The 60,956-nt window shown below is 34.6% G+C and overlaps 6 protein-coding genes across 7 annotated transcripts; 3 read left to right on the top strand and 3 right to left on the bottom strand.

The window, feature by feature from the left end:
• The first annotated feature begins 9,879 nt into the window (after nucleotides 1-9,879).
• Nucleotides 9,880-14,803, top strand: LOC142611754 (putative WRKY transcription factor 47). Its single transcript, XM_075783878.1, has 6 exons — nucleotides 9,880-10,263; nucleotides 10,484-10,558; nucleotides 10,737-10,889; nucleotides 11,650-12,006; nucleotides 12,654-12,767; nucleotides 13,897-14,803. The coding sequence occupies exons 1-6, from the start codon at nucleotides 10,006-10,008 to the stop codon at nucleotides 14,512-14,514; spliced, it is 1,575 nt and encodes a 524-aa protein (XP_075639993.1). The 5' UTR covers nucleotides 9,880-10,005; the 3' UTR covers nucleotides 14,515-14,803.
• A 3,960-nt stretch (nucleotides 14,804-18,763) lies between these two features.
• On the top strand, nucleotides 18,764-20,672 carry LOC142612392 (uncharacterized). Its single transcript, XM_075784488.1, has 4 exons — nucleotides 18,764-19,479; nucleotides 19,747-20,194; nucleotides 20,276-20,337; nucleotides 20,414-20,672. The coding sequence occupies exons 1-4, from the start codon at nucleotides 18,764-18,766 to the stop codon at nucleotides 20,670-20,672; spliced, it is 1,485 nt and encodes a 494-aa protein (XP_075640603.1).
• A 2,853-nt stretch (nucleotides 20,673-23,525) lies between these two features.
• Nucleotides 23,526-27,986, top strand: LOC142612967 (protein S-acyltransferase 18). Its single transcript, XM_075785142.1, has 9 exons — nucleotides 23,526-23,743; nucleotides 25,218-25,331; nucleotides 25,423-25,752; nucleotides 25,944-26,012; nucleotides 26,149-26,220; nucleotides 26,325-26,453; nucleotides 26,554-26,634; nucleotides 27,084-27,257; nucleotides 27,344-27,986. The coding sequence occupies exons 1-9, from the start codon at nucleotides 23,699-23,701 to the stop codon at nucleotides 27,851-27,853; spliced, it is 1,524 nt and encodes a 507-aa protein (XP_075641257.1). The 5' UTR covers nucleotides 23,526-23,698; the 3' UTR covers nucleotides 27,854-27,986.
• Nucleotides 27,987-28,454: 468 nt separating this feature from the next.
• Nucleotides 28,455-32,906, bottom strand: LOC142614142 (putative polygalacturonase). Its single transcript, XM_075786688.1, has 6 exons — nucleotides 32,178-32,906; nucleotides 31,246-31,563; nucleotides 30,519-30,639; nucleotides 30,236-30,410; nucleotides 30,048-30,118; nucleotides 28,455-29,546 (listed from the first exon to the last, which is right to left on the bottom strand). Exons 1-6 carry the CDS (start codon nucleotides 32,193-32,195, stop codon nucleotides 28,852-28,854), a joined length of 1,398 nt encoding a protein of 465 aa, XP_075642803.1. The 5' UTR covers nucleotides 32,196-32,906; the 3' UTR covers nucleotides 28,455-28,851.
• Nucleotides 32,907-41,348: 8,442 nt separating this feature from the next.
• Nucleotides 41,349-54,950, bottom strand: LOC142614055 (protein translocase subunit SECA1, chloroplastic). The gene is made up of 20 exons (XM_075786585.1): nucleotides 54,333-54,950; nucleotides 53,938-54,010; nucleotides 53,345-53,551; nucleotides 51,254-51,356; nucleotides 50,948-51,128; nucleotides 49,467-49,685; nucleotides 48,201-48,314; nucleotides 47,992-48,105; nucleotides 47,520-47,687; nucleotides 47,091-47,266; nucleotides 44,429-44,495; nucleotides 44,161-44,307; nucleotides 43,878-43,973; nucleotides 43,724-43,792; nucleotides 43,452-43,553; nucleotides 43,116-43,367; nucleotides 42,939-43,006; nucleotides 42,502-42,619; nucleotides 41,852-42,091; nucleotides 41,349-41,725 (listed from the first exon to the last, which is right to left on the bottom strand). The coding sequence occupies exons 1-20, from the start codon at nucleotides 54,738-54,740 to the stop codon at nucleotides 41,582-41,584; spliced, it is 3,066 nt and encodes a 1,021-aa protein (XP_075642700.1). The 5' UTR covers nucleotides 54,741-54,950; the 3' UTR covers nucleotides 41,349-41,581.
• A 708-nt stretch (nucleotides 54,951-55,658) lies between these two features.
• On the bottom strand, nucleotides 55,659-60,590 carry LOC142613357 (protein transport protein SEC23 A). Of its 2 annotated transcripts, XM_075785674.1 has the most exons (7): nucleotides 60,451-60,590; nucleotides 60,147-60,322; nucleotides 59,322-59,838; nucleotides 57,108-58,928; nucleotides 56,452-56,568; nucleotides 56,259-56,330; nucleotides 55,659-56,069 (listed from the first exon to the last, which is right to left on the bottom strand). In XM_075785674.1, the coding sequence occupies exons 3-7, from the start codon at nucleotides 59,808-59,810 to the stop codon at nucleotides 55,932-55,934; spliced, it is 2,637 nt and encodes an 878-aa protein (XP_075641789.1). In that variant the 5' UTR covers nucleotides 59,811-59,838; nucleotides 60,147-60,322; nucleotides 60,451-60,590; the 3' UTR covers nucleotides 55,659-55,931. The 2 variants fall into 2 exon arrangements, with proteins under 2 accessions (XP_075641789.1, XP_075641788.1); XM_075785673.1 differs by having other exon boundaries at nucleotides 59,322-60,322.
• Between the last annotated feature and the right edge of the window lie 366 nt (nucleotides 60,591-60,956).

The raw sequence follows: 60,956 nt of genomic DNA, 5'->3' as shown, positions 1-60,956 counted from the left end.
TCTTCCCACCAAACCCTAGTTTAGTACGTATAGTTTGGCTCACTTAATTTCATTTAACTTGTATCTAACTCCAAAATCTATGAAAGATATGAAACAAACTAGATCACTGTGATTTCATATATCAAGGGAATATACTTCTTTTAGTTTCAATTTTTCCTCTCTCTTCCCAAAAGTAATAGTAACTTTATGACAATTAGGTTATATGTTATTTTATATACTGTATGAAATAATGATAATTGGTTTTAAAATTCCATGCCTTTGAACAAGGAGGCTGAGATTCGAATCTTCTTTCTAGGTGAAAAAAAACAAATCTATTATCATCATTTACATGGATTTGCATTGGTGGTCCTTGGATATTCATGTCAAAGAGAGAGACCACAAACAAGTGGATAGAAGAGGACGTGCGAAGTCAAGAGCTTATCGTACAATGAGAAACATAGTCTTGCCCATTAAAAGTTTTAAGCTCAGTAGACTATATACATTATTATTATTCAAGTACAAATCTACGAAGTAATGTTACATCAATTTCTTGAAGAATATACTGTATATACAGATACATCAAACAAGAGAGGCTTTGTGACTAGAAGGCTCAAGCTAGCTGAGCCAAATTGTGTTAACTTTTAGTTAAGATTTTGGACTTGGGGGACTATGGAGGTTAGGTGGAGTTGTAATCCTCATCATCCACTTGTATTTCTAGAGCATGAGGGCACGACAAAAGAGCCGCATTCAAATTCAATCAAAACAATAAAAGAAAGCCTTTAAAAAAGTCTATAAAATTGACAATGAGTGTAACCTATCAATAATCTCTCTCTCTCTCTCTATCTCTCTTTGTCACACTCACTACCCCACAAAAGGAGGTCGCTCCCTTTTCAAAATTCCCAAGAAGAGGTTGGCCCAAGATTGATGGGTGAGACACCCTCTAGTTGGTCCGACTGAAAACGTGAGACTTTGAGGGACAAAGTGGTCACCCTATCAAGTATAGGAAATTAAAACCAAAAAAAAAAAAAAAAGCTCATACCTCATACCGTAGGAAAAGGAAATTAAAAGAATCTCTTTGTAAGTTTCCATCACCACGGGGAACATTAAATGAGTTCAACACGGAATACGAATTGTAATTTGTAACTATCCCACGTCTCTATGTTAGTAAATATATATAAGTTCTCGAGTTTAGTAAAATATGATCTTAAAATATTACAAATTTTACTAAAATAATTTTATATAATAAACTAATGTATTAACCCTTAAATATAATCAAGAGTATTATACCTCAATTGATTAGTATCTTTTGATGTTTATGATATTCATGATATAAATCTTACCATCTTCATCTATTGAATTATTTACCAAATTTTTTTTTTAAATTGTTAATAAATTTATGAATTTTGTTAAAAGATGTTCTAATGGTATTTGTTTAGTAAATATTTTTAAAAACTTTTTATAAGAAAATAAAAAAGTAACGGAATTTTTAATCTTGTTATATTTCTCATTAAAATAGTATCAAAACTTTCTTAAGATAGTTTATTAACAAATACTCTAATGATCACATCCATTAACCAGATCTCTTCTTTATGAAAACTGTTAACAAATGTGCTAAAGGCTAAAAAATAACTCTTTTGACAATTTTTATTTTATTTTATATTTTTCATAAAATTTTATTAAAACTTTTTAAAAATAATCTATTAACAAATGTCCAAAGAACACTTGTTGACAAAACAATATCTTCATTTATTAAGTTATGCATATTAAAAAGTACCCTCCTAATTCATTTTTACAGGCAACTTAATTACTTAGCCATCTGGTTTCTTTCTACTCATTCGTTCCTTATAAATTACCAGAAAATTTCCATTCTGCTTTGACTTGAGAATTCAAAACATTCATTCAAATGATAACGCGTAGAACTGTAGAATAATATCTATATATAACTGACCTCAAAAAATAACTCTGTTTATATATAACTGCGCTAGTTCTGTGTTAAAAACAGCAATCCAACGAAAACGAATCCATTAACGTAGTCATTTATACTGAGCAGTACATGACAGGAGTTGTAATTTTTGGGTGTGATTTGATTTGAGAACCACACACACACGTCATGCAAACGTATAATGAATATGGACCTATCAATTGTGGCAAAAGACAGAGAAAAAAACAAAAATAATAATAATAAAACAAAAAAGAAAAAAAGGGTTGTTTAAACGTCCACACAGTAGCTAGCTAGGGCTTGTGGAAGAAGGTGTCAACGTACGTAAGTAAATAGAGGGAACAAAATTATATTAAATTAATTAGCTAAAGCTATACATATAAGCCTGGTTGGCAAGCTGGGGGTACACGGGAAGCTTGGGATTAAGACTTTGGAGTTTGGAGTTTAGACTGAGCGTGCGGGCAAAGGTGATGGGGTCTCACTCATGACTCATGACTCATGAGCCCCTCCTCTCTCTCTCTCTCTCTCTCTCTCTCTCTCTCTGTCTCTCTCTCTAATTATTCTTACGATCTTTTATAGCTAGCTAGTCCAACTTGTGACTTGTGACTTGTTGCTAGCTAGTTGTTGTTTACTTGGCTCCGACTAATTCACTATTTTCTTAATTATTCGTTGCTGCCCTCTACATTTTTGACTTCTAAGTCTCCACGGTTGCATGTTACTTCCCCACATTGAATAAATATTTCCTATTAATTCTTCAATCTTCTACCAAGACTTAAATTATTGTATCCCTTCACATGGTACATGTTTTCCAAAATTTTGGTTTGTTAAATTTTTTGAGATTCAATGAAGAGCCTTGTTGTTCAATACATTTCATGGATTTCTAATGAAAATGTTTAAAATTCAAATCTCTTTCAACTTTCGAATTATCAAAACAAAAACAAACAAAAAATTTAAACAACAATACCTCTTAAAATTTTATATGATGTTCTTCCTCCCTCCAGACCTATACATGTTTAGAAATTTAGAGAGAGAGAGAACCTTCTTTTTTTTTTTTCTTCTTTTTTTGCTTGTTCAAAAAATTAAAAGCAAGTACAGTTCGAAAAAACAAAAAACACAAAGGCGGGTACTTAAATCATAATCCACTCTTTTTTATCCCCATCCAAATATAACATTAGGCTTTTTCCTCTTAGATAAATTAAATGGCTTCAATTTTGAAAAAAAAAACAAAAAAAAAATAAAAAAAGAGATATCAATTAATTTTTGGATGCAAATCGTACTCCAACTTCAATCCAAAAAAAAAAAAAAAAGTACTGCATCATTTTGATCCAAGTACTATCAAAATGACTGCATTTTATTTTGAAAAAAATAATCTTGTTTTTTATATTATCTTTTAAACCTTATAGATTACGAGTTATAATATGACTTTAAAAGTAACAAATTCATCCCTATATTTTTAAAAAGTAATAATTTAAAATCTTAGGGTTTTCTTTGCTATTTTTTAAATTATAGAGTTAAATTTTTTACTTTTTGAAACTTTAATCCCTAAATTATAGGGTTCAAAATGTAATTTAACCTTTTATTCTTTTTAGGTTTAATGAGACATCCCAATCAGCCAAACTATTTCATCCACTAAAACCTGATTTGGAAACTTGGTTTACCTTCCCTGTTAGGTCTATTCAGGAGAGCATGAAGGTGTTTAAATCACCGAGTATATATTGGTTGGAAGAATAGCTAGAATTTACCATATATGAGGGACTAGTAATCCAAAAGTTGAATATATAAATAATTTGACAATATTATAACATTGCTTTTTACCAAATAAAGAAACACGTAGAAGAAGAAAACCATGATTACAAGATTACATGGGTTTTGCTTAGGCAAAAGAAGGAGTAGGGCATCACGACATGAGTGGTTGAATACTTCAAGTCTTTAGAGATTAGAAGGGCTTTGTTTTTCTAAATTATTATGGATAAAGAAACAAGATTACAGGATATTTGTTTGTTTTTCTATTGAATTTAGCATTGACTTGTAGATGTGATTCACATGGAAAATAGGATATGCGCCTGTTTTCTAGTGAGAGCTAGAGACAATCAGATCATTCTCAATGCTTCTATTATTCAATAACCCATGAGAGAGACCTTCCAGCTGTGGGTTTCAGTGTGAAATATATGGGCCATTTTCTTCCATTGACTTAACTTTTTCCACATCTTGACCAATTACACTTAGATTTGTCTGTATAAAATATGGTGCATGTCGATGAGCATTGAGCATGATATGCCTGATTTCATTTCTTAGTATTTTCCTTTTCTTTGGAAAAGTAATGTTATATCCATCAGCCACTACAAAACACGCGGCTATAGAACCTTTTTTTTTGTAGTGAGCTACCTAGCGTGTTATGACAGAAGAAGAGATATAAACTACGGTCTTATATCGACAGTATGGTTAAAACAAGAGACTTGCTATCATTTGTACCTTTTATATATATATATATATATATATATATAATTTTCTTAGTTGATATCTACATTTTGTAGCAAGACAACCATAACATAATAATACTTATGTCCCCAAAAGTCTTTTAATTCTACATTTTTTTTATAACAAGACAATCGTAAAATAATAGTTATGTCCTCAAAAGTCTTATAATTTGGTGATATAAATAATGTTGTACCAATCATGAACTTACTATCTCAATAAAACAAGTTACTTAAAAAAAATTTACACGTGTAGATGACAACATTATATTCAAAGTCCTTAACAATTTATTGTTTGTATTAATTTTGAAAATGGAGTTTTATCCATTTTGTATGAATGAAAACTGGGGGATGGAAGATAAAGACGGGTAGCATTTTAATTTTGACAAGGCCGACTCAATACATTTTGAGATCTAAGTGGATGATTATTTGTAAAGAAAGACGAAAAATTTTAGTGGGCTTTTATTCATATTTAAATATCAATTAAATATTATTTAATTTATTTTTCTTTTTTCTTTTTTTTTTAAAGACTGTTCTTTACTTTGAGATGCTAAATTGCCAATTAACTTTTTGTATTTAGGTTTTATTAACGTGTCATTTTTCAGGTAGTTAAGAAATTGATTGTCAATAATTATTTAACATACTCATAACAGTTTTTTTTTTTTTTTTTTTTTAAATATAGTTAAGTGTTTCAATTGGGTTTGATGTTTATTGGCTCAATATTTTGGTGGTCTTAAAGGTGAAGAAAAGAATACAAAGTTTGCATGATATTTTTTTTCTTTCAAAAAAAAAATGATTATCATTATACAATTTTTAGACATTTTTAAATAATTTTGAGGGCATTTTCTATATGTAATTTCGAGGGCAATTTCTCTGTTAAAGTTTAGTTTTTGGATTTAACAATACAAAAAGTATTATGTTATTTTAAATTTTAAATGATAAAACACTATATATGACTATATGCCTTTAGATTTGTAATATTTATTATGAATCATACAATAGATTCATTTTAAATGAAAATAAACATACTCGGTGGGTTTGGTGCCAATCGACCCTTGCTGGCACCGCAAACGAATATGTCATAGATCGACAATGTATCCAATTATTTTAGAAGTGCAAAATATTGTGCTTGACATGATAATCTATTAAAAAATAAAATAGAAACATCATTTGATCTTCCACATGATTAAGACCTCATGATGTGAAGATGTGTAAAAACTAAAAAAGAAGATCTTCTCCAAAAGATATAGTCCTTCTCCATTTAAATTGTTTTGTTATTGCGCATCCGTAGCAAAGATCTTCAAGCTTTTCAAGAAACTTCTTAGGTGAAAATCAGAAAATGAAGTGAATGTAGATGTAATAAACATTTCAGCTAACCATTTTCAACATATATATATATATATATATATATATATATATATATATATATATATATATATATATATATATATATATATATATGGAGATCTCTCATTCCCCTGTCAAATAGTTTTATCCTAGCCAAGTCAACTAGAAAAGCATTTAAACTTGGCTTGGTCCATTGGATGATTTTAAAAATGGAATTAATACATATTATTTGTCGTATCAAAATACTAGAGCATCTCTATAAGCAGTTCATCAACAAATAGACTGTTTAGTGGACCCAAAAAAGGAAAAAAGAAAAGAAAAGAAAAGAAATACTGTTGCAGCGTGAAGAAATAATCCAAGTATTGTATCTAAATTATATGGTTGTATATATATGATAGAATATAAATATCATTTTCAAACTTTACAAATGGGTTCACTAGAATATGTTGAACCAGATATAATAACACACTAATTTGAGTCAGTCATATAATTGATTGTTGCCAAATGGCGTGAGAGTGTACGAAACTACTTGAGCTGCAATGGGATACCAAATCACGTTGAATGCATTGCAATCTGACAAACTTGGAACAAATATATATTTATTTATTTGGCAAAGTTGGAAAAAATATATTTATGACTCACCGTATTCATGAAATCATTAAAATGTGCTACAAGTAAGTCTAAGAATTCTTTTTTTAATCGAGAGATGTCCCCAGATAATTCCCCAACTCCCCCAGTTTTGTTTAGTGGTCTAGTAGAATTGAAACTCAAGCCAACATTTCCTTAAACATCATCATGAACTCAAATATGAAAGCCACTCAGCCAACTCCTTAAGACTAAGTAAGATACAAATGACTCTAATGATGCCATTTACTAGTATCACAGTTATAAATTGTTCAAAAGCAGGAAGAATGGGATAATGAATTCTATTCTTACCCTTATAATTGTTTCTAATCAGAACGTAAATCTCAACCAACTAAGCTGAGAAATCTTTGGCTAAGTGAAGAGGATTTCTAGAACCTCTAACAACTAGGCTACTAATTAGAATAGGTAATCAATGAGTTCCCTTGTTAAGCTACATTAGCCAGAAAAATACGAAAAGTAAGCAAGAGGACCAATCTATAATCCATTAAAAAAAATCAAGCGTTGGATCATGGAAGTCAATGTTTTTTGCTCAATTATGATTATGCAAACCCCGAAAGATGTATTAAGGCATTACCATTAAATTTGTTAAGCTAAAATCTTAGCCGTTATACCTTACTTATACCAACCAACAAGAAGTCCTATATGTAGGGGTGACCCTTGCCTCATTCAAGTTTCGTAAAAATAATAATAGAATGTGGTGGGCATTACACTATATATTCACAACCTTGCATGAAGTTGATAGTTATCAACAAAGCTATACTATAACTCATCCTACATCTTAAAGGGTACTTATCTCTTAAATCATTTAGAAATTGTGCATTCAAATTAATAATAATATTGTTATAAAATGATTTCATTTTATTTCCTTTATATATGTTACTCCTAAAAAAGATTACTTACATTTTAATCATTTTCATTCCTTTATTTTAAAGCATCCAATTAAAGTTACTTAATTCTATTTCATTCCATTTTTTCTCATTCTTTTCTCTTATTTAAATACATTTTATTCCAATCAATTTCATTTTATTCCATTTCCTTATAAACTTCCAAACAAAGCCTAATTCTACCATTTTAATAAATGAAAAAAAAAATCTACCATTGTATTTTTAACACTCGAAAGTCATTTCAATTCTCAATCTTTTACTCAACTATATAAGCACGTATCTAGACAACGAAATAAGTATTAGAATTAATATTGTATTTAATACTTGACAAGTCTGACCATCCAATAAAAGAAATAATTTCTGTAGTGGATCTTTTGTTTCATATAAAGAAAATATTAAAAAATTAGTTAAATTACATAATTCTCTCAGTTTGGTCTAGAGCCTAGATCAAAATTAGTTTTCGATTAAGACTCCAAACAAAATTATTTTAATTGCTCCTTCAATGAGTCATTATGAATAAAAAAAACTCAAATAAATTGTACTCAAAACTTGTGTGGATGTAAAAAAGATTTGTCAGTTGAACACCAAACAATATTTTAATTCATGAAACGATTAAATCTTCATTAAATATGTGTTTGTCTGTTAACCTTTTGTAAGATGTTCAATAAGCTTTTCCAATACCAAAATACCATATATATGACTCACATGCATGAGTGGAGCAAAGCTAGTCCTCTAAAGTCTAAACCAAATATTAACAATATCCATATCTTATGATAATATTCTTTTTATAGACAAAGATCCTCAATTCAAACAAATTTTATAGATAACTTTTTAAGTACTAAAATACCATCTTTGATTCACATGAAGGGATTTTTTTTTATTTAAAAAAAAAACATTTACCACAAATTTAAAATGCCATAAATTTGTTTTAAGAAAATGATAAAAATATTTTTAACAACCTTAAACAAATCATATCTGTTAGAACAATGACAACACAAGAGGGTACCAACTAGCAAGTATACACATGTTTATTGAAAACCTCTGGACCAGATATTAACATTACCATTGTTATTAATACCGTTTCGGACCCCGTTTCGGTTTGTCCAGTGGAATGGAATATTTCGGTACCGGCCGATTTCGGCGTACCGTTTTAAGGTGTTTCGGGTTCCTAAAAATTAAATTATATATATTCTTGTAAAACATAAAATTGTCAATTCTAATAAATAAATAACTAAATTTCAAATAATACAAATCATTTAGTCTTAACTCTTAAGTCTTAAACATCAATATAACATCTATTTAACATCACACAATAAGAAGATTTACAAGACAATAACTAAACATCAAATAATACAAAACATTTAGTCTTAACTTTTATGTCTTAAACCTCAATACAACATCAAACAATAAGAAGATTTATAACAAGTCATTACTCATTACATAAGCACATAATAATTAATAACTAATAAGCCAACAAAATTTATAACATAATATTAGCCATCAATTTTTTTTTTTTTTTTTTTTTTTTCCATAGGCCAAATCATGTACCGGCCGGAATTCATCTCGAATTGGCCAATGGACGAATGGCGGAATGGACCGAATGGCCCAAATCTGGCGAGGTGGAACGTTGGGTATTCCGTCGGCATAGGAACGAAAAATTCAGTTCCTCAACGGAACGGAATCAATAACAATGAACATTACAACCTAACATGTGAAGCCAACATTACCAGATGGAATAAAAAAAAAAAAAAAAACCTGCATTAATTAGAAAATGAAATTGAATGAGATTGATGCAATTGAAACTAAAACAAAACCAAAATTATAAGCAACTAAGCCAAGCCAAGCCACACGCCTAGTGGAGAGGAGGAACAGCTAGTCGCACGGCGGTCTCGTATTATCTTTGGTTGACATGGACAGATCCAAAAGTGACGTTAGAAGCTGGCCTCGGAAGTCAAGTGAGCAACGGATTAGGTAATAGGGTATTCAGTATTCTTCTTCTTCTTCTAAACTGTGGGTCCCACTTCTTCTCTTTTTCCAATTCCAACCCCACCTCTCCACCGTCCGATTCCAAATCTCACACACCATCGCAGATTTGAGATTAAGAGCCGTGCCGTCAACTGCGTTGACCTCTCAGGACGCCCCACCCCCACGTGGACTCCCCCAAATCCTTTCATTCCTTGGCATGGTCGTGCTAACATAACATTTTTTACAACTTTTTTATCGCAATTTTAATGTTATAAAGTTTGATCAGTGAAGAGAAAATATGAGTTTATGTGTAAATGATGGTTAATTATTTACAGTCTGTCACATTAGAGTTGTAATAAAAAAATTGTAAAATAATTTGTAATACTAGACCTCCTCTTTATTCCTCTCTCTATCCCCGTTATCCTCTAACGCCGTTACTCTCCCACCGCCTAATCTCACGCGCTGTTTCTCATTTACTTCTCTCACTGCCCGCCACGTGTACACTATTACCTCAAATCTTACGCCACCACCTTCCCGCGAAAAAAACGGCTGCTACAAGGTCCTATTATTTTTGGACCCCCACAAAAATAAAAAATAAATAAAAACTTATTATATATACGCTCTTTTTTTCTTTTCTTTTTTTCACATCAAAATATACATATGATATAATACCATACTTTCGTTGAAAACGCTACACAACTACTCTTTCTTTTTCCTTCTTTTTCTTTCTCTCTCTATAATAAGTCTCTTCTCTTCTCTTCTCTTCTTAGTCATGGAAAATCAAGACCGCCGTGAATTCACATTCTTAGGCTCCGGTGGTGGTGGTGGCGGCGGCAACAACAACGACTTTCTCCACGGTGGCCCCCATAACAAGCCGATGATGATCAAAGAAGTGGATTTCTTTTCCAATAGTACTAGTGAGAGAAGTGCTAGAAACAATAACAAGAAGCCACATGATCATGATGATGAGACTGCAGTCAAGGATATTGGATCATCGACTCATCAAGTATCCGATCCTGCAGGTGTCAACGTAAGGTTTTGAATATTTTATCAAAAAACAGTACTGATTCCTTATATATATGTTCGTTGCGTTTTTGTTAAACCTCTTGTGAGTGTCATATAAAAAGGTTTCATGTTTTGTAGCCACACATATATATATATATATATAGGAGATTCATAATAATATATGTAACAGAATTTATATCATATAGTTTTTACCGATGAGATTGACTATTATATGGTTTTTTCAGACGGGATTAAATCTGCATACTCCAAGTTCTGGGATGTTAAAATCAGCATATGATCAAGAAAAACCCAATATAGAGGTAAATTTTTTTAAAATAAAATAAAATAAAAACTTTTGGAAGCTGGGTATTGGATATGATGATAATTACGTTTATGGATTGATATATAGGTGTTTGATTTTTTTTTTTTTTTTGGGGGGGGGTGGGGGGGGGGGGGGTTTGGTTTTATAAACTTGTTAAAATTAATATGGCTGTCCAGCTGATTAAACTTCGAGGGGAGTTGGATAGACTACACGATGAAAATGGGAAACTAAGAGGCATGTTGGATCAGATCACCAAAAATTACAGCGAATTGCAAGGTCAGCTGCTCATGGCAATGCAAAAACAGGCGCAAGAATATCATCAAGGACAGGTGATCATCATCAATATAGTTTAGTTATATAGAAGCTTCTTATTCATGAAAAGCCTCCATTATCCATTACACTCTACTAATTTCTTCAAAACTTTGGGATTAATGCTTGGTTAGGTAGTTTTTTTTTTTTTTTAATAAAGAAAACCTTAGTTAAAGAAATAGGGTAACGTGCTTCCCTTGAATTGGAAAGTGTGCTTCCTTGATCCGTTATATCACCTTTTCATCAATATCTTACTTGCTTGCTTTAAAATAATAATGTTCAAACTTCATTTTTACTACTGTTTTTGTCAAAGATACCTGGGCTGGACACGCTCATTTATAAAAGAAAGTTAAACAAAAGGGTTGGAATACATACTTTTCATTCAACTCGTATCAATTTCAATTTCGATCAACTATGTTATATAGATGCATGGTACTTCTTATGAGTATGCTTAATTATGTTCAACTTTAATTGTGCACGTGCACAACTTACAACTCACCAAAAAAAAAAAAAAAAAAAGACCAATCATTAATCCCTAGAGAACATCCAACTAATTTTTGGCTATGGTGAACGGTTTATATTATCAACATCTAGTAATTTGCTTTGCGGCCAGTGATGTATCATTTCGTGCTTGAAATTTATGCATCTCTTACAAGTAGAGTCATATATAAAACACTTGCACATTTTCGGATACTATATTAGGATTGTGTATATGTACCTTGTGCTTTTACTTTATAGAATGGGGTTAATGATCAAATACGGTTGCTTTAATTTGAACAGAAGGTTGAGCCGAATGGTATGTCAAGTCAAAGGATTTCTGCCCAACAAATTATGGACACACGACCCTCAACTGCATTAGATGTCAACGATCCTTCGGTTTCTGATGATAATAAAACACAAGAGCTATCAGTTTCTTTATCAAACACAATGGAGGTGATGTCTAAGGAACGTGATCGGCACATGATAAAAGTCCCTAGGAAGCAGACTTGCACCGAGGATGGTCTTGATCAGTCCTCTCAGAGTTGGGGATCTCCTAAAAGTCCCAAGTTGGATGAAGCCAAAGGTGAAGAACAAGCTCCTGAAGTTCCATTTAGGAAAGCCAGGGTGTCTGTACGAGCCAGATCAGATGCTCCTCTGGTAAGAATCTGAACAGCTCAGATCATAGTTTTCACAAGCAATGTTAAAGATATTATAAATTGAGTTATATTAATCGGTGTTTTAAAATATTTATTAATGAATTATTTTAAGGAATTTTTAATCGCACTTTAACGGATAGATAAAAAATTGTAAATAAGAATTAATTGTCTTTTATTTTTTATAAAAAATTTTTAAAAATACTTCTTAAATTAATACCCTTAAAATATTCGTTAACTTTTACTTTATAAATTTTATTATAAGTTTTACCGATTGACTATATATATATATCAATTTTTAAATACAACACAAAGTAAACTAATAAGCTGTTTTATTACCTTATTGAGATAGTATTAATCACATTATTATGTAAAGTTCATAAATAAAATTGATAATCTTTACTTCTAGTTTTATTTTTAAAAAGAGCTATATATATATATAATAAAATAATATTTATTACACATATTTGTACACACGTCCTTACGTAACTTTATTTTGAGCTGAAATCATTAGTTAGAAGTCGTCTCCATGCTATTAACTCTCAATTTCACCGTAATATTGTGCGTATACTAACGTGTGTCGGTATGTACATGTGTAACAACTAAAAACTCTTATCCTATGGTATAATTGGAATTTGGTTGTGCGTTCAGATTAGTGATGGATGTCAGTGGAGGAAATATGGTCAAAAGATGGCCAAGGGTAATCCTTGTCCACGTGCCTACTATCGCTGCACTATGGCCGTTGGATGCCCAGTTCGTAAACAGGTACTGTAAACATGTAAATGGTGTTAATTTGCAGTTGTTATGATTCATTGTCGTTTATTTAGATATTGATGGCGATTGTAGTGACTCAGTCAATGAAATTCAATTCTATTCTTATCAAGTGATTAAGAAGTTCACAAACCACCAAAAATAATGAAATATACCGCCTGGTCGGCCTAACAAATTTAGAGGTTGAAGGAGATATATTTAAATGGGGTTTTTTTATTATCATTTCAATATGATTTAACTCGTATTTAATATCATAATTTTTTTATAACAAAAATTTATTCTTTTTATTTTGTAATATGTTTTTTTTTTTTGAAAAATGTTAAAACTATAACAAATTTTACTAAAAAAAACTTTCAAGCGAGGTAGAAATGAATATAATTAGTGACACTTCAAAAAGATAATAAACAAATATTTAAATGAATGATGTTAGAGATATTATAAATTTTACAACGTGAGACTTACAAAGAAGTATCATTAATTACAAAAAATAATTCAAAAATGCATATAATAGGTTATTGACGTCCACATATCATATTAATTGTCACATCAATTTGTAAAATTTTCAAGTAAAATTAATAATATTTCTATCATTTTCCTATTTGAATTATTTCTTGCAATTAGTGACACATATATTTGTAAGAGAAAATGCTAGAGATATAAATTCTTTTACAAACTGATGATGTTATGAATGATTATAGATAAATAAAAAAGTGATGTTATCGGTGGGCCTATAAAAGAACTAATAAGAATTTGGTCACAACAACAGTCTTTAAAAATGTTGTAAAATAGTTTGTAAAACTATAATATTACTCTATTTGTAAAACCCATATATTTAAAGTTGTATTATCTCTAGTATTACTAGATACTTTGGGACTTCTTAAAAGTAAAGGAAAATTATAAAACTAATTTTTTTCCTATATTTTCAATTTTATTTTTAAATATATCAATTTTTACCCCAAAATTTGAGGTCTTCCTCTAGTAGGACCCTAAGCAGTGACCTAAGTGGCTTAGGGCCGGCCCTGAAATACAGCAATGTGAAAATCGTGTGGTTGCAAATACTATAGTACAATTTTGCACTACTTGTTGACCCTTTTAATTAATTAAAGGCCATGTTCTTGAACAGGTGCAAAGATGTGCGGAGGACAAGACCATTTTAACTACAACATATGAAGGTAATCACAACCATCCCCTTCCTCCAGCAGCTACAGCAATGGCTAATACAACATCAGCAGCAGCAGCTATGTTACTTTCAGGCTCAACCACAAGCAAGGAGGCTCTAACAAGTTCTGGCTTTTTCCCGTCATCTATGCCCTATGTGTCAACCATGGCAACCCTATCAGCCTCTGCACCATTTCCCACTATCACACTTGATTTGACACAAAGCCCCAGCTGCAACCCCATGCAATTATTGCATCGTATCCCATCTCCCTCAGCTACCTTCCCTTTGCCATTGCATGGGGTTCCACCACAGCTACTAGGGCACCCTATGTACTTCCCTCCTAAGCTCCCAGCACCACTAGTGTTAGGCCAACGTCACAGTCACACTTCTATGGTTGAGACTGTTACTGCAGCCATTGCTTCTGACCCAAACTTCACTACAGCACTGGCTGCAGCCATCTCAACGATTATGAGTGCACCTAGGAGCAATGATGGAAGCACAAACCCCACTAATGGAGTACCAGCTGGATTGCCTGGTTCCCCACAGCTTCCTCAATCTTGCACTACATTTTCCACCAACTAATTAACCTGGTCTTTGAGAATTGAGAGATGTTTATAGCAAGCCACTAGTTATTGTTGTACACGAAGATGAGATCATTTGGGGTGCGCTTTGATTTGTTTCCAGCTTTTTGGCTTCAAGGCGTACACAGAAACACCACTGATTCGGATCAACTACGTCTTCGATGGACGTTTTGGGTACTTGGCTGGCTTGGAGATAATCTGAAACATATCTAAGCCAATATTAGAAATGGAAATACAAGAAAAGAAAACCCATCTACTATACTTTTATATATAGAATCCTCAATTTATTATATTGTTGATACTACTATGTTATCAGTGCAGTAGTAAATATTACGATCTTGTCATCTGTTACTTAATGTGGTTAGATTTGGGAAAGCTTAGAGTGGGGTGTACGAGATGAGTTTGTCACATGCTTGAGAAGAGAAAAATACCTTGTAAATAAATTAAATTTGTTAAGAAAGACACATAAATTAATATAAATTATAATGAAGAGTGATGTTTTTCAACTTGCCCTTTGTTTCTTTGAATTTTACTCTTGATTCTTACAACACCTTGCATGCTATATTGAAACAAATCTTTTATAATTACAATTGTTGTCACAATTTGCTAAGTAGTAGTAAATAATTACTTTTATATGAACTGACTATTTTTTCTCCACTACTCGCAATTAATTATATTAAAGTTAAGAAAAATGTGTAGCACAAAATATATGTCCATAAATTTTCTCTATTTGAAATAATGATGCTTGCGTGGGTGCACAGCCTTTTCCTTTCTCTAACTCCCCAGGCACATGAATTCTCTTTGTTGTATACTTTTCCATTAAAATATTCACTTAAAAAAATTGAGCGGAGGTTTGATGTTGTATATGTAAGCATATGAGGATGATCACACCATAATTTATATGTTAACGATAAAAGAAATTAGTAAAAATTTAAAAGTTTTATATTATTACTAGATACTAACTTATATAGTGCACAGGATGGGTTCAGTTTTTGGTGCTAGATCTCATCACACACTTCAATTAATTTTTGTAATTGGCACAATAAGGAATATCACTCTCCTCTCACGTAGGAGTTTCTCTCTCTCGTTTTTGCAAAAACGAGATCCTCCCTCCCTTAGTCTTATACTGAGGGCTTGTGTTCACTATTTTTACTGGATTCCTAATGGCTGAAGATGTGATTGAGAGCATGGAAAACATGACATTAACATCTGAGGAAGAAGAGATTATTGTGATATCTGATGAGGGTAGACTCGCTGAGATTGAGAGCTGCAATTTGAGTCTCATTGGAAAATTTTTAACGTGCAGGGCCTTTAACAAAAGGGCGGCTTTGAGTACAATACGGAAAGCATGGGGTATGAATATTGAGTTGAAGATTGTTGAGGTTGGTTCGAATTTGTTCCAGTTCAAGTTCCAAACAGATTATGATTTAAACCGTGTCTTGAAAGGGGGACCGTGGAGTTTTGATAACCAACTGCTTCTACTCAAGCGATGGCAAAAGGGAATGACTACGAGTAATGTTAAACTAGATCATGCATCCTTATGGATCCAAATTTGGGGGGCTCCGTTTGACATGGTGTCTCCACAAGTAGCAGCAGCGGTTGGTAGTAGACTGGGGATGGTGGAAGATGTGGAGAGACGGAGGGGGCAGGATACTCCGAATTATTTTATGAGGGTGCAGGTTGCATTACCGATTTCTAAACAATTGAGGCGGGGAGGATTTATTGAGGATTCAGATGGGGAACGCACTTGGGTTAAATTTAAGTATGAAAGGTTACCGGTGTTTTGTTATTATTGTGGTGTTCTTGGGCATGATTTACGTCACTGTGCGAGCCATTATGCAGTTGAGAAACAGGGGATGGAGGCTGACTACCAATATGTTGATTGGCTTAAGGCTACTGGTGGCCGGCAAAGATCACCGTTACGGAGGAGTACGGTAGAGCCTGACTTGCAGGAAGGGATGAAGTGTACAACCGTGAATCAAGGAGTGGATACTGAAATTCAGGTAGTGGAGGCCAAGAAGTTAGGTGTGGATATTCCAAGTCACATAGATAACTTTGAAATGCATGAGATGAATTTGAAAATTCAGCAAAGGAATAATAAGGTGATTCATGACGTTGTGGGCAATAATAATACCTCTTCTATCACTACAAACACGGACATAGTTGATGAGAGTCCAAAGTCACCGTATGACAAAGATAATGCTACTATCGTGGATGAGCAGATTGGGCCGAATCTGCCTAGACCAGCACTGCCTAAATTAAAATCAACATGGACCCGGTTTATGCGGATGGATTATGGGCTTGGTAGTATTATAAGGCCCACGAATGAACCTTTGCTAGGGAAGAGAGGCAGCTCCACTAAAATGCAGGGTAGTTTATCAGATGAAGAAGAGGAGGCATAGCGAGTGAAGAAGGAGAAATTATGTTGAATTAATGATGAGGAATCGGCGAGGGTGGCTGACCACCCTTGCCGGAGGCAATGAAGCTACTAAGTTGGAACTGCCAAGGGCTGGGGAACCCTTGGACATGTCATAGCCTTCACAAGATTGTAAGGGAACAAGCTCCCAATGTGTGTTTTCTTATGGAGACACGGCTAGATAAGGAGGGTTTTGAAAAATTTTATGGTGAATTGCCTTATCAAAATAAAATCATTGTGAAGAAACCCAATTCGGATGGCGGTTTGGCTTTACTGTGGAAGGATGAAATTAGGATGGAATTGATCAATTTCACTGATAATCACGTGTTAACAAAAGTGAAGGAGGAAGATGGTTCTGAGTGGTGGTTGACATGCTTTTATGGATGGCCGGAAGCGCAGCAAAAACATAAGTCTTGGGAGTTACTAAACCATCTCAAGTCTTTTGTAGAGGGTCCTTGGCTATGTATAGGAGATTTTAATGCTTTTCTTGATCCTGCGAAAAGCTTAGTATACGGCCAGCACTAGCAAGCCGGGTTGAAGATTTTCGAGGCACTTGGAGGAATGTCATTTGGAGGATTTGGGTTTTAAGGGTTACCCTTATACTTGGAACAATAAACGGCCGAGGAGAGGCAAATACAAAAATCCGGTTAAACGGAAGCTTGTTGCAACGAGGGAATGGAAAGAAAAATTCCGGCTGAGTTCAATAGTGCATTTAGCCCCTCATGCTTCAGACCACTTGCCCATTGTTCTCCACACACAAAAATTTGAGAAGAATAGCAGACAAGGGAGGAGAGGATTTAAGTTTGAGGAATCTTGGCTGCTTTGGAAGGAATGTGAGACTATTGTGAAAGAAGCATGGACTTTGGCGCATAATGGAGGGCATGGGTTGGCAAGTATCAAGCAGAAAATTCAGAATTGTGAGGATCAATTACGAGCTTGGGGTTTTTCTATGGCTAGGCCGAACAATGAAGACATCAAACAGCTCCAAAAAAGATTGGAAAATTTGAACATGGCGGTGACTACGGAAGCTTCAAGGGTAGAATTTTTGGAGGTGAGCAAGGAGTTGGATGATTTATTGATGAAACAGGAGATTTTTTGGGCACAAAGATCTAGAGTTTCTTGGCTAAAGCATGGAGACAAGAATACAAAATTTTTTCACTCTAAGGCATCACAACGGAGAAGGAGGAATTATATCCAGGGTGTAAAAAATTCTGATGGTGATTGGGTGGAGGAGGTGGAAGATATTTCTCAGGTAGCAATTAATTATTTTGAGAACTTGTTTCATGCAGGTACTTGTACTCAGGCTAATGATTGTCTTAGCATAGTGGAGCGTAAGGTGACCTTAGATATGCAACAAATATTGTCCAGTGATTTTACTGCTGATGAAATCAAGATAGCAGTGTTCCAAATGGGACCAACAAAGGCACCTGGACCTAATGGTATGAATGCTATTTTCTACCAAAAGTTTTGGCATATAGTGGGTGATAATGTGATTAATGCAGTGTTAGACTTTTTACAGTCTGGTGTTATGGGGCCTGATATAAACCATACTAACATTGTTTTGATACCTAAAATTAAATCTCCTGAGAGAATGTCTGATTTTAGGCCAATTAGCTTGTGCAATGTCATTTATAAAATAATTTCCAAAGTCTTGGCTAACGGGTTGAAACGATTCTACCATCTGTGATATCTCCTACCACAGTGCTTTTGTGCCGGGGAGGCTTATTAACGATGTCTTGGTGGCTTATGAAGTTTTACACTTTCTATGCACTCTCGGAAAAAGGAAAAACAAGATCATTGGCTTTGAAGCTTGATATCATTAAAGCTTTATGGCATGTTTGAGTGGGATTTTCTGCAAGGCATAATGATTAAATTGGGATTTCCAGACAAATGGATTCAGTGGGTGATGGGGTGTGTGACCACTCCCTCTTTTTCCATTCTTATAAATGGAAAAGAGTATGGCAATATCCGGCCATCTAGAGGACTTCGGCAAGGGGATCCCCTTTCTCCATATCTGTTCCCATTATGTGCAGAAGGCTTTACTTCATTATTGGCAAAAGCAGAGTTGGATGGTCGTATTAAAGGAGCTTCTATATGTCGGAGGGCGCCTAGAATATCAAATCTAATGTTTGCTGATGACTCAATAATTTTTTGTCGAGCCACTAGTAGTGAGGTTGGGGTGATTAATGAAGTTTTACAAACTTATGCTAATGCTTCTGGCCAATGTATTAATATGGAAAAATTCTCTGTCTATTTTAGCAGTAACACTCAAGAAGGGAAAAAAGCAGAAATTGTGTCATTATTAGGGGTGAAGGTGGTGGATAGATTTGAATCATATTTGGGGCTATCAACTCTGGTGGGAAGGGCAAAGTATCAAACTTTTTCCTTTCTAAAAGATAGAGTTTGGAAAAAATTGCAAGGGTGGAAGGGTATAATGTTATCAAGAGCAGGCAAGGAAGTATTAATAAAAGCAGTTATACAAGCAATTCCTACATATACTATGGGGGTTTTCCAGTTGCCGGTTAAATTGTGTGCAAAACTGAATGCCTTGTGTGCTAAATTTTGGTGGGGACAGGTGGGAAATGGCAGAAAGATCCATTGGAAGAATTGGGATAGCCTAACTTAACCAAAGGCTAAAGGAGGGATGGGATTTCGGGATTTGAGGTTGTTTAATTATGCTATGCTAGCTAAACAAGGCTGGAGATTAATGCAGGACCAAAATTCTCTCTTTTTCAAATGTTTCAAAGCTAGATACTTTTCGAAATGTCAATTCTTGGATGCTGCTGTGTCCCCAAATTGCTCGTATGTATGGTGAAGTATTGTGGCTGCCATACCAATTTTGAGAAGTGGATCTTGTTGGCGTGTGGGGAATGGTGAATCCATAAAAGTTTTGGTAGATAAATGGATTCCAAATTATCCATCAAATAGGGTGCTGCATCCAGTTCATGAGGGAGAGGAGGATTGGAGGGTTTTAGATCTTATTGATTTGGATTTACATGGGTGGAGGCGAGATGCCATCATGGCAACTTTTAATAGAGAGGATGCGGAAGCTATATGTAAAATCCCCTTAAGCCATAGGCGTGTGGCTAATGCTGTGGTATGGCTACATAATAAAGAGGGAGCTTACACAGTTAAATCTGGATATCATGTGGCAAGAAAAGTATTGAGGGAATGTGCTGAAAGTTTGACAGGTGCTGAGCAGCAATTATGGAAGAAATTGTGGAAAATAAGGGTGCCAAACAAAATGAAAGTATTTGCTTGGAGGGTTTGTCATGAGATACTGCCAACCCATGTAAACTTGGCAAAAAAAAATATAATTGGAGACAATTTATGCCTTTGCTGTCAGAGCTCCAAAGACCGTGATTCATGCCATTTGGGAGTGTCCAGCAGCCCAAGATGTGTGGGCGGGTAGTTCCATCATGATGCAGAAATATGCTACTAACTTTCATGATTTTATGCAACTTTTTGAGGTATTGTTGAACAGACTTGATGCAGCTGGGATGGAGATCTTTGTGGTGCAAGCTTGGACTGTGTGGAACCAGAGGAACTCAATGGTGCATGGCGGACAGATGAAGCATCCTTGTTGGTTGAACAAACGAGCGGCAGATTACATGGAAGAGTACAGAATAGCGCAAGAGCAGTTGGTTGTCTCGAACACAATATCAAGTGGACACCATTGGCAGCCTCCACCTCAAAATATGTATAAATTGAATTTAGATGCAGCTGTGTTCATGGAGCAGTAGTGTTCTGGGTTTGGAGCAATAATCAGAAATGCTCAAGGGGAAGTAATGGCTGGGATGTCGGCTAAGGGGTCCTATGTGAGAGATAGCAAAGAGGCTGAAGCTTTGGCGTGTCAATAGGCAGTGGTTTTTGCCATGGAAGCTGGATTTTCAGAGCTTGTAGTTGAAGGTGATAACAGCACAGTAATGAGAGCTATATCAGATGTGTCCTACTGTAACTCCTTGCTTGGACATATTTATGATGATATTTGTGTTTATCTGAATGGGATGAGGCAGATTTCAATCAGTTGTGTTAAGCGAGGGGGGAATATGGCTGCGCATTCTTTAGCTAGGTGTGCAAAAAATGTTGATGATGTAATCTATTGGATAGAGGATTCACCACCGCCGTCGGTGGAGGCTTTGTACCAAGACTCTTTACATAATATTGAATGAATGAATGCTTTCTTTTCAAAAAAAAAAAAAAATAAAACTTATATAGTGCACATTAAAGTTTGACACGTGATGCACGAATTAGAAAATTTGTAAAAAAAAAGAACTTAATTAATTTAATTATAACTAGTAGTTTGCCAATATGAGCTGGCATGCATTATCCAAACTAAAACTATATGTAAATTAAAGAATATTATCTAAACTATCTTAATAATGAAGCACTTGAAACGTTACCGAAGTTTCTTCTAAAATAAATTTAAAAAACTTAATAATTAATTAGACGCATTGCAAAAACACATTAATTAGACATGTAGTGCATATGTTGAGTCACTTTTTTTTTTTTTTTTTTGAGGGAGATATGTTAAGATACTTGGTGTAAACACGGTACATAGAAATTTTAATATGTTAAACAAAAATTTATAATAGATAATCAAACTTGTAGGGGTGTTGGGCCCAGTAATATATGAAGGATGGCCCAACGAAGTATTTTGGGCTGGAAACCCAAATCCGAAGACATCAAAATGATCGTAGACTATTTAAATAGCCGAATACGTCCGAGGAGCAGATTTGTCCTCGGATTACTAGGCCGAGGACATAGGAAGAGAAGTTTAGTATCCCTGGGTTATATTATAAAGAGTCCTACGACTATGGGGATACACAGTATACGTGGAGGACAATAGAAAGAACGATGGAATGTCTAAAAATAAAGCTGCTACCACCGCCCATACATTAAAGGCTTTGTAATTGATACGCTGACTGGATAGATAGAAGGATGTGACCTAAGCATAGAGCTTGAAACTTGGTCCCTAATCCCAGCGGGCTTTAGGGAAGAATGGATGGGACAAGTATCCAAAAATGAGGATTGCAACCAGAAAGTGGAAGGTGATGAAGGGAAAGAAAATGATATAAATAGGAAGGAAGGCATACGAAGAAAGAGAGGACTTGGGGAGTAGAAGAGATAGAGTCAATAGTAAATGATGATCAACACTTGTATTCAAACTTGAGAAATATTATTATAAACCATCCTCGGAAACAATCCGAGGACGATTTCTCAGTCTTACTCTTTGCAAACGGTTTTTTGTTTTGTTCCATTGGGCCCAAAGCCCGTTCTTTTTGTAATTGTCTAAACCATTCTTGAAATCTAAATTACCAACCCACCCTCTACAAATTCATTGTGAAGAAAGGCCTTTCAAGCCCATTTTCCTCCCAGTCGTGGTTTGGGAATTTGAATTGTGTCCTTACAAAACTAATTTTGATTTTATTTTAAATTTCTTGAAAAGCTTGGTAACAGAATTTTAATTGGAGTAACATTTTAAATTCTTGAAAAGGCTATAGAGCTACCAAATTAAATTAACCAAACCATTACTATCTCACTTGATATTCCAGTAATAAAATTTCATTTAAAGTAAATAATCTTAACAAGCAATAAGTCATATGGCAAAAGCATATTGTAAGATATGTAACATCTACTTTGAGCCACTTGTCATAACTTGAATATCAAGGATTCAAGTTATATAGTATATGATTTATTCAATATTAGCTTGCTTTATTCAAAAAAGATCATGATTTCTAATTGGTTTAAGAGTTTTGATTGTTCAAATTCAACATTGTTCACACTCTTTTATATCATATGTAAAATGTAGACATTTTGTGAAACATTTCACGTCCGGAAGTGTAAAACAATAATAATCCATAGTTTAAACTAGTAGTGTGAAACAATAATTAATCTTAATTTAAAGTAATATAATTTAGCACTATATATGGCTCTATGTATAATTCAAATTAAAAGATACATATTAGAATGATAACATGGAAATATGTGGCTTAAAAAAAAAAATACTCCACATCATTAAAAAGAACAACATAAAATCAATAGTCTTTGTTTTATGGATTGTGTTAACGGGCACCGTAAGATGCCCGTTAGCAACACATTTTTGATAAATTTTTGGATTACTTTTTTAACTTTTGACAATTTTTCAGTTTTTGGTAATTTTTTTTATTTCTTTTGGCAATTTTTTTAACAATTTTTTTCTTCTTTTTAAGTGAAACACAAAAATGAAACCTTAACAATTCTTGTCCGATGCTTGTTAACATTTTCCTTGCTTTATTTATATATTATTATTATTATTATTCTTATTCTTATGTGGATATAGATTGATCCAAAATTAGCTTTGTAATCATTGTCTCTAGGGCATCAAGTGATAATTTAGTCCAACAAGGGCTAAATAGGTCATAAAAGGCCCAAGGCCTCTTAACTAGTTACAACTTTACCAGTAGAACTTCATTTAATAATTGAAAACTGTGGCAGCTCCGTGTGAAAATGAATTAATTTATACATCAAGGGTCCCACAGTCATCATAACCGTCCGATCAGCTAGATCTGCATCAAGACCTCAATAAAGCACCGTTCAAATTTCAAAAATAGTCTGTCCCAACCCCAAACAAAGAAGAGTCGACCGTTGGAGGTCATCTTTGCTGGGTGAACTGTATCTGTATGAACCTTAAAGAAAACAACAAAAACAGAAGCTAATTGAAAACCAAAGCAAACCCACAAACGCACTGTATTCATTCGACAGATTACTTCACAAAAACAAGGACTAGATGATGAGACGCCATGGCTGGCAACGTCCTCTGCACCCCCTACAGGTAAAGCTTCACTACTTTACCAGCTCTGGAATTGATTTTGTTGTTTATTTTTTTTACTAAAAATTTTATCTTTATGTAATTTTTGATTAAGTACAAGGCACCTAGTTATGCTTAAAAAGGATAATCTACCTTGTAAGCAATATATTTGACCCATCTCATAGAATTAGACCCTCTTGACTTTTTAGTGATTTGAAGCTGAATTAGATGCAAAATCCGGTCTTTGTAAACGAATGAAAGTAAATGCGATTGATTGATCTTTTTTTCCTTCCACTGAAGCTAGTTGAATGTTTGTGGTGAAAACTTTCTATTTATGGAAAGTGTGATCTAGTACAAGGCACCGAATTGAATTAAATTAGCTACTCTATTTTGTATGCTACCTGACCCACCTCATAGAATTAGGTACTCTTGAGTTTTCAGTAATTTGAAGCTGAATTAGATGCAAAATCTGGTCTTTGTAGATGAATGAAACAGAATGCGATTGATGTTCTTTACTGAAGGTTTCTATTTATGGAAAGTGTGATCTAGTACAAGGCACCTAATTGATTGAATTTGCTACTCTATTTAGTAAGCAACCTGAATCCACCTCATAGAATGAGACTCTCTTGGGTTTTGAGTAATTTAATGCTGAATTAGATGCAAAATCTGGCCTTTGTAGATTGAATAATGTAGAAAGCGATTGATGTTCTTTACTGAAGCTAATTGTATATCTGTGGCAAAAAAATGTTCTGTTCATGGTTATGGAATGTTTGATCAAGGGCAAGGAACATAATTGTGTATAAAATTGCTACTCTACTTTGTAAGCAACCTGACCCCACCTCATAGAATGAAGCCCTCTTAGGTTTTCAGCAAATTGCAGCTGAATTAGATGCAAAATATGGTCTTTGTAGATGAATGGAAGTGGATACAATTGATTTTTTTTTTAGTTCCTGAAACTAGTTGTATTTTTGTGACTAAAAATGATCTCTTTGTGGCATGGGTGATCAAGTACAAGTGTACAGAACTAATTGTGAACAAAATTGCTACTCTACTTCATAAGCAACCTGAGTACCTGACCCACCTCATTGAACTAGGCCCTCTTGAGTTTTAATAATTTGAAGCTTAATTAAAAGCAAAATCTGGTCTTTGTAGAACAATAAAAGTGAATGCAATTGATGTTTTTCCTGAAGCTAGTTGCAAATTTGCAGCAATATATATATATATATGTGTGTGTGTGTGTGTGTTCTCATTTTAGAATATGTGATCAAGGACAAGGGTCCTGAATTGTCATAAAATTGATACTCTGCTTTGTAAGCAACCTGACCCACCTCACAGAAAGAATTAGGCCCCCTTGAGTTCTCAGTAATTTGAAACTGAATGAGATACAAAATCTGGAATTTGTAGATGAATAGAGTGTATGCCTTAACACCCAAATGCTTATAACTTTTGTTTTCTATGAATCAATCTATTATTTGTATTGACGGGCAAACAATTGCAGATGGTGGGAATGGCAATTTACAGTTTTCTGGTTGTATTCTTCTATACTTTCCTGGGGCTTTTCCTTGGAAACAGAATTGCGGAAATCACAATCACCACGTTGTTTTCCTTTGTGGTAATGCATCGAATAAGACTTTCAATCTGCTTTCTCCCTAATCGAATTGTTACTTTCTCATTGAGAATGACCTTATTTATCTCATTTTCAGGCACTTTCTGTAATGTTTCTATTTGTAAGGTGTACCGCCATTGACCCAACTGACAAAACCAGCTTTAGGAAGAAGAAAAGAGCCAAATCTAAGAGTGGAATTGTAAAGCTGAATTATGGGTTTATGATGGGTCAGATAGTTGTGAGGTTTTTAAGGAGGGTAGAAAGGAAGATCCTTAAGACTTTTATTAGGAGGAAGTATCTGGATCCATGGAAAACAAGTGCTCAAATGGAGCCCTTGCTTCCATTTCCCCTTGTCATGAAGGATGATGCTGTTGCACCTGATACAAGAGAGGATGACATCTCATTTTGCTCGCTATGCGATTTTGAGGTAAGCTGTGAATTAATAATGCCTGTCATAGCTTTTTTTCTGAAGTAGAAACAGATTTAGCCACGCAGAGTCATTGGACAGAATTGTAGTTATACTAAGTACATTTATTGCTATATAAGACTACTACTGGCAACCTCACAATGGATTTTTTTATGAGTGTCAGAATCCATTATTGGACTTCCATTTTGCAGGTAAAAAAGCACAGTAAGCATTGTAGGACCTGCAACCGGTGTGTTGAAGGGTTTGATCACCATTGCAGGGTAAAACTGTGTTGTATATATTCTTGCTACCTTTTATCCCTCTTTAGTTCTGTTGACTTCAGGTTAGGATCTTTATGAAAATCTACGTTATCAATTGAATACAATTGGGCTTTTCTATCTTTTTTTTTTTTTTCAGTGGTTAAACAACTGTGTTGGGAAAAGAAATTACACAACATTCATTATGCTGATGACTTTCGTCTTGTTAATGGTCAGTTACTTCGTATCTTTCAGTTCTTTGAAACTGCCTAAAAGAACCTTAAATAATCTTCTGTTTAGTTGATTCCCATGCCAACGAAATTGTTGCTGCTACAGCTAATCATAGAAGGAGGAACTGCCATTGCTATATTCATCAGGTGCTTTGCAGACAAAGGAGGAGTTGAGAGGGAGCTGGTGAGCAGGCTCTATATTCAGTTCCCAAGAGGGGTTCTTGCCACAATATCGGTAATATTAAGCTACTTCATCAATGTCACATTGCAATTGCTTCAGATGCAAATTCAGTTCTTCATTGATTTATATTCGTTTGAAATTTGAAATGCCACAGGTACTCCTGTTTCTAATGACAGCTTATGGTACAGCAGCACTAGGACAACTTTTCTTCTTTCATGTGGTTCTCATTCGGAAGGTAATTGTCAAGGTCGCTATCTGGTTGTTTTCACTTCTAAATTGCTCAGTCCTGACTTCAACATTACAACCACATGCAAATGCTTGTACATATCAAACCTTTTAGTATAAGGAAAAAGAAGACACCAGAACTGTTACCAAAGGCTCACTTGTCTAGTCATTGGAGTGCCCAGGTTTCAGCCTCCTTCCCTAGTTAACAGAAATCTTCGTTTATATGATCCTCAAGTCTAAGAGGAAGTTATGGGAACAAACTGCTTTCTTGAAGAGAATCAAATTACATACTTCATTGCTTCTAATTAGTAATTTTTTAACACACACACATACAAAGTGATCAGTCAATTCAATGGTTTAATTCTATGCCTTGTATTATTCTCCACTTACAATCTTTCGTACTGAAAACTTTGCTCTTGACTTGCTTATCTATAGTCTCACTAGAATGCATTTCTGCAGGGAATGAGAACTTATGACTACATCTTGGCAATGAGAGAGGATAACCAATCTATGGAACTAGATCCATTTAATGAATCTGATTTTTCTTCTGATGAAAGCACTGATTTTGATGATTCACCTGAAAAACCATCATTTGTGTCACGGTTTATATGCAGAGGATACAGGAGAAATCAGGTAAGGTTTAAGATTTATATACAGCCTGCCTTTTCAAGCTATAAGCCCATCCACCTCACTGGATACTTATTCATGTTGATTTCTAGAATCCGCCAAGGTTGTCTATAAGGATTGATAGAGATCCTGAGCTGTCTAACTTGCCCAAGAGACAAGGCTTCCATGTAAAGATCGACCCATGGAAACTTATAAATTTGAGCAGAGAGAAAGCTTTAATAGCAGTTGAGAAGGCCAGAGAAAAGCTCATGAAACAGAAGTCAGAGGTGGATATTGATTCGTTAAAGCCACTGCCACTGGAGACTAAACGTGGACCACTGGTGAACACGGATAGAAGTATGTCTAATCCAGGAACAAGCTCAACACCTCTCATATCAAATGTAAGGCATCCCGGCTCGCCCGGAACGTTTTCAAGTCCAAGAAGGCGTTTTTCTGGATCTCCAACCATGTTCTCTGGAATTGTGGCATCGCCAAAGCACAAGTACAGAAACAGTTTTGACTTGAAGTTAACAGAGGTGTCCAAAGAACTTGAAACTTACATTTCAAGGCAGGTTTTATGTTCCGTAATTAAGAAGGAAGGGAGTGAGGCATCCCCAAGATAGGCATTGTATTTAAAAAAAATTGGATTCTCAGCCTTTGAGAAAAAAATTGTTTGTTGATTGTGTATTCTTGATGGGCATCTTACTTGTGAAAGTCATATTAGTACATTATGTTACATGTTACTCTTACAAATTATATCTGATTTTTTTTCAGGCTGAGAAATACATGTACTTTTCAAACTAAGTCTACTCAAATCAAATAATACCCTTTCCACAGATGGACATGTTGATGGTATGACAATTGGCCTGCATTAATGATGTTGCTTTAACTTCTATGCGGTTACTTTCTCAATTGACTTCATCATTGTCTAGCTCCCATACTCATACATTAGGTAGGTAGAACATGCTGCATTGTGCCAGTAGCTCTTTTTTCCTTTTTGGGGCCTTATTTTTTAAGAGATCTGTGTTAATGGGTTTTTTTTTTGAAACCGAAAGACTTGGATCTGTTTGGTGTTCAGTAATGAAATTGAAATATGCCTTCATTTCTCAATCAAGGGCGGGTACTGAGGAAATTACCTGTAGAACCAGCCAAATTCTCCCCATGTGCTACACTTTTGCTTTTGATTCAGTGCATAGTAAGTTAAACTCACAATGACAAATATAGTGACAAAAAAGTTTCTAAATACACAAAATCTTCGTGAAATTTGTTTCTCTACATAAAGTTTGAAAGATTGAATATAAGAAAATCATATATAACTCCAAAAGTAAAAAGAAAACTGTTTTGAAGACATGCTCATTCTATTTCCACTTTCTAATAAATCACTCACTTATTTGTTACTGCACACAAAGTTTCAAGAAACAATCATCTCGGTACCCATCTCAAAAGCCAATAGCAACAGATCAGCAACTCCACTCAGCTTCTTATCTCTGGTGGTCATTTCATCAGAAGGCGGTAGCGGGCACTCATGTTTAGAATCGGCAAGAATCAAATTTTCAACTTAAACTTGACACTAACAAAATGTGATTTCACAAAAAGAGGAAATGCTATACTTTCTCTTGATTTACCAAGACCGCAACCAAGCACCTCTATTCTGATTGCTTGAACTCCATAAGTGACTTGACAGATGGTAACACTCTGAGTACTGCTCAGGAGAGACAATCTCCTTGAGAGGCTCACAAGTTTTTGGGTAAACTAAATCAGAATACCCTTGAATATAAGAGCAGTTCCATGGAGAGTCTGAAGTTACATGAAGGGTAATGTTGGACAGGCAAATGTCAAGAAAATCGTCCCCTTTTATACCCTCAAGGAGGCCTGCAAATTTTATATTCTCTCCTATGACATCTTTGATCGTTACCCTTCCTATTGAAGGAAGATCATTTGGATCATAAAATTTATCTGGATGCTCCCCGTAGTGACCAATGAACCTTATAGCTATATCTACATTAGCCAAAGTCACATTTGATATGTAGATATCTCTTACATAACCACCCCTTCCAGGTGATGTCTTTATTGAGATACCTGTCCTCGAATTGGAAAACTGAAGGCTTTCTGCATAAACCTGTGATACACCTCCAGACATCTCACTCCCAATTGCAATCCCTGCACTTCGAGTCTCTCCAATAAGCCTGCGGATAGTAATCTTTGTACTTGGACGACCATATGTAGTGCCATACTCATCCCATCCACTTTTGATGGCAATAAGGTCATCTCCAGTGCTAATATAACAGTCTTCAATGCAAACATTATCAGAGGAATCTGAATGCAATTATAAGTATGGGTGAGAACGCTATCCATTGTTCATAACAAGTTACTCAACTTGAATAAAGAAATTGGAATGACGTTAAGTTTCAGCAATTAAGAAATATATTCAAGTAACTATGTATCTTGCATTTGGAAAATGGATATAAAGAATCCATAAAAATAATGGGCAGGAAACCATTGACAGTTAAATTCAAAGAGAATTATCACCTTGGTATAGTCTACCCTTGAAATACTGATATCTTTTAACTAACTTTTTGGTATATATTGCAAGAGTTAAAACTGAAGACTTCTTATAGCTTATGTACAAAGAAAGTTCCCCATTCTTTGCTTCATCTAAATTTCATGTCAAAGACTAGAATCATCAAGCCTTTCATGGTTTAAGGAAAAGGTGGATTAATAAGACAAAAATACATGTTTGGAATTTGCAATTCAAAAAGCAGTCATTTACCATTCAAATAGAAAGAAAGAGTCTTTGGCCTAGAAGGTAAAACTCACCTGGATCTATTCCATCTGTGTTAGGGGAATCATGAGGAGCAAGGATTCTCACATTCTGGACAGTAACTTGGCTGTTCATCCAGAAAAACAGTCTCAACTCTCCCCCTACTTCATAAAAGCTTCACTTTTGCACAGTTTTATAATGGCAATAAAAACACATGAATTCAATCCTTCTGAAGAGGACAAACCTGCAATATACAGGGTGAATGGTCCAAAATGGTGAATTCAAGAAGGTGAGGTTTGAGATGACAACCCCAGTTGAGTTCATCAACTCAACTAAATGGGGCCGTGTATAGTTCAGGCTTCCATTCCAAAACCAGTCCCACCAGATGTCACCTTGACCATCAATAGTTCCATTGTTACCTGTATGAAGAAATTAAAGGCATTGAAAAAAAAAATTAATTAAATAAAATAAAATAAAAACCCATAAAAAATGCATATGGAAGATGATTCTTCATTAATATCACGAACCTGTTATGATAACATCTGTTAAATTGCGTCCGTAAATGAGGCTTCGATGCCTTCCCCCTGGTAACTCCCTACCTCGGCCATATGATGGCAAAGGATCAACGACTGGCCAATCATCAGAGTTCTGAAACAATGCAGCATAACCTATTTAGTATTATGTGCTTTAATGTCATGCCTGTTGTTTCAAGGCTAAACAGATAGCTTGCACTACCCTGTTGATGAAGGTCAAAAAATAGGAAATTGCTAAAGCTATTACAAAAACTTACAAACTGACGTGACAATAAATATGATTGGTGCCTTCTCAACAACTTAATAAGCCACTGTCTAAATTACTTTTTTGTGATTTCATGACATATTAGTTTGGAAGACTTATACAGTAAAATTATAATACCTTTCACATCACTCCTAAAATTACTCCTAAATATGGACTAGGCAGTGGAGCATTAATGATTATGGATAAGTAAATGAATTATTACAGTAGCATATCTATCCCATAATACACTGATTTTGCTTGTAATTCAGTCAAAACTCAAAACCAACATCACTGGAATGAGCATTAGTTTTTCTAACCATATTGTGAATAGCTCCATACTGTCCCTCACACTTAATTTCCCATCTTAGATTAATTGCAAAGATGTCATTTAAAGCAGAGGCAAATCATCTGCAAATTTTCATATTTAATATTCATGTTTACAAGCTTTTCTGCTAATGAGGAGAGGTGAATGCTTACTGTTGATCCAAGAATTACTGCATCCTTATCTAACCAAAGAGTAAGATGACTGATGAGATCGAAGCTTCCTGTCAACCACCGGCCTGCCGGGACAAAAAGCTTGGCCCCACCCTTGTCTGCAAATGAATTGAGATAGAAGATGGCATTCTGAAAGGCTTTTGTATTGAGAGTGGTCCCGTCTCCAACCGCGCCAAATTCAGTAATTGAGACACTGTGAGGCCGAATTTCCCCTGAATTTGTCTGTTTGCAAGATGAGTTGCCCTTGGCAGCCCATGAAGCATCACTGAGTAAAGCAAGTACCAGAAGCACATCCACCAGCTGAAAGAGAAAAGTTTAACATTTATTACTGGAAAAAAAAAAAGAAAAAAAAAAAGACCATTAGTAGCGTGTTTGGGTGACTGTTTAAGCAGCTTCCTTTTGATCTGACTTACTGTCCTAACAAGAGAATGGGAAGAAAGAGCTAGGCAAATGAAGTATAAACTGAAATAGCAACAAATGGTTAAAGGGAAGCAAGGAACACATAAGAGTTCTTAATTTGAAGCATCTGAATCCTACCCTCACTCAATGATGACAGAATAGCTGGGAAAATTACCTACATTTTTTGCAAAAAAGATAATAGACAAAGAAGGGCTTCAAGAATTACAAAAAAAGAAGAAAAGAAAAGAAAACTAACTAATTATTAAAATACCAGTTATCCACCACCACTCTTTCAATAAAGAATGAAACAAAAAACAAAAAACAAAACTTTACTCAATCAGATTCTAGAAAAGTTTCAAATATAAAATTAATATGTGCTTAATTTGTGGCTGAAACAAGATGATTTAAGTAGTCATTTCATGATTTTTCAGCAAAGAAAATAGAAAATCAGAATCAGAACAAGCACAAAAAGAAAGCAGTAAACAAAGTAAGCAGTGATCAAAATAAATACTCACAGTAAAAGATCTCGTCATGTGACTGAGATCTGTTTCCTCTTTAGCCCAAGCACAAAAAGAAAAAGTTATATAGGCAAAACTACTCAGCCACCTCCAAATTCCCCAAAAGCAGCAAACAAAAGAAAGCTTGAAGAGCAGGAGGCTGATGTGTTGGTTTTTGTTGATCAAGTAGCAAGTGTGATTAGATGGGTCACTCAGAGAGCTACCAACATCACCACCCAAATGAAAATCATTGATAGTGACCGTTGCTGCCCGCCAAAACTTAAGCAGTAGGCCCTCCCTTGTTCCTTCAACCTCCTTCAACGACTCTCTCTCTCTCTCTCTCTCTCTCTCTCTGATGATAATGAAGGATACCCAGAAAGCTAATGAGGATTGATAAGCCAAAACTCAATGAAATCCAAGGTGGGGGTGACAATCAACTATGCTTTGCAGCAGAGTGGTTTTGAGTGCGAGTGTGATTTTCTGTCTGTATGTATGTGTTTGTTTCTTTTGATACTACTAATTTGAGACACCCCCAAAACTCAGTCACTTTGCCTTTTGCCTATACATAAATATATTTGACTGTGAGTGAGTTTTTGAGAGTCTTTGAGAGTTTAAGGTTAGAGAATTATATAGAGAGAGAGAGAGAGAGAGAGATTAAGGTTTTTTGATTTTCAAGGGACATTTGAGTCTCTCTCTCTCTCTCTCTCTCTCTCATCCCATGTGACTAATCTTTTGTCCAAGATTTAAGTTCGTAAATTCCGCCAAAAAGTCAAATAAACTGAAATATAAGTATAACACAATTTCACTTCTTCTTCTTCACTCATCATTTGCTCTGTTCTGTTCTCTCTCTCTCTTTCTTAAAAAAGTTGTTTTGTAAAGTGTTTATCTTTCTCTGTTTCTGCTTCTGTTTTTGTTTTTAGTTGTGTTGTTATCTAAACACACTCAATACTCTTAGCTGGCCTAAAAGCGGTGTAAATCGGTCATGGACAAAAAAATAAAATAAATAAAGCTCTGCTGGTTTTGGTTTGGGGAGCATAGGATTGGATAATTCCTACGGCAACAGGGTTGGAACAGTTGGTCATTCGTGTGTTTTGCAACTGTGTCTTTGTGCATATTTATCTTCTTTGGCTTATTTCATTGTTTTATGCATTTGGTCCTGTTAAAATTTCAAAAAATAAATAAATAACACAATGGAATGGAGAGAGAGAGCACTTTGCTAAATCGTCATTTTAGTCTACTAAAGTTTAAATTTTATCATATTAGTTTATTAATTTTGACAACATTATCAATTTAGTCCTTCTATCCTTCGCAATTTAAAAACAATGTTAACTCTCTTAAACGGTCTTGTTTCACACTATAATAAGAGAGTAAACAACATTTTTCTATTGAAAATAAACAAAATGGTTAAAATGACAAAGCATTGTCAAAGTTAGAGACTAAAAAAACAAAATATTAACTTAAAAACTTAGTGGATTAAAATGACAATTCGCTGAATTTATAAGAGGTAAAAAATATTTTTATCCTTTTTTTAATAATTTTTTTTGAGGTAGAATTAGAATTGTTCAATGGCCTTTTAGGAAATACATCTTCCATCCATGATATTCCACATCGAATATCCTTATATACCCTAACAAGTCCCGAGTTCATTATTTCTTTAGTTTGAAAAAGTCTCTGTAGCTAAACATGCAATTAACCCGTGGCTGTAATTCATTGGTGAATGTCCCCTTGGAATTTTTCTTATTAGCGAGCTCTGGTTGTAATGCAATGCTGCGATGGTGCCAGTGAATAATATAATTGCTTATATTCAATAAGGTGTCGATTTAATGAACTCTCGGGGTATGATGGGATTATTGGAGGCAACAATGACTTCTATTACTGTTCATTATAATAATAATTTTTTAACCCCAAAAACTCAATGAGATAATTTTTTTGTCTCTTATTAGTATGTAACACTATGATTCTTAGTATGTAATCTGGTTTTGAAAAGAGGGCATAACTCAATCTGTAGAAAGGGCCAAGGAATAATAAAAGATAAAGAAAAAGAGAAAAAGAAGGAAGACAACGAGGCCTACCCACATACATACCAGACATGAAGAGAATGCTTAACTAAACTAGCACTTAAAAAACCCAATCTAATACTATATATATAATAAGAAAAGTGGTCATTGCTTCATATAAATACAAAAGCATTGTGTACTATGTTTTGCTTGTGCATTAATTTATGAAAGTAGCAGTGCTAAATGCTAATTGCAAACTGAAGCAATTAAGAAAAATTGTCTAAAAAGAAGGGGACAAGGGCCAAGGGAGAGAGATACAAAGGGAAGTGAGTGAGGTCGTAATCGTCTGTGGACATTGTTAAAGAAAAGGTAAGGTTTCCAAAGTCAGGTATCCAATGCCCAGTTTAATCAAATACAATCAGTGATGGGTGTAAAAAACTGTAAAGCAGGAATATGACTGTCCCAACATCATGTTTGATCCGCATGCATGAGATCAGCATGCTTTCTAAGACAACTAACTGTGTTTGCTTCGTCTAAATTGGGTGCAATTTATTAGTGAAATCCACCAATTTCTTGTATCAATTTAACCTTTTTTTTACCTAAATCTTCACTAGATTTTGTTTCGAATTATTACATTTGTCTCATTCAGGGGAGAGACTAGCAAACATCAAACATGCATTTGTCTCATTCAGGGGAGAGACTAGCAAGCATCAAACATGCATTGGAGATCTGTTTTGGGTGTTTGTTTTATATATATTCTATGAGATTTGAAACTCATAGGATCGTGATTGTTTTTTGTTATTAAACTAAGATAATAATGAATTTGTCTTTTAAACCAAAACTTAAAACTGGATCAATTTATTCAAGAGAAAGACTTTACTATATGAGTTAATGCAACTCTCCTTTGATAACTTTATCATGCTCAAGTCAAAAGATTCTAGGAATTCATTTTAATATAAATTTTAATTTAATTCAATTTAATTTATAAATAAATAACAGTTAATATAAGGGCTTTCCTGTGAGATTCCTTGTATTTCTATTGGGGCCTGAATGAACAAGGAGGTCACATGAAAAGAAAAAAGAAGAAAATAAAGCACAAGTGGTAGCGTGGTAGGCAGAGGATAATCATCAATCTTAATATGCCATGTTTTGCTAAAAGATTGACAAAATTAATGTATGGTAATCTAGATGCTCCAAATCGTAATGAACTCAAATTTCCCACCTTTGATTTGTGTTTGGTTAAGTATGAAATAATGATTAGCATTTTACTTGCAAGCTTTGATATCCTAATACCTTTTGCCAATATGGCAATACAAGTGAAAGTGATACACACACTAACTTATATATATATATATATATATATATATATATATATATATATATATATATATATATATATTTATTGACAGGGGATCATTTGTATGCAAAGTTTCACTGGCCCTTCAAAATAATTGTGAGGAGCTACAATAAATTGAATTCTTGCTTTAATGATGAGTAATGAATTTTACGTCTAACATACATAATCTTTCCCAATCATAGTACTAAACCTTATTTGAAGTAAGAACATATAGTGTATATACCAACCCATACAAGCATAATCACATTGAGTAATTAATCCTTCAAAGGTAATTAAAATCATACTCCTGTTAACCAAAGCCATCCAGAGTCCCCTAATAATAGCAATCTAAGTTGCAACATCATAGTCAACAATACAGTCCCCAGGAATATAATATTTCTAGAACTTCTAACATCGTGAAAAATTATTCAATATTCTCAAAATACAGTAACGTGTTATTCATCATATCACGTGATATCTCATTCTTTCATATGAATTGTAGGTTTTATTATAAACTTGACTAATAAAACTTGTCATTCATGTGAGAATCTCATTCTTTCACATTAATTGTAAGTTTATTATAAATTTAATTAATAAAACATGTCATTCATGTAAGAAGAGAGAGTGTCGTTATACTCACAAAATACTAAATAAGTATAATTGCCTTTTGTTCTATGTACATAAATTTTGAACAATTTATGATACTTTTTTGTGCCATTTCTTTTATAATAATAGTCTTAAATGGCTTTTATTTTTTTTTCATATGCACTAATAAATCATAAATGTGTTTGTAAATTAGAAAAAAAAAATTTATTTTTATTTTTTTAGAAAGAAAGAAAGAAAAAGGTTGATGTATAATACAATGAAACAAACAGCCTTGTATTTGAAAGAAGACATGGGCAACATGGACCCTAATGCGTGCACCAAATGTACCAACCAACTTGTCTTTAGCATATCAATAAAACCCAATAATTGAAATAGAAGCATCACTACTTCCATGTCATGTGAGAAGCTAAATAACTTAAACCTTTTAGAAAATAACACCCATCCATAATAAATGCTTCTCGACTAGGCATATTTATATATAACACATGGGTTGTTAAGTTGTTACTCTGTACCTATATTCTTTAAGTCTAAATTTAAAGAAAACCCTCCCAAGCATCTTTTACCTCCTATTCCCAATGGATCCAAATTTTGGAGACCTTTTGTTTGCAAGGATTCGAATCAACATTCAAGTACTTATATCATGAGAATCAAAACTACCCTCTTTAGACTCTTGAGCAAAACACTTCTTTAAGCCCCTAGGGCATGGATTGTTCTATGCTTTTATTCCATGAGGAATCTCTCAAACTAAAATTTTGGTTTTTTTTTCCCACTTAAATGTAAATACTAAGTAGGAGGGATCAACTATGAAATTAGGACACCAATCACATTCTTGTCATGTTAATTTATAAATTTTTTTAAAGTAAAATTTATAATAGTTTTAATATTTTCCTTGAAGTTAATGTGCATCATATGATAATTGACAAACATTAATAATGTTAATTGTTTGCCGTACAAATAGGCACAACCACTAATAGTTTATATATTCCTATGTGTTTGGTTCCAGTTTAATACAATTCTCTTTTTACACAAATGTGACCATATGTGAGACCAATATACAGGACCATCGACTGTGGCTTCTATCATTTATTGTATGAAAGTGGCTTGTGATGGTTTCCGCCATGTAGGTTTCTCACAAGTTCATTGATAAAGAAAAAAACATGCTTATTTATTAGCAAAAACATATTTTTGGCATTACTGACTTTTTTTTATTGAAAAAGTCTTTATTTTTTTGAACAAGCACTCCTTTAAGACGTACGGTCCATTTCTGGTTTATAATATTCTCAAATTTCCTATACATATGACCATATTTAGAACGCAGCAAATGGCTGATACAATGGAGAAGTGAAATTATGGATATAAATTGGCTTCAATTTGTCAATTCTTGCCCACACTCAGTCTTCCATCGAAATAAGACATTGCTTACAATAAATAATACGTATTGATCTCTGCGAAAGTTGTTTGTACGCTAATAATTGAGCCAATAGATTAAATGGTGGTACGACCATAATATTAATTTCCATCCTTGGTGCAAAATTTGATTGATGTGGTGGCCACTGGCCACTTGTTTTCACTACCCGACTTTTATATAAGGCAACCAGGTCCATAAATATTGACCATAACATGTGTCCGACATTATTTGTTTTTGGATCTACCTACTGCCTTGTTTATTTATTCTTTTTGGCTGGATTCAAGAAAGTCCCCCATGAGGACGCCTTTCTTGTTGAACTATTAATGTGGAATGTGACACATTTTCGGAGTTTTCAAACTTTTCTGTGATCCACAAATCTTAATTTTAGCCTCCTTGATATGTGGTTTGGATCGTACTTCCTAATAGACTAGCTAACTCGGCCAGAATGTGGAGGTCAAAAAGCTTAAAATTACGATTGGAACCCATTTGTGTACACATTGGGGTCACATTTCTCTTTAAATTTTTTATCCGATAATAAAAAATTTTACCAATTGAATTAATTAAAATATATATTTTAATCAATAGAACTATCGTATTGTTTTTATTAGTAATTATCCATGAATAAAACTCATCAAAACTTCCACCATAGGAGCTACACACTCCTTTTACTTTCGTTCCAGTAACAAAATTACTCCTTTAATTTTCAACAGGAAAAAAAATTCCTATTATGCATTTATTTAGGCTATTAGCTCTTTTTTTTTTCTTTTTTCTTTTTTCTTTTTTTTTTTTGGGTTCTGAATACCCTCAATTGATGGAGAAAAACACCTTTTGAGTAATCAATTAGGAAATCTCACTGTGGGCCAATGTCTCAAATTTTTGTGCAACATACATTCATATGTATGTACTTAGAATATGAAAGGTATGAACCACGAAGTTTAACAATTCAAAGGCCCAAATAAATAAATAAATAAATAAAAACCCAATTGGGTTTCACACCAGACCCTTAAAAACTTGGACCCTCTATCTAGAATTCTCAAGGCAACCAACTATGGCAAGTAGGAAGAAACGTTCAAAAAACCACACAGACATCTCAGAAGCAAGCTGTTTCCCTGTTACTTCGTTCTTTCTCTTTGTGTCTTTTTGGTTCTCAAACTGAAACATTAACACTTAATTTGTGAGGGTTGATATATGATGCAGTTGCTACGAAGCGGAAAGTCTCTCTCGTTTGCTTAGTCAATGTCGGTGCCACGTTCAAGCCAGGATGATCTCAGGACCACCTTGACTTGAAAAAAAAAAATTATATAATAATTTAAAATTTTTTATTTATCTATCCTTAAAAAAAATTAGGAATACCCTCAAAAAAATTTTATACCAATAAAATTAAATTTTGGTGGATTATTTGTTCTACTTTCAAGCAAAAAAAATTTGAACTAAAATCTTTAAAAAAAAAAAAATTGTAACAGAGTAAGCCCGGAAAAAAGCCCAACATCAATCCTAAACAAAACCAACCCCAACCAGATTTTTAAATCAAAATAACTATTAACTAAATACCCAACCGGCCCAACCCAAACAGATTATCAAAAAAAAAAAGAAAAACAACCAAAACCCAATACATGTCCGCCGCCTCATCAAATGGTAAAGCAAAAACTAAAATCAGAAACCTAACCTAAAGAACAAAACTTCATCAATAACAACAACCAACAGACCAACCACATCAGCGCAATGGTGCCTCTGCCTGAAACTCAAGCAACAGAGCACATAGGGCATTGGAGATCGGAGATCGGTCCGATCGGATTAGAGCTTGTGACGCTTGGCCTCAAGTCCTTCCTTACCTCAACGTGCTGTCGCGGCCCACGACGCCACCCCTCTAACCTCTCTCAAGGTATTTAAATTCTTTACACTTTACTTCTCTCTTTTTTTTTCTCTTACATCTTTGGGTTTGCTGTGGACTGTGGCCTAAGAGAAAGAGCTCTTTCTCTTTGAACTGAAATGAGACTCTCTCTCTCTCTCTCTCTCTCTCTCTCTCTCTCTCTCTCTCTGATTCTCACTCTCTTTCTTTGAACTGTAATTGGCTTGGTTTTACAGCTTTACTTTATAACTTTATAATTATTTGCCCCTGTTTTGACTTTATCTGTTGGTGTGTTGGTGAGTTTGTCTTTTAGTGTATTATGAATTTATCTGATTAGCTCCTCTTGTGACTCTTGTCTATTGAGTAGGGGGGTGGATGGGGTCATGGGACCATGGGGTGAGATATTTGAATTAGGGAAGTAAAGGCATGCAGAAGCAGACACCAATACATTATAAAAGACAAAATTAAATTATGTTTGGCACTAGGTAGTAGGTTGAGCCGTGGATAATGCACAGTGGGCTGTGTGCTAGTGTGTGCTAATGCACAGTGGGGTGTGTGCTAGTAGTTAGTAAAAAAATAATAATGAAGCAACTAAACAACAATAATTAATAATTTAATTAACCAATACATTATAAAAGACAAACAAATTAAATTATGTTAAGCTAAACAACAAATAATAATTTTATAATTAATGAAACAACAATACAACAAATTATAGTTTATAAAAGACAAATTACAAGGGTAATTTATACTTCTTAAAGAACACTCTAAGAAAAATTCATGGAGCCGCCACTGTGCTCAGTTCGATACAAAGGTGAAACTTCCATCAATATTCTTATCATTTTTTTTTTATTTTTTTTATTTCACTTGTTATTGTTATTTTTTATAAGCTCATGAATAAGTATTTTTTGTTGTTTGATTTCACTATTAGTAACTATGAGTTTTAAGTACATATAAAGCACTTATCACCCAATTTTTTTATTAAAAAAAGTATAAATATATTAAATAAGTTAATTAAATAAAAATCACATTCTAAAAATTCTTATTTTTAACTAATTATAGTGGACCGAATGAACTGAATGGATCAGTGTGGATTGAATTAGACCAGAATGGACCAAACTAGACCTAATGGACCAAAGTGGGCCGAGTGGACTTAAATGGACTGTATATACCCAAATAGGCCAAATTGGGCCAAGGTGGACCGAAATGGATCTACTGGACCAAAATGAACTAAAATTGACGAAAGTAGACCAAAATACTGCATATTGATATAGATGATGGCCAATTTTATATATACTAGTTTTTCTAGCCAAAATGGACATTTGCCCCTTTTGCCCAAAAGATGTAGCAAAATGCCCTTATTCTGAAATTATCCAGCAATATTCCCCTGTTTTGAAACTCAATTTTTAAAAAATTGAATTTCAACGTAAAACTCGATTTGATAAAAACTGAGTTATTTGGAAAAATTTACATGGAACTCGAGTTTCAAAATAAAACTCAATTTTTAGAAAATTAAGTTTCAAAATAGGAGCATTTTGCTAGATAGTTTCAAAACACGAACATTTTGCTACATCTTTTGGACAAATGACAAAAGCCCATTTTTGCCTAGTTTTCCCACATATTTCAATCCTATTAGAAATAAAATTTCTAAATGAGAAAAGATTGAATTGAAATAAATTTTAAGTTTTTTTTGGAAAAGTGCCATCCATCCTCTTAGCCTATAAATAATGAGCATAATGAATATGATCGTAATTGGAAATAACGAAATGTGCTCCTAATTGATAATAAAATTTAGATTATTCCTTGTAAAAAGTTTGTTCTTTTTCCTTGAGTTTAAGATTGACCAATGAACCTAGCCCAAATTGTAATACCTTGGATTATATAGATTAGATTGGGTAAGTGTATATTGTAAGTAGCGCTTTCTCAGGTCATGACAAATAGAATTTGAGCCAACCTAATAACACCATCTGGTTTAGGAGCACTCCAGCACAATGTTGACTAGGGGTTTAGGGGTTTCAATAATTATGAATTTTGAGTTGCTTTCAGCTCCTGTGCCCCTACAGTTCTTTTTCTTGGTCTGCATCATTTTCACAAGGGAAAAGGGCGGGGGGGGGGGGGGGGGGGGGGAACTGTTCACAAAAGGTTGAGTAACAATTAATGACTCATTTACAACAAATTCAAGGGATTAAATAAAGCTTTTTACTTTAGGAACTAGTGATGTAGGCCTTATGCACTAGCTTGGTGGTCAGCAGCAGATGAGGAAGACTTGGCAGCAACAACTGGTTCAGGCTTATTTTTATTTCGACCAAGTTTGCTTGATTTTTCATTTTGTGTTTGTTCCTGATTCTTGTTTACCAGCACTGGTTGAAACTGCCCAAAAAAAAAAACATAGTACTCAAAACGAGTCAAAAACAAAGACAAGAAGATCAGTAGGTATATTTAAGCAACACGCAAGGGTAAAAAATCGAACATACTAATTATAGATCTAGCACGAACCTGATATATTGAATATATTACATTTCTTCTTATCTGTGCCATCATCTCGAGGAAGAGATTATAGCCTTCAAGTTTATACTCAATAAGCGGATCGCGCTGTGCATAACCACGTAAGCCCACAGCTTGCTGAACAAACTTAATTGATTGCAAGTGTTCTTTCCACAAACGATCAATGTTGCTCAAAACTAAAAATCTCTCAGCTTCTTTCATTAAGCCTGGAGCTTGTTTCTCCACAATATCCTAAAACAGTGTTGAAGGAAAATTTGAGAGAGAGAGGGAGAAAAAAAGGTGAAAGAAGGAAAACTAAACACATGCTTGATATTTACAACCCAGATATATATATATATATATATATATATATATATATATATATATATATATATATATATATATATATATATGTATGCGCCAAGCCAGGACATTGAATCCTTGTGGACAAAAAACAATTCACCCCCCCCCCCGCTACCACACTGGAAAAGGCCCCAAAATACAGCCTATCTCGATCTAACAGTATTCTGGTGTGGCTTTATGTGTTAGCAAGATTGTGATTATCGGCAGATGTATTCTGTAATCTGACGATGTTTTAAAAAACTAGGATTTGGACCTCTGTATATAAACCAAATTCATTTTAAGTAGACTAAAATACTGACTCTCTTCTTCAAATATGCTTCACAACCACGACGACGAAGGTAGTCCTGTAATTCCTCGTAGCTAGAACACTCACTCCTAAGTAAATCTGGGGTCAGATCATCCAATAGATAGCAATACCTGGAACCACAGTGATATTTTTGTTAGAAAAATTCTTTTATATTGCCAAGTAGAACAAGGATATCCAACAGACTTTGTAGTGTAAAATGAAAATCATTCAAGCAACTATCACTTAGGTTGAAAGTAGTACTCAATTTTAAAACTCATTCATATGTCAGAAACCAAAAGTTGTCTGAGATTATTTTCTAACTTAAATATATCAACCAGATACTTCTATTAGAAACCAAAAGCTTCAACACAAGGCATTATTACTGAGTATCAATTGAAAAATGCAGTATGTTTTTTAATTCAAGCAAACAAAATTAAGGGTGCCTCTTACTGTTTAAGTTTGGCAATCAACTTTTCGAAATCCCAGCTTTCCTTTGGAGCATCTGAGCCAATATTTGCCTGTTTATTATAAAATTCAATAACAAAAATACTTCAGGATCACATACATGTTGATTGCTCTGGACCTTTTTAAAGCAAAACCCTAAAATTTTACATCTTAGAAACATACCTCTAAGATATCATCCATTGTCAATTCAGCATATTCAATTATAAGAGATTGGAGATTATCAGATTCAAGGGCTCGTCTTCTCTCTGTATATACACGATCTCTTTGACTGTTAAGAACTTCATCATACTCAAATAATTGCTTCCGAATATCAAAAAAATAATTCTCCACTTTCCGCTGAGCTTCATCTAGAGCTTTGGTAAGCATCTTAGACTCAATTGGTAGGTCTTCAACTCTAAAAGCCCTCATTAAACCCTACAAACGGCAAAATCAAGAATGCTTAAAACCTATATCCTATAGTAGCATTCGCAACTATCCTTCTGCAACCAAAGTTCAAACCTGAATTCGATCTCCACCAAAAATCCGGAAGATATTATCTTCAAGACTTAAGAAGAAGCGCGAACTTCCAGGGTCCCCTTGCCGGCCGCTTCGACCACGCAGCTGTACAGATACGTATAGCAAGTTCGATTTTTATACAATTTCTAGAAAGGTAGTCTCATGTCAAGAGTATGTTAAGAGAAAGAGGAAAAATTTTATTCAACTGAAGTACAGAAAGAACCCCGAGGTAGATGGATGATAGATACTAAAACGAATTTGACTAAAACTTTAACCTGATTGTCAATTCGACGAGATTCATGGCGCTCTGTTCCCACCACATGAAGTCCACCAGCTGATACAACCTAGGGATATGGAGATATATGATAATGCAATCTACACCAGCAAACAGAAGCAATGTAATTTTTACTTTTGTAAATCAAAACTTACCTGCTTCCTCTCTTCCTCAGTATAAACCTTATATTCCTTAACTACTTGTAGAAAGGCATACCGCAGCTTGGCTATGACTTCATCTTGAGCAGGCCCCTATGAATGCAGACATATAATATTAACTTTTCAGTATTATAGTGATGCGATGATTCTTAGCTGATAACAAAGAATAAGACAATTTCAAGACATACATGAAGAAATCTCATATTTGCAATCAATTTTCAATTTCTGTTATTGTTAATATGCAAAAGAAAAAAAAAAATAGAACCTACAACAAGTTCACCTTTTCACAAGAATAAGACAGCCGCTCCTCAGCTTCAAGCTCACTTAAAGATCTCTGACCCCAACTTTTGACAGCTAGGTCTACAGCCTCCTCAGCCAACTTGGTATTCTCATTTGATAATTGGCATGGGAATAAATTTTCATTCACCTGGAAAATTATACAATACTGAGTTCTAGGATAATGTTGAGATTTGCGACCCTTTTTAATCAAATTTATATACTACTGTGTGAAACAATTAAATATACCAAGAACAAAACCAAAATCACACCTTCCATGTCTTCTTTGGAGAAGGTTTCTTAACTGATACAAAAACTCCTTCGGCTGGCTTCACAACTCTGCAAATATATTATACTGAAGAGAATGTAACGCATGTTTTAAGACGTCATAAATCAAACACAGATGTAGAGTGTTTCAAATTAAACCTCCTATATGCAAAGAAAACTAGCACTGACTTGGGGACCAAATGCTCTTTCCCATATAGTGTGATACATGGGTTAAGTGCTCCTCAATGATGGCAAACATTATGCACACACTATGCATATGGCACATGCAGTGTTAATGAATAAGTTTTTGAAAAAGTGATTTAATTAAAGATTTATAAGTACCAAGAGTACAAAAAGTACACCTAAGAATTACAAATGAAAATTCTGGGGGGGGGGGGGGGGGAAACCAAACAACTACTATTGCGAAAACAATCAATATATATATAAAAGCAGAGACCTCATGCGGGAGAGCATGAGGTCCTGCCATGTGGCGCTCGATTTGAGTTTTATTAGACCAATTATTGCATTTAACCTTCCCAAATCACCTTCACTTGAAAAATAAATTCCAACATCCTTTTAGAAATTGAAAAGATGCACATTACTTATTGTTTAGCAAAATCAAATTCACCTCTTTCTCTTTCTTAACTCTTCAGTTCCCCTTTAAATTTGATGCACACTAATATAATTCTTTTTAAATCAATATATATATATATATATATATATATATATATATATTATCTGTAGCCCTTAGAGCTTGCTGGACACTGAGGAAAATAAATCAATGTAATAGTTCTTTGGACAATAACCCAAATCCCATTAGATACCTCTACCCTTTCTAGCTCCATTGATGCCAATTTGCTTCAACCATTATATCTTCTTCTCGGAGCTATGTTTTAGATCCCAAATTTAATGATAAGATAATTCTTTCTCTAAAAGGTGGGTATATAATCTCTAAAAACAACCATTTCTCTGTCAGTCTCTTAATTTTTTACTTTATTACTTTGATATCTTTAATTTTACTTTGTAATTTTGGTTTGAACGCAATTGCCTTTAATTTATATGCATGCAAATTGTTTGATAAAATAGCTGAATGTTTTGCTATAGGCAACTATTAATGCAGGAGCAGTAAACTATTTTTTATGTGTTCATATTGTAAATTGTAGCAATACACAATAAATATGGTCTGTGCTAGAAGTAATGTTGTAAATTGCTTCATATAAACACTATTTTGGTTTTACTTTCTTTTCTATAGTTTTTATGGTTTGCTTAATTTGACAATTTTGTCACTAAACCAGAACAAAATAAAAAAAAACAAGACAGGAGAATTCTATAGCTATGAAATTTATCTTAAGTGATGCTCATTTTGCAACATTTTGATTGTGTATGTGTGAGTGATATTAGAATAATTCAAAACATTTAAGAATATATATATTAATTACAAGTCAATTCTTTCAATTTTTATTTTTATTTTTATTAGTGTGAATGTTATTTATTCCAACAGTACTATAAGCATGAATTTTATAGAAATGTATATAACAAAATCTGCCAATTGTTTGAAATACAAACTCTTTTGGTCTTTGACCGGCACTTTGCCACTTCTTTTTATCATAAATCAAACATAAACTTTCTAAATATTGTATTTGTACTTTTGCTTTCCTATAAATACTCGGTAATTAGTTTATTGTCATACGTGTATTGAAGATGGATTGTGGGTTAAGAACAAGTTTTTGGACTAGGTTTTAGGATAATTATATCTAATTATATTTATTCAAATCAGAATTGCTAATACCTAAAACATCCTAAATTAACATTATAAGGTTAATATAAGGAGGCTCAACTCCATGTTTCAATGAATTCTATGAGAGAGTGTCAATGCCCTAATGAAGGACGAAGTCCTTACATCTTTCAATCGAATGTCCAAAACTACCACAAAATTGGGTCGTTACTTTTGATAATTGGAGAAAAACCCCGTTTTGCACACCTAAAGAGATTTTTTTTTTTTTGAGAAGGCGCCAAAGAGATTGATAATGGGCTAACTGCTTTGCCTAGACATGACTCACTATATGACCTTGACACTACTATATATAGTTAAAATATTATTGAGGATGCTTGATGAGATCAATGCCTTGGTTAGAAATTTCATATGAAAAACAATAGATTCAACGAGTCTGATATGTACAACATATCCTTACAGCTAATTGGGTTCGTGATCAACTGATGGTAGGGAACAAAATATGCCTACTTGGTCTGAAGTTTCAGCTATAATTGTAGATGATTTTTTTTTTTTTTTTGAGAAGCAATTGTAGGTGATTTTAGCAATGAAAATATTCACCATTTGTGTTATAATATATGTACTACATTTTTCAAAATCATCTTACATAAAAGCTTATATAGCATTATTCGCGCATCGCGCGAGCAACTTCCTAGTTTCATATAAATGATATAAACTAAGATATATAATACCAGTTGACTCCAGATGCTTGGAAATATATTTTCCACATTGAATTCATGTTTAGCAGGTGACGCCTAAAGGCACAGAATAACTCTAACAAACATCTGAGTAAAACTGGTATTCAACAATATAACCGCTAGGAGCCTATGCAGCAAATGCATGCAAGGTAAAAACCTTTAGGAACAAAACCAATGTTGAAGAAGCTCAGATGATACCTTGGCATAAGCATCTCACGTAGCTTCAACCTTGCCATAAATTCTGCATTACCACCAAGGATTATATCAGTCCCACGACCTGCCATATTAGTAGCAATTGTCACAGCCCCTAGACGACCACTCTGCGCTACAATTTCTGCTTCTCTCTCCACATTCTCTGGTTTTGCGTTGAGAACCTTTAAGATGTAAATGTCAATTAAAATTCTCAACATAAAGAACACATAATACAATAATTAGATTAAGCCATTAAGCTTTATTCTCCATCCATGAACGTTGGTTGATTTATCAGCAACAGAGACTGCATGACCATTAAAATGGTCACAAGTGAAACACTTGACATCACACTTGGTTTTTCATTGTAAAGTTTTTTGCATGTTCAAATCTCTTAAGTTATATATCTCTTATCCCTAAAAACAAAAGCTATCTCACCTCATGGGGGATTCCAGCTTCTTGCAACTGTTCTGATAATGAATCACTCTGCTCAACACTAGTTGTTCCAACAAGCACTGGGCGGCCTGTCTTGTGCATTCTAGAAATCTCTACCACAACTGAACGCCACTTTCCCGTAGTTGCCCTGAAAACGACATCAGACTCATCCTGAAAGAAATTAAAGAAAAAATAAGGAAATTGACTGACTTTGAATGTTTAATTAAGTTTTGTATGATGCATAGAACTCACATATGGGCTAGTTTCGTGACTTTAAAATAAAATTTTTATAAAAAATCACCACTCCAAGTACTTAATTGTTTAAATTGAAAAGAAAAAAGATCTTGTAAAATAAGTCTTCTTTATTTTACCCTTCATATTTTGGTAATCAGGTTTTACAATCTGCATCGCAATGACAACCATCGGCACTATAAATATGCTACATATGGATGGCATGGTAGGACCTAGAAGTTACCTTTCTTATCATAGGCTTGTTTGTAGGCACAATTGTAACTTTAAGCTTGTATATACTCTCAAATTCTGTACTTTCAGTTGCTGCAGTACCAGTCATTCCACAGAGTTTAGGGAACTACAATCATGCAAGGAAATATACATTAGGAAGTCCGAGAAAATAAATCTCCACAGATGCTTCATCTAATGTGTTGAAAAATAAAAAGCTCCAACCTGTAGAAAGAAGTTTTGGTAGCTAATTGAAGCCAGAGTTATAGTCTCATTTTGTATGGGCAAACCTTCTTTTGCTTCAACCGCCTGGTGAAGCCCATCACTCCATCGCCTCCCCTAACAAAAAAGACAAGATACCGCTATGATTTTGTGCCTTGAGAGACCAATAGCTCCCTTTCTACCCATGTTTATTCATACCCTTCAGATTTCTGCGCATGTGTTTCTGGTCATGAGTAATATAATAACAGTAGAATGCCTACAAGACCAATAATTTCGCCAACAAACTAACATCCACACATAAAAATATAGATCATTGACTTATAGGTTGGCATTGGCACAACAAAAGTTGATCATTCCGTAATCTTATAATCCTAAATATAGGTTGCTATAAACAGCTGACACAGGCAGTGCAATCAAGAGGAATTGTCTTCTACTGAACCTACTCTATCAAATAACCTGTAAACTTCATGTAAACTTAAATGCACAGATTCAGTACACAGAGATTTACTAATCCTCTAACCCAAATCTTATGAATAAATCAATGAAACAAAATATTTGAAGATTAGTGTTATTGCCAATGATATAAGGGAGCCTCTAGAAGAAGGACCAAGTCATAATGACTTCCCTTTGTGGGAATAGCTGCACTGCATCAATAAGCATTGCTAAGATTTAGAGAAACTGGTGGTTAAAAATGTAGATATGGAAAGTCTCAGGAATTTGAGGGGAGAAAATTGTTATTATGATATGAGAAAATAAATCACTCTATGTTGTATCTATTGAGGGCTTTGTAGCTTTATATTCATATAATATACTGCAGGTTAAACAGAAAGATTCTGACCATGAAAGAGCAAAGCAGCAGGAAAATGCATAACCTAAATAATTCTGTATAGTATACACCCTTTTCCTTGAGAAGTTGTCTATAAGTATGCGTCTGAATAAGTGAAGTAATCAAACCTTTTTTATGGGTAAGTTACATACATGCATGTGGATCTTGGACCCCACAACTTCACCCCCTACCCCATTTTTATGAGAAGAGGAAGTGCTATTTGAACTAGAGCTCATTGACAATTAGTTAAGAAATCAAACTTGATGTCAAAATTTAATATTTTTCCAAAAACCTTCACAGAAAGGGCAACATAACTTCCATGAGAAAGTTGTTTCCTTTTCTCTGGTAAATGGATAAATGAAGGAAATACTCAATTATATGCAAAGTGGGATAGTTGCATAAAATTTTTCTTTGCAATGTACAGAATCTAGATGAAGATTCACCTGCATTACGCGACCAGTGAACTCATCCACAATTAGAACCTCCTTGTCACGGATAATATAGGTTACATCTTTAAGAAATAACTCCTTTGCTTTAATTGCGTTTAGAACATATGATGCCCACTGTTCTCGAGGATCATACAAATCCTTAACACCCAGAATTTCTTCAGCATCCTCATAACCCTGTTCCGTTAGTAGAACTGTCTTCTGCTTCTCATCGACCTATAACAACCTCAGTGAGAAAAAAATAAAAGTTTCAAGAACAAAATTTTCTCCTACTCTAATCTACAATGCATCTACTTCTGATCACTAGAAACCAGACAAGTAATTTTTGCACATAAAGGAAACCAAACTTCATGTCTCGTGATCCAGAAGCAATGCTACCTCTAAGTTTGTCTCAACTAATAACAATAAAAATGTAAGCCTTTACAACAATACTGTTTGTCCTGATAACTGAACCATGATCCAGAGGCATCACTCTCTCTCCCTCTCTGTGTGTGTGCGCGCATGTTTGAGTTACTTTTTTAAACAGCAAGCCCAATTATCTGTTTTCAAAGTATTTCATAAATGGAATCCTCAAAGGAGCAACAACAAATGGGTGATGTAACTAAGTTATTGAGAATGAGCTCCATGCATGAACATATACATCAGAAAGATTTGAAAGTAAATGGAAATGATGATGTGGCATATTCTTATAAATACAGGATATAGTGAGGACAAATCATTATAGATTACACCTTAACACATAAAACAGAACTAGATAGTTCTCCAAAATATAATCATATCATCTTCCTCATACTGCCTTTTCTCATATCCTACTGTAATCAAAATCCTCATTTAAATATGCTACTATTAAGAACGGCTGATAAAAGAACCAATTTTTTGTTACAATTCTATTTTATAGTAAAATGTTATAAAAAAATATAAACAATAAAACAAATCCCCATGACCCATTGTATTTCAGACCGATATTAGTTGCATGTGTCCATGTTCTAAATTAAAATTAAACATCAATTATGGATACATCAACAGCATGTTTGGTACATGGACAAGTGTCATGGAGCTATCTATGCCTGACACAGGGCACAACTCCCCTTAAGAAGTCATCATTCCATTGAACAACCCAAGAACCCAGTACTGTATGCTGTTGATGTAGACGTGAACAATACAAAGAAAATTCAAAAAATACAAATTTAAGCCCAAGAAAACTTCATTTTGCTCATTATAATTTTATAATTATACCAAAATCAATCTAGATAAAGGAAAGGGGCTATTATATAAACATTTGCAGTCCATTAAACAAAGTAATAAAAGGATTGAATTAATAATATAAAATCCATCCATTCAGCATGAGTGTACAATCAAAATTATGTCTAGGGATTCAAGAGATGATTCCAATGTATCATTTCCAGGAACAAAGAAATTCATAAGTTGTTAAAAAGAAGCTTTTTATGTTAAATATAACATATGCTTAGCAGTCTTACAGTGTAATGTATATCTCGTTCAAAGGCTGCAGCTATTTTTGCGGCTTTATAATACCGATCACTAGGTTTTTCCGCAGGTCCAGATATGATGAGAGGAGTTCTAGCTTCATCAATAAGGATAGAATCAACCTCATCTATTACACAGTAGTTGAAACGCCTCAGAACAAGCTCCTCAACACTCTGTAAGTTGCCAGAAAATACCTTCAGCTAGGGTAGAAATGGATCCAGCGAGATTTTGGATGGATTGAAGTTTATACAATAAATTGATAATCGTATAAAACAGCACATAAACAAGAATTACTTTCCGTGGCAAGGTTGTCTCTCAGATAATCAAAACCAAGCTCACTGTTGGTCACATATGTGATATCACATAAGTAATTTTCCCTTCTTTGCTCACTTGTCATGTTCTCTGCCACACATACATCCACTTGTTAGGATACATTGATAAGCTACATTGACAAACCAACTAGCAACACCCCATGACTACTAAAAGAGAATACTAAGCCCCAAATAAGAAGACAATTACGAAAATGCATATGGATACAGTTCAACAAATCAACAAGAAGCAGCCAACAAGCAAAATCAATACAATTTTGAAAGAAACAAGTATTTGAACAATCAAAAAGCATATTAAACAATACAAGTTAATTGAATAAATAAAAAGATCTATAGCTAAGAATAGGAACATTCATTAATGTATATTAAATGGAGAAGAGAAGAAAGGCAGATAATAGAATCAAAAGAAAAGTGATCTTGAAACCAAACACATTTTTTCTAGTTAGACACTCCTATCAATGCAATTAAAGAACCATCCCTTCCTATATGTTTGTCCAGTCAGATAGAGAGAAATTTAGACCCCAAACAGCCATTCTTTACCACTATAGGGGGTGAGGGTGAAGAGGGGTTTACATACAACCGAGGCAAAGTGGTTTATGATTGAATCTCAGAGGCATTCTTATCATTTGTTAGATCCAAGCCCACGGCCTATTTCAGGTTCACTCAGAGCTTTGGCAACCACCATAGGAGGTTTTATGTACATGAACCCATTTCAAGGGGGTGCAACACTTCTCAGTTTGGGCCTCATATTTATCCTATATACCATGTTCGTATGGTGGCACGATGTTCTATGTGAATCCACGTTGGAAGGACATGTGGAATTTCACACTTTCCAATTTCCATTCAAGAGAGAGAGAGAGAGAGAGAATAATTCTACTTCCAGGCCTTTAAGAGTACGAAATAAAAATCCAATTAAAAAAATCATCTAGTTGAAATTCTCAAAGCAATCCAAATTCTGGGTTTGTTTTGGTTAACAATGTTAGATACAAACAAGATCAAGAGGGAATTGAAGAATACAAAAGCTTTGAATAGGCTAGGAAAGAGTTTCGCCCTAAGTTGGGGTAAGAACATCTTGTAAGAAAACACAAAAAGGGAAAAAAGGAAATGATATAAGAAGCTTTCAATTTCTCATTTTAGCAAATCTCTCCATTCTAAGTGCTTTGTAGAGGACTTGATATAAACGGAATAACATAACTTTTGGTGAAGTAAAATGAGGTTAAGTCATAGACTAATGAAGACTAACAAGAGCAGCTGGTTGTCTTGAATTTCTTCAAAAATAAGAATTCATAAGATAACAAAGTCAATAGCTTCCTTCAAGTGTGTCTTCTTAAGCACCTATCCACCTCCTCCCCTTAACTGAGTCAAAGGGATCACTTCCGAAGTAGTCCAAGCACAAGATTATCAATAAAGGTCAGAATCATGCTTTGACATCTATCCATCAAACCACTATGGCACTATGTATTTATGTTATCAGTCCACTAAGGAATTTTGTGTCAAGACATGTACAGCTTCCTTATTTTATTTCACTAACTATACACCACTTATGAAAATCACATAGCAGCCAACTACACAACCGTGCAAAATTTTCAACAGAGTGAAACAAATTTCCAGAATTTAGTAAATAAATTACTCACTAGTACATCATCTGATTTGAGTACGTATGTCAATAGCTAGTTTGAATAGTTATTGGAACATGCAGCTGAAGCCAAAAATCAAGGGTGACTCTAGCAATGATGTTTTTGTGGAGGAGAGAGAGAGAGAGAGAGAGAGAAGAGGGCAGGGGGGTAGAGAGAGAGCTTCAGTAGATCAGGTTGGTTTGCAAAAGATTTTGTGATCTGATTCCTGAACCATCAAATAACGGTCAAAAGAAGAAAATCATACTTTTAAATTCCAGAAGGGTCAAGCACTTAGCACTCAAACAATTAAATACACAAGCTTTAAAATGATCGTTTGTCCAGAAATATACATGTGAGTATCCATCCATCTATATAGAAAGCAAGGTAATAGATATTAAATGACATGGAATATGGAATATAATAAATATAAAAGAATGAGACGTACGCTGTATTAGGCCAACCTTCAATCCAAGAAAACGAGGAACTTGACCAACCCACTCACAATCTCGTCGAGCAAGATAGTCATTAACAGTAACAACATGCACTCCTTTTCCAGTTAATGCATTTAGATAAGCTGGTAAAATAGCAACAAGGGTCTTTCCTTCTCCAGTCCTCATTTCAGCTATTTCTCCCTTGTGAAGAACCATGCCACCTACATAACCAAAGTTCAGGAAACATAAATTGGCTAGTTATGACTATATGCACACAAGCTTAACAGAAGGACACAGAGAGTCGTACACTACTCACAAGTGTTGAGCTCTAACGTGGACACTAGGGGACCAACACAATTACCTCTCAAATATAGATAAGAGATCAATTTATGTATGTGAAATGCTATGCATCAATAATGAGAAATCGTGTACTGAAGTTTGACAAACCATAAGGAATAGTGTACAACAAATGAGTCAACATATAATAACTCTTTTACATAAGTGCTAGTCGCTCTAGTGATCTAAACAAAGGTCCAACTTGCTTGGCAATGACCAAAATGGTCCCAAACAGGAGAGAGAGAATGGAAATCATGCCCGAACAGTGTACCTATCAGTTGGACATCAAAAGGACGAAGGCCTAGAACCCGCTTTGAAGCTTCTCTAACAACAGCAAATGCTTCCTGCAATATAAATGGTTTTGGTCATAACCAAAAGCAACAACTATTTTAACTATAACTGGGAATACAACAAATAGGATTACATTACATTTAATTTTAGAAACACCGCAAGCAAAAGACAATGTAAATAATTAACCTTGTGACCAACTAAAAGAGTGAGGGACTCCACACACAATTACAAAACACTTCAAATTGGCATTTCAACAGAATAAATAAATAAATCTTAAAATAAAACTCGAAGCTAACCCTTTTCAGTTTTCACAAACTTACATAATTAGCAGTATTCAGAAACAAATATATACCTGACCGAATATTCAAAACTTACAGGTAAAAGGGAATCTAAAGGTTCACCCTTCTGTGCTCGTTCTTTCAACACCAAAGTCTTGTCCCTCAACCCCGAATCCGACAATGCCAACATCTCAGCTTCCAACTTGTTGATTACATCTACAGTTGAAGCGTACTTTTGCCTAGTGGATTCCCCAGTATCATTCCCTTTGAAAATCCCACCTAAAAGTCCTCCCAAAGAAGCCATTGCAAGGGTCCTCTTGCCCCTACTACCTCCCAGTTTAATTGTTTTGGCTCCCACATCGAAAATTTGAAGGTATTTTGAGGACCCCACATGGGAGATTTGGTGGTAATCTTTGTGGAAGTGAAGAAACTTGGAAGAGAAAGGTGAAACTGAGGTGGTGTTGTAGTGTTTCACTAAAGGTGACTGACATATAGGTGAAGCCATTTTTAGCAAAAATTAAGATACGGGTTTGATTGGGTTTAATCTAAAAGCAAGGATTTGTGTGTACAGAGAGTATAAGAAGTTGTAGCGGAACGTTATGGGAAGCTCCAAATTTGCCAGTACTCTGTTTCATGCTCTGTTCTGTTTAAGTACAGAGGAGCTCCGTTTTCAGTTTGTGAAAAGTCTGAATAGAATTTCAGAATGTGCGGATAAGGTAAGCGAGGTCCTTGGCTTTTATACGGTTGGTTGTAGTTTACGACGACAAAAAGGATGACAAATATCATGCCGTGTGAACTGTGAAGTGTGCGATGTTAAAGGACAACTGAGAAAGAAACGGTGGAAGGTGCTATGTCGTTTACAGCAAAGAATGCCAAAAAAGGAGATATCCTTAATTTACAATGTATTTGGTTGGTATCCACTTATGTGGAATGAGAGGATGTTACAAATATCCATCACATAAGATTTCGTTAATTATGAATGATATTGATAGGTAGGTTTTGAAATAGGATTAATAATCTATTTACCAAATAAATATATACCTATATATTTATATATTTCAGTGAACTAGTGAAGCATATAACTTATGTTCCAAATTAAATGGATTACACAACACATACATTTCCCTTTTATATCCTAACGTGTCCAATGCATCAATGCACTAGACACAAGTCATGTCCCTTTCCCAAGTTCAGAGATGCATTAATGCACTAGACATAAGTCATGTCCCTTTCCCAAGTTCAGAGAGGAAGTACTTCGATTGATCACAGGCACAGCTAAATCAGCTTTCATTGCCTCATATCCATCCTGAGCTTGAAAAACTACATGGTTACAAGATGACTTTAAAGAAAAAAAAAGACGATATGACTTTTTTATTTTAAATAAGACAATATGACATTAACTGTTATTAATTTAAAAACACGGTTGGATCAAGAAATAAATCTTTATTACTCTGTCTTAGCATTACAATTGAGAAACTGAATGAGAATGATCTTGAACTCTTTTAACTATAAACGTTTTTTTTTTTTTTAAATCAAAAATTTGAGGGGTGGACACGAAGAATGAGATGTAATCAATCTGATCACCATTACCAACTACATTAATTTTAACAGTGAGAAAAAAAAAATTTAAAAAGGGACATGACAAAGTTTCCCATTGGTGATGAAATGGTGAAACGATTCAGACTCCCTTTCTTCTTTAGCTTGGTTCTGGTGGCACTGATTTCAAACTTCGCATCCACTCACAGAAGCTAGGATCATCAAAGTGAAGAAAACTGCTTTTCAGCTTCATTCGCTGTTCTGTTGTCAAACTACGAAGCTGCGGAAATCTCGCTTCCTGCAACAGTAAGCATCACCCAAAAGTTGATTATAAAAATTAAAAAAAAAAAAAAAAGGCATTACCCAAAAGTTGGATCAAGTATGACAGTTGATGTAAAACCCTAAACTGAAAACTCAATATGCTGCACAATTAACTTGTTGGAATCATGATATAAGAAACATTCTGTCTCTCTCACTCAGCCCTCACCTGCTCGTATGGAGGATCCTTATGGGCAGGTATGAGTCGAGAAACAAAATACCGAGCCTGAGAGCTCCCCTCCTGTTTCAGGGGAAAAAATTTCCAAACCATTAGATTCATTTTAAATTTTGGGCACCAGATGGAATGGAAAAGGAATACAAGGCAGAACAAAAAGTATAGCATGAACTATAAGGGAACAAACCTTGAAAGCAAGGATACGAGGAGCAGGAAATCGCAATTCAGTCATCTCTTCAGCCAATGTTCTGCAAGCTGCCAGAGCAGATGCACTTCTTCCTTCATCAGCAGCAAGTTCAGCACCCTGAATCAACCAACAAGTGGAATTTGTTCAACCAAAAAATACCGAAGAAAAGATTAAATTTCACAATGAAAATAGTAAATGGGGAAAGGCTCAACCAAGACGAACAAAGAAATTTCTCATGGCTGTAGTGGTGTTAATGACAATGAAACAGATATATACACAGCCTGAATAACACTGTTTCCTCGATGAATGTCATCATAAACATAATAGATGGATCAGGGAGCAAGCACACTTTTACATGTGATACTACTACATAGCCTAAATTGCGCATGATCAATTTCATTTTCCTCTCCAAGTCAAATAAAAACAGTGAACTTCAAAGCAGGCTACCTCCAGGCCCCAATCCAACAAGAAAATTCAAAAGTAACAATTCAGAGATGAACATTTATGGAGGCAAAGACAGAGAGACACAAAGGGGGGTGGGGGAACTTCAACAACATAGGACATATAAAAAATTTAAAAAAAAAAGATCTGAAGCATCATGATCCAAATTAAAGATGCCATATTAAAATAGCAGGAAGACGAGTTCAGTGACATACCAACCAAATGAAGACATCTGTGCCATGGTCAAGAACAACTGCTGCATCTGACTGCATAGCAAGGTCATGAGCGGGCAGCTCTTCGAAAGTTCCCTTTTCCCGGTGCATTAGACAACGAGGTGCTACCATACGAAGTGAAAGATCAAATGATGCATTCAAAAACAAATACCGCAATACAGACCTCTCATCTTCATGACCAATAATACTTCCCAAAAGTGGGCCCCTTCTGAGATGGAATAAGAGCTCTGGTAATAAAGAGAGCTCTTTGGGGAACCGATAAAGCTTTGACTTTGGTATTTGGGACCCAAATTTTAAAGCAATGTCTTTAACTCTTTCATCTATTGTTGTTCGCATATCAACTGCATCAGAAGAGTTTTTGGCTCGCAAGAGGGTCCTCTTGGCAATAAGAACTGCTGCCACTTCATCTTGAACACTCTCAAGATATGCTGAAACACTATCCACAGTAGGCAATCTAACAGTAATTACTCTGGATATATCAGCTTGAAACATATTTGAAAACTGAACTGCAAACTGAAAAAATACATAATCCCTCTTAATATCTCTTTTAGTTTCCATGGAGAGTGAGAAGCTCTGCGTTTCTTCAACGCTTAGCATCTGAATATATAGAGAAGAGTCATTCTTATAAGTTTCATGAGTATCTACATGAGCTTCTTCACCAGGACCCACAACTTGAGTTATAAGAATATCATCAGAACACCGTATTTCCAACAAACCATGGGAACCTACTGCCCTGCTAGATGCCCTTTGTAAGTTTACGCCAAAGGCTTCTCCAAAGTCATCATGAAGAACCAAAACTCCCCCAGAAGCTTTTGCAAGAGGCTGCAACACAGGAACTCTAACAGGGCATGTCCCAGCACATAGAATGTCAACCATTGTATTGTGTCTATGAGCCTCCTGACCTAGTTGCTCCATCCATTTCAATGCCATCTTTTCCATATGAGGATAATTTGGGTGACTAAATGAATGAGGAACAGATCCAGGGCCATAAGTATTAGGTCCACCAGCGCACACAATAATTCTGCTATTTCCACCTGACCTCTTAACTACCCCTCGAGACAATTCTGCTGATGGCCCTTGAATTATTGCAAGAGCAACCTCAACTGCTGTACCCAAGCACCGGTCTCTAGAAGCTTCTGGAAAGTTCAATTTGTATGGTCTCATTGATGAGAATATGGCATGTGCTACAGGTAGTGAAGCATGCATTTGTGACAAGTATATGCCACTTCCGTAAATCAATGCTTTCAGTGCCTCCTGAGTTGGTGATTTGTCACCAGGAAGAACATCAGCAGATGCAACCGACTCCTCCGAAAAATCATACACTGATACCGTACGGCCATAGGAAATAATTCCTAATTTTGTTGACGGGTGAAGTGAATCGACAAATGCATGTAGGGAGCTCTGTAAGTGCTGAAGGTGTGGTTCATCTAAGCACTCATCTATGACAAGAATAATAGGTGCAGACATTCTTGAATCGGAAACTGGAATAAAACCAGGTCTATTGTTACTAGTTTGAATATAGTCAACCATAGGTGATGACAGTTCTGGAAAGGTACGAAGAAGTTCCTTGTTGGGAGCTATATATTCACCCTGGCTTCCATTCAGTTCATGGCATATTACACACTGCCACTGGCCTGAGCCAATTAATATTTTGCAGTAGAAATTGACATAGGCTCCACAACTTTGGCAGCGATGGGGATCATGTTGTATTACTTGAGGACCTGATGAAATCTCCCTGCCAGGAGAAAGAAGTGCCCCAAAACCTAAACTAGGTACGTTTGCTAGCTTCTTTTGCTTTAATACCTATTTGACAAAATTTTCAGGGAGAGGCAATTCAAGTAAATTATAAACAAATATGGCAGAAAAAGAAAATTATTCCAAACATACATAATTTTAAAAGCACCGAAAGATATACTTGAGTTAAAAAGACAATAAATTAAGAAGCAAGGACACTTCAACTCCCCAGGTGTGTTCATGTCCTGCATGGCAGGGACACTTTTGCATGTGTGTCCTCATTATGTTGGAAGAAAAAAAAAGGTTTTATTGAAATGGAAAAATTGCTTTAATTATAGATATGTTTTTAAAGATTTTGATAGTTGTTATATATTTTGAAAACTAATAAATAAACATGATACATGCCTATAAATTAATAAAATGCCTTGGTTTTTGAAACAGAGAGAACAAGATAGATGATACCTTATGAGCTGAAAATAGAACATATGCTGAATCCCCAGCTGGCGTCAAGTCCAATGTATCGTCAGAAACTTGTTGCTGCAACTCAACTGATCCATTTGAAAAGTGGGGAGGTGAAGATGTTGGCAATGACGAACCGGAAGAGAATGCAACTGGCTGAGGAGATGCAGGGGAAGAGCGGAAAGGCACAGCAGCAGGACGGACAGGCGAAGTAAAGACAGGGGGTCCAGGGGGAGTGCTTAAGTGAGGAATGGGACTTCCCATTTTGACGCCATTGGATGGAGATGGCACATTTGGGCTTTTTATTGAAGACAAAGGAATCTGATCTTGCTGTAATTTTGGTGGAGGAAATCTGGGTGGAGTAGGGGAATTCGATGCAGGAGGAGGAGGAGGAAGAATTGGATTTCTCTCACTGTGAGGATTCGATGTGTCCAGGTTTGAGGGAGTGATAGAGACAGAGTATCCAAGTGAAGGTGGTGGTGGATTTGCCATTGAAATTCAAAGCTATCTTTATTGAAAACTAAGCAATAAAAAGGACACAGAATCAAGAACCAGACTTTATAGCAAACCACAAACAATTCAATCCCAAACAGAGTCCTAGAAAGAAGATACAAAGGCAGTACTTTGAGCATGCAGGAAAATTCAGTGAATTGCACCAATCTCAATCTAAAGATGATAAAGAAACAAGTACAAAGCACTGATTCACATGGATCTTATTCTAGCCCCGATAAAGAATTAACAAAATTAAATCCTTTGATCAACTAAAACCTCAAAAACAACCTAAAACCCCAGGAATTTCAAGCAACAAGAACGAATTTTGATTCATACCCAGTTGAAGAAATCCACATCAGAGTCAAGAAAACGATCAAAATCACCAAAATTTCACCTCCCCAGATCAAATTCAGGCCAAAAAAATTCTGGGTATTGAATAACATCCACTCATTTGGCCCTCAATCCCTTCACAATTGAAGCTTCCCACACAATCCCATCCAATAGAAATTAAACTGACCAACAAAAAAAAAAAATCACAACTTTGAATTAAACTAATGTCAGAACAAAAAGGATCTAGGGTTAACCAAAATGGGATATCACATTATTGAATGAATTAAGCCGAAAAAATAAAATAGCGTACCTGATAGAGACAGATAATTGTATAGGAGAGAACTTGTTTGAAAAAAGAGAAAAACAAGAACTCAAAAAGACCAAAGGATCTTTATATATTTGACTCTTTTTTACGCTCAGTTCTTGACTTGTTTGGTTTTTTACTGTTACTTTTCTTTTCTTTTTTTTGGCTTTGCCTTCTATTTTCTCTCGGTTCAGATAGACAATACCTTGAAATTGTTGGTTTTTTTTTTTTTTTTTTTTTTTTTTTTTACGGTTTTACTTTTTGTGATTTACTGATTTATTACATGAATACAAATGCACTGTTGGCATGGCTGCTAGTTTTGATTGGATGATTATGATGAGGTGGGAATTTTGTGACGTGTTTAAGGAAAACAAGTGAAATGAAACGATGACGTTTATATCTATCATTTCATTCCTTTTTTTTTTTTAAGCTTGTAAGAGCAACCACATTAGGTCGTATAAAAATTTTGTCTATTTTACACAAAAAATCTCCTTTTAAAATTTTACACATTC

Source organism: Castanea sativa, chromosome 10 (assembly GCF_040712315.1).
Source record: "Castanea sativa cultivar Marrone di Chiusa Pesio chromosome 10, ASM4071231v1".
Lineage (NCBI taxonomy): Eukaryota > Viridiplantae > Streptophyta > Magnoliopsida > Fagales > Fagaceae > Castanea > Castanea sativa.
This window is presented reverse-complemented; position numbering and strand designations above follow the sequence as displayed.

Excerpts from the sequence above, each read along its gene's own strand:
- LOC142611754 (XM_075783878.1), top strand. The coding sequence starts at position 10,006 with ATGGAAAATCAAGACCGCCGTGAATTCACATTCTTAGGCTCCGGTGGT. Across the intron at positions 10,264-10,483 it reads CCGATCCTGCAGGTGTCAAC|ACGGGATTAAATCTGCATAC; the intron begins GTAAGGTTTTGA and ends TGGTTTTTTCAG. Across the intron at positions 10,559-10,736 it reads AAGAAAAACCCAATATAGAG|CTGATTAAACTTCGAGGGGA; the intron begins GTAAATTTTTTT and ends ATGGCTGTCCAG.
- LOC142612392 (XM_075784488.1), top strand. The coding sequence starts at position 18,764 with ATGTTTGAGTGGGATTTTCTGCAAGGCATAATGATTAAATTGGGATTT. Across the intron at positions 19,480-19,746 it reads TGTGCAAAACTGAATGCCTT|TATTGTGGCTGCCATACCAA; the intron begins GTGTGCTAAATT and ends TGTATGGTGAAG. Across the intron at positions 20,338-20,413 it reads AGCCCAAGATGTGTGGGCGG|ACTTGATGCAGCTGGGATGG; the intron begins GTAGTTCCATCA and ends ATTGTTGAACAG.
- LOC142612967 (XM_075785142.1), top strand. The coding sequence starts at position 23,699 with ATGATGAGACGCCATGGCTGGCAACGTCCTCTGCACCCCCTACAG. Across the intron at positions 23,744-25,217 it reads GTCCTCTGCACCCCCTACAG|ATGGTGGGAATGGCAATTTA; the intron begins GTAAAGCTTCAC and ends AAACAATTGCAG. Across the intron at positions 25,753-25,943 it reads GCTCGCTATGCGATTTTGAG|GTAAAAAAGCACAGTAAGCA; the intron begins GTAAGCTGTGAA and ends TCCATTTTGCAG.
- LOC142614142 (XM_075786688.1), bottom strand. Across the intron at positions 30,411-30,518 it reads AACAGATGTTATCATAACAG|GTAACAATGGAACTATTGAT; the intron begins GTTCGTGATATT and ends TTCTTCATACAG. Across the intron at positions 29,547-30,047 it reads CACAGATGGAATAGATCCAG|ATTCCTCTGATAATGTTTGC; the intron begins GTGAGTTTTACC and ends AATTGCATTCAG.
- LOC142614055 (XM_075786585.1), bottom strand. The coding sequence starts at position 54,740 with ATGGCTTCACCTATATGTCAGTCACCTTTAGTGAAACACTACAACACC. Across the intron at positions 54,011-54,332 it reads CTTTAGATTCCCTTTTACCT|GAAGCATTTGCTGTTGTTAG; the intron begins GTAAGTTTTGAA and ends TTTATATTGCAG. Across the intron at positions 43,793-43,877 it reads CTGAGGAAGAGAGGAAGCAG|GTTGTATCAGCTGGTGGACT; the intron begins GTAAGTTTTGAT and ends CCATATCCCTAG.
- LOC142613357 (XM_075785673.1), bottom strand. The coding sequence starts at position 59,810 with ATGGCAAATCCACCACCACCTTCACTTGGATACTCTGTCTCTATCACT. Across the intron at positions 56,569-57,107 it reads CAGATGTCTTCATTTGGTTG|GGTGCTGAACTTGCTGCTGA; the intron begins GTATGTCACTGA and ends TGGTTGATTCAG. Across the intron at positions 56,070-56,258 it reads AGGATCCTCCATACGAGCAG|GAAGCGAGATTTCCGCAGCT; the intron begins GTGAGGGCTGAG and ends TTACTGTTGCAG.